The 72,089-nt window shown below is 41.0% G+C and overlaps 1 protein-coding gene and 1 pseudogene across 1 annotated transcript; both read left to right on the top strand.

Moving 5' to 3' along the window:
• Positions 1–6,738: 6,738 nt before the first annotated feature.
• On the top strand, positions 6,739–17,904 carry LOC128055606 (DLA class II histocompatibility antigen, DR-1 beta chain-like; annotated as a pseudogene).
• Positions 17,905–30,411: 12,507 nt separating this feature from the next.
• Positions 30,412–66,911, top strand: LOC128055605 (DLA class II histocompatibility antigen, DR-1 beta chain-like). The gene is made up of 6 exons (XM_052648199.1): positions 30,412–30,429; positions 31,206–31,275; positions 40,237–40,506; positions 43,117–43,398; positions 45,235–45,345; positions 66,874–66,911. Exons 2-6 carry the CDS (start codon positions 31,209–31,211, stop codon positions 66,909–66,911), a joined length of 768 nt encoding a protein of 255 aa, XP_052504159.1. The 5' UTR covers positions 30,412–30,429; positions 31,206–31,208.
• Positions 66,912–72,089: the final 5,178 nt, after the last annotated feature.

Raw genomic sequence — 72,089 nt, 5'->3', positions numbered from 1 at the left:
GTTTTACAGAGCCTTAAAACACATGCCTATAGAACTCTAGGGTGGGAAAAGCATCATGGTCAGACTGGAGATACTGCAGTTATTGCAGTTAATAACAGCAGTAGCACCGAAGGAGATGATGACAGCTAAAAGAAGTTAGTGTTTAACTCCTGTTCCGGAAGGACATAAACTAACTGCTATGTATTTTGTCCAGATGGCAGAATCAATTCCTATAGGACTGATTCTTTTTATCTTTCTGTTTTTCATAGTTTACAATTTTTAGAAGAAGTAAGTTTTCCTCACTTTTGGAGAAGTTTAATGCTTCTAATAGTTATTATGTTATCTTTTGCTGTAGTTATTAGAAAACATCCTCCCCCCACCCGGTTAACAATATAGCGAGGTCATTTTTTAAATTAACTGAGCCATTGATTCTTGTTTTGACAATTGACTAGACTCCTCTGAAAGACTTTTCTTTAAGGTCAGGTCCCAAATTTTGAACTATAAATTCTGGCAGGGTGTCTTTCTCACACTGCTCATCTTTAGATCTCTAGGTGGATGTTTAATAACATCGGTTTTTATATACTTATCTCCCTGGTGTAACTTATGGAATAAACAAATGACCAAATTATGTATCGTAGCAGTTATTAGTGAGGGTTATATACTCCTCCAACATTCTCAAAATTGCTCTACGATATTGAATGTAATATTCTCCTGGTTGCAACAACACAACTTCCAATTGTACTGAACTCTCACTGGGGTCTGGGGACATAAGTTTTCCTCAAATTCAGGGTCAATAATGACATTCACCTAACCTCTTCAAAAAGTTTTGAACTTTCCACATTACTAGAAATATATGTTTCCAAAGTAACTGATATAATATTTCTGTTCTATTCCAAAATGCTCATACTTGCATACATTATACTGAGAAGTCCTAACTAAGAGTTGAAAATAAAATTCAATATAGGAGTTTGGAGTGCTCTATATGCAGGTCAGGAAGCAACAGTTAGAACTGGACATGGAACAACAGATTGGTTCTAAATAGGGAAAGGAGTACGTCAAGGCTGTATATTGTCACCCTGCTTATTTAACTTATATGCAGAGTCCATCATGAGAAACGCTGGGCTGGAAGAAGCACAAGCTGGAATCAAGATTGCCAGGAGAAATATCAATAACCTCAGATATGCAGATGACACCACCCTTATGGCAGAAAGTGAAGAGGAACTAAAAAGTCTCTTGATGAGAGTGAAAGAGGAGAGTGAAAAAGTTGGCTTAAAGCTCAACATTCAGAAAACAAAGATCATGGCATCTGGCCCCATCACTTCATGGCAAATAGATGGGGAAGCAGTGGAAACAGAGTCAGACTTTATTTTTTTGGGCTCCAAAATCACTGCAGATGGTGACTGCAGCCATGAAATTAAAAGACACTTACTCCTTGGAAGGAAAGTTATGACCAACCTAGATAGCATGTTGAAAAGCAGAGATACTACTTTGCCAACAAAGGTCCGTCTAGTCGAGGCTATGGTTTTTCCAGTGGTCATGTATGGATGTGAGAGTTGGAGTGTGAAAAAAGCTGAGCGCCGAAGAATTGCTGCTTTTGAACTGTGGTGTTGGAGAAGATTCTTGAGAGTCCCTTGGACTGCAAGGAAATCAACCAGTCCATTCTAAAGGAGATCAGCCCTGGGAGTTCTTTGGAAGGAATGATGCTAAAGCTGAAACTCCAACACTTTGGCTACCTCATGCGAAGAGTTAACTCATTGGAAAAGACTCTGATGCTGGGAGGGATTAGGGGCAGGAGGAAAAGGGGATAACAGAGGATGAGATGGTTGGATGACATCACCGACTCGATGGATGTGAGTTTGAGTGAACTCTGGAAGATGATGATGGAAGGGAGGCCTGGTGTGCTGCGATTCATGGGGTCGCAAAGAGTTGGACACAACTGAGCGACTGAACTGAACTGAACATATCTTCAATTAGAAGGAGATTAGTAGGGAGCTATGAATATCATCACATAAGAGAAATGCAACTTTTTTTCATTTCCAGAGGAGACTAACAGTTCTGGTCATGGGAATATTCTGAATAAATTGTCCTTGTACCACATCAGTTCTCTCAATTCATATAATGTTGCCATTTGTTAAAAAACTTAGTCTGATTGATACATATATCCATGAATTAAAGTGAGGAGAACGGTTTTGATCTAGGGGCACTATTTTCTTCAGAAATTCAGTGTGAGGTTGAATGAGGTAATGACTGAGCTTATTGGGGTTTGGAGTAACCTATTTCTTTGCAACCCCATAGACTATAGTCCTAGGAATTCTCCAGGCCAGAATACTGGAGTGGGTAGCCTTTCCCTTCTCCAGGGGATCTTCCCAACTCAGGGATCAAACCCAGGTCTCCTGCATTGCAGGTAGATTCTTTACCTGCTGAGCCACAAGGGAAGCCCACAACTTACTATAACTTGACTCAATGAGGAGTGCACAATTCATTAGCTTTGTATCCTTGCAAAGGTTGTTTAACCTCTGACAACCATTTTATTCTTACCTATGTATTTTGAGAAGATTACTTAAATCACTGAGATGATGTGAGAATTAAAACACCAATATAGTATACTAACACATATATATGGAATTTAGAAAGATGGTAATGATAACTCTGTATGCGAGACAGCAAAAGAGACACAGATATAAAGAACAGACTTTTGGACTCTGGGAGAGGGAGAGGGTGGGATGATTTGGGAGAATGGCATTGAAACATGTATACTATCATGTAAGAAATGAATCGCTAGTCTAGGTTAGATACAGGATACAGGATGCTTGGGGCTGGTGCACTGGGATGACCCAGAGAGATGATATGGGGAGGGTGGTGGGAGGGGGGTTCAGGGTTGGGAACTCATGTATACTTGTGGCGGATTCATGTCAATGTATGGCAAAACCAATACAGTATTGTAAAGTTAAAAAAAAAAAAAACAAACAGAAAAAAAACGTGTAAAATGCCATTGTGAATTCTGTATACAAAAATCTCAAATATTGCTCAATACATTTTAGGAATTTTAATTGTAGCATGGAGAGTACTCTGTTACTAGACATTAAGGCATGTAAAAGAGGTTTGCTTATTAGAACTGGGGTGGAATGTAAATTAACACAACTTTAAACAGGGAGTTGTACTTTAAAGTTCAACGGCACCCCACTCCAGCATTCTTGCCTGGAAAATCCCATGGATGGAGGAGCCTGGTGGGCCGTCCTTGTGGTCGCTAAGAGTCGGGCACGACTGAGCGACTTCACTTTCACTTTTCACTTTCATGGATTGGAGAGGGAAATGGCAACCCACTCCAGTGTTCTTGCCTGGAGAATCCCAGGGACGGGGGAGCCTCGTGGGCTGCCATCTATAGGGTTGCACAGAGTCATACATGACTGAAGTGACTTAGCAGCAGCTGCATCTGAGAGACTGTATTTATATTCAAATAAAGTGTAATAAACCTAAAAGTAGAATTATAGTGTTTAAAATTATATAACTATAGTAAAGGCTGTAACATAGTTTTTCAATAGCATTCTATTTTAAATTGTAGTATAGTTGATATACAATATTATAAGATACAGGTATGCAACATACTAATTCACAATTTTAAAAGGTTAAACTCCATTTATAGACATTATAAAATATTAGCTCCATTCCTTCTGTTGTACAATATATCCTTGTAGCTCATTTTTTATTTTATACATAATAGTTTGTACCTCTTAACCCCCTTCCCTTTTTTGCCCCGCCTCATTTCCCTCTTCCCACTGGTAACTACTAGCTTGTTCTCTATATCTTTGAATCTGATTCTTTTCGCTATAAATCCTAGTTTGTTTTGGGCTTCCCAGGTGGCACTAGTGGTAAAGAACCCACCTGTCAACGCAGGTAGACATAAGAGACACAGGTTTGATCCCCGGGTTGGGAAGATTCCATGGAGGAGGGCATGGCAACCTACTCCAGTATTCTTGCCTGGAGAATTCCGTGGATAGAGGAGCCTGGCAGGTTGTAGTCCATAGGATCGCACAGAGTTGGACACGACTGAAGTGACTTAGCATACAAGCACATGCTAGTTTGTTTTAGTTTTTAGATTCCACATATAAGAGCTATCATACAATATCTGTCTTGCTCTCCCTGACATAACACCGCTCCAATTCCCTCCATGTTACTGCAAATGGCAAAATTTCATTATTTTTTGTTGGCTATATACACCACATCTGCTTTATCCATTCATCTGTTGATTGACACTAGTCTCCATACCTTGGCAATTATGATTAATGCTGCATGAATCATTTTGAATTAGTGTTTTCTTTTCTTTTTCTTTTTAGATATATACCCAGGAATGGAATTGCTGGGTTCTATTTTTAGTTTTTTGAAAAACCTCCATGAAATCTTCCACAGTGGCTGCACCAATTCACATTCCCACCAACAGTGTACGAGTGTTCCCTTTTCTCTACATCCTCTCCCACATGTGTTACTTGTGTTCTTTTTGATGATAACCATTCCTACAGGTGTGAGATTATGTCTCACTGTGGTCTTAATTTGCCTTTCTTTGATGATCAATGATGTTGAGTATTTTACACGCGCCTAGTGGCCATCTGTATGTCTTCCTTAGAAAAATACGTATTCAGGTATTTTGCTCGTTTTTAAATTGGGTTGTTTGGTTTTTAAATTTTAATTTTGAGTTGTATGAGCTGTTTATATATTTTGAATATTAATTCCTTATCATTCATGCTATTAGCAAATATTATCTACCATTCAGTCTTTTCATTTTGTGAATGGTTTCCTTCACTGCTCAAAAACTTTAAGGTTTAATTAGGTCCCATTTGTTTATTTTTGCTTTTATTACCTTTGCTTTAGGAGTCAGATCCATAAAATTCTGCTATGATCTCTGTCAAAGAATGTTCTGCCTGTGTTTTCGTCTAGAACTTATGTGGTTTCTGGTCTTACATTTAAGCCTTAATCCATTTTGAGTTTATTTTTGTATATGGTGTTAGAGAACGTTCTGATTTCATGTTTTTACATGGAGCAGCCCTGTTTTCCCAGCACTAATTATTGAAGAGACTGTCTTTTCTCCGTTGTATATTTTTGTCTCCTTTTCATAGTGTTCTATTTCTTGAACACATCATAATAAATTTAATAGCAAGGTCTTCTCATATCTTTCCTTAGGATAAAGCACAAGAGGAGATGTATTTAAGGGACATATTTCCAATAAAATGAGGAAATCATAATGAGTACTGGGAGTAAAAGGTCGAACACATTTTCATACAAACACTAATTATGCTAAAACTGAGTTATTGTGCCAAAGATTGACTTTGAGTCCTTTATCAATTCTTCAGTTCCCTGCATATTTTGATTTGGACAGTTGGCCTTTTCACACTGTTAGATTGTGCACTCTACAAAGGTATCTTTAATACCTTCTAGTCCACAGAGATTGTCTCTTTTAAGTTTCTTTATGTGTTTTCTGGAGGTGTCACTAAAGTCGGTGACAGTATCAGGAGACATATTTGAAAAACCTTTTTACTCGGGTTAAATTATTGTCTAGCTTTAAATTTTCTTTAGCTTATTGAGACATCTCAAGCTGTTAGGAGGGACAGGCTGCTGTCTAATCAACAGCGATAATTCTATCATATCATCAGTTACCAGGAGATGCTGTTCCTTGAGGAGTCCACAGAATCACAGCACTTTTCAGTACTGAAGCAACTGAAAGGTCACAGTGCCTTCATTTCAACTGTAGAGGGTAAGTAATTTCCCCAAATCTGTAAGACTAAGTTGCAGTGAAACAAGGGACTGATTAAAGGTCTCCTAGACATTTCTTTGCCAACAAAGGTCCATCTAGTCAAGGCTATGGTTTTTCCAGTGGTCATGTATGGATGTGAGTGTTGGACTGTGAAGAAAGCTGAGCACCGAAGAATTGATGCTTTTGAACTGTGGTGTTGGAGAAGACTCTTGAGAGTCCCTTGGACTGCAAGGAGATCCAACCAGTCCATTCTAAAGGAGATCAGCCCTGGGATTTCTTTGGAGGGAATGATGCTGAAGCTAAAACTCCAGTACTTTGTACATCTCATGCAAAGAGTTGACTCATTGGAAAAGACTCTGATGCTGGGAGGGATTGGGGGCAGGAGGAGAAGGGGACGACCAAGGATGAGATGGCTGGATGGCATCACTGACTCGATGGATGCAAGTCTGAGGTTGAACTCTGGGAGTTGGTGATGAACAGGGAGACCTGGTGTGCTGCGATTCATGGGGTTGCAAAGAGTCGGACACGACTGAGTGACTGAACTGAACTGAACTTGCAATCATTTTCTGTCCACCACCTCAACTTCTAAACACATCCACACATACATTTGTCAAAATAGCTTTCTCCAAATGCAGAGGAAAGAAACAATCCTAAGAGTCAAACTTGTGTATATTAATATTTCACTGGCCAGCATACAGATGGCTCACAACAAGGGCTCAATTAAAATGTTTCATATGTGACTGGACAAACCTTTGAAGCAATAAATGAAAACCTTTTAAGGGAGGAAGTTCTAAAGTTTCAGAAGACGCTCATACTAAATCTCTGCTCAGCAACTGATGATGCTTCTCATCTCTGGTGCTGATTGGTTCTCCAACACTGAGATCACCCAATTCAGGAACAAAGATATGAGCCCTTGGTTGGTATCACTTGGAACGTGGATGGAGGAGGACTCGTGTCTTCACTGAGTGAGACTTCCCTGCTCCCCCACACTTTGTCGTTTCCTGTTCTCCAGCATGGTGTGACGGTGTTTCCATAGAGGCTCCTGGATGGCAGCTCTGACAGTGATACTGATAGTGATGAACCCTCCCCTGGCTTGGGCCAAGGATACCCCCACATAAGTGTCTGCCTTGGGGCAGGGGATGAGCTATCATGGGATGGGGGAAGGAAGGGAGCTAGCTTTGTCACTGTGTTCAGGCCATGTCCCTTAAAATTGTGACATATTCTCCATACCTATATATAGTGGCTAAGCTGAGTCTGAATAATTGGTAACATTTCTGATGTTCATATGTAACATCAGTGTGCCTTATGGAATATTTCAATATATAGGGGAAATTTTAATTCATTTCACATTTATTATTTGAAAATTTCCATAAAGATTTACACCATGTACTAGAGATCATGGCTATGTGCTGAGGAACATGAATTCTCCTCTGGAGTTTATTATCAATTTTATTATGAAGTTGAGCTTTGGTTGCCAAATAAAATATAAGACAGTCAGTTAAATTTAAATTTGAATTTCAAATAAACAGCAAATAATTTATCCAGAATCTTTCATTGGGAACACTGTATTTTTATTTGCTAAATGGCACATGGCCAAGGGATGGCCAACTATATGTATGGCCATACATACAGTTCTGTTACTATATACACAGAATACGACTGTGGACTAGCATTGCTAACCACAACCACGTAGGTTGATACATACAAGCTACAGTGAACAGCAACTTCACACTTTATTTTTTAACTTTCTTGTCTCTCAAGTAGGACCTCAGAGGATTTGTGAATAGTAAGACATGGATGGTCTGATCCAGGTTCCTCTCCTCCCTAGAATCATACCTAAAGGGCCAGAGAGCTTTAGGAAGGTTTGTTCAGTTTTGGTAAACTATCTAATTGAGAATGTCATCTTTTCTTAGTTTCCCCCCTTCTGAGGGGACTTGATTACAGAAGTGAGAGTTCTATATCTGACCAAGGCTGGCAATTTGATATCTACTAGTATTATTGAGAGTAGGGAATCAAAAGTTAGAAGATAAGTTAGTTTGGGCCATTGTACTGGATGAAATTGCTGTGGCTGAAATTTACTACTAAATATAAGTAATGGCTCAGTGGAATGAAAATCAAGAAGGATGATGACGATGTGAGGAATAAATTAACATGGCTTAGAGACTGACTGGGGCTTCCAGGTGGCACTAGTGGTAAGGAGACTTAAGAGGTGTGGGATTGACCCCTGGATGGGGAAGTTCCCCTGGAGAAAGGCATGGCAACCCTGCTCAGTATTCTTGCCTGGAAAATCCTATGGACAGAAGAACTTGGCAGGCTACGGTCCATGGTGTAGCAGAGACGGACACAGCTGAGGTAACTTAGCACACATGCACTGACTTGTTGACAAGACAAACAAATCAGTAAACCTTCCTTTCAAACAAATTCAGTAACAAATGTGCTGGAAAAATAGGTTTGCACTGGGTCCAGATTTTTAAAAAACATATTTCCTGTAACATCAATGTTTTTAACAGATATAATATTCCATTTAAAATGCAATTCTCAGCACACCATCATTAGCAGTGTTTTTCTTTTTTAATCACTGATTTTTCAGATGGTTTACCTCATGATTCTTAGGCAGTACATCCCTTTCATCTCCTTCCTTTGCCAAAGCAACTTAAGGCAATATCTGGAGCTATTTTTTATTGTTACAACTGGGGGACTGTTCTGATATCTAGTGAGTAGAAGCCAGAGATGCAGGAAAACAGACTAAAATGTATAAAACAGCACATTCACAACAAAGAATTACCTGATCCAAAATGTCAACAGTGTTGAAGTTAAAAACATTGGATTGCACTGTGTTATATATAAAAAGTCTAGACCCACACTTTTACTCACCTTTCAATTCAGTTCCTTGTGGTTTACTTTACCATGTTTTTACCAAAAAAGCCAGCAGTTGTATATAGTCACCATTTTCTTGAACTTGTTCAATCAATGCAAGTTCAGTTCAGTTTAGTCACTCAGTCGTGTCTGACTCTTTGCGACCCCATGGACTGCAGCACACCAGGCTTCCCTGCCCATCACCAACTTCCAGAACTTGCTCAAAATCTTGTCCAAAAGTCAGTGATGCCATCCAACCATCTCATCCTCTGTCATCCCCTTCTCCTCTGGTCTTCAATCTTTCATAGCATCAGAGTCTTTTCCAATGAGTCAGTTCTTGGCATCAGGTGGTCAAAGTATTGGAGCTTCAGCTTCAGCATCAGTCCTTCCAGTGAATATTCAGGACTGATTTCCTTTAGGATGGAATGATTGAATCTCCTCACAGTCCAAGGGACTCTCAAGAATCTTCTGCAGCACCACAGTTCAAAAGCATCAATCTTCGGCGCTCAGCTTTCTTTATGGTCCAACTCTCACATCCATATATAGCTACTGGAAAAACCATAGCTTTGACTAGACAGACTTTGTTGGCAAAGTAATGCCTCTGCTTTTTAATAAGCTGTCTAGGTTGGTCATAGCTTTCTTCCAAGGAGCGTCTTTTAATTTCATGGCTGCATTCACCACCTGCAGTGATTTTGGAGCCCAAGAAAATAGAGTCTGTCACTGTTTTCCCATCTATTTGCCTTGAAGTAATGGGAACAGATGCCATGATCTTAGTTTTTTGAATGTTGAGTTTTAAGCCAGCTTTTTCACTCTCTGCTTTCACTTTCATCAAGAGGCTCTTTAGTTCCTCTTCGCTTTCTGCCATAAGGGTGGTGTCATCTGCATATCTGAGGTTATTGATATTTCTGCTGGCAATCTTTATTCCAGCTTGTGCTTTATTCAGGCCAGTGTTTCTCATGCTGTACTTTGCATGTAAATTAAATAAGCAGGGTGATAATATAGAGACTTTACATACTTTTTTCCCAATTTGGGAGTAGTCTATTCTGTGTCCAGTTCTAACTATCGCTTCTTGACCTGCATACAGATTTCTCAGGAGGCAGGTCAGGTAGTCTGGTATTCCCATCTCATGAAGAATTTTCCACAGCTTGTTGTGATCCACACAGTCAAAGATTTGGGCATAGTCTACAAAGTAGAAGTAGATGTTTTTCTGGGACTCTCTACATTTTTATTTTTTACTTTATGCAATGTTTTTCAATATTGCATGAGTTTTCATCACCTGTTAACTTTCAACAACTTGCTTTTGTAAGTCATAAGTAGTAGTGACTGCACACGTTTTTCAGTAAAATGCTTCAATCTTCTGTGGTAATTGTATATTCTATGTTATTGAAAGGGCTTCCCAGGTGGCTCAATGGTAAAGAATCTGTCTGCCATGCAGGAGACACGAGTTTGATCCCTGTGTCAGGAAGATCCCCTGAAGAATAAACTAGCAACCCTCTCCAGTATTCTCACCCGGGAAAACTCATGGACAGAGGACCCTTTGTGGGCTACAGTCCATGGGGTCACAAAAGAGTCAGACACAACTTAGTGGCTAATCCACATATTGAAATTGTTAAATGTTTTCATTTATTCATCTTAATTGCAGGGTTATTCTTTAACTCTGTGTGTTTTGATATTTTCACAGTTCAATTAAACAGAAAGATAAAACAAAATATATACATATATATGATTTAAAGGTATACTTATGCATGTGTGTGTGTTAGTCATTCAGTTGGGTCCAACTCTTTGTGACCCCATGGACTGCAGCCTGCCAGGCTCCTCTGCCCATGGAATTATCCAAGCAGGAATACAGGAGTGGGTAGCTTTTTGCTTCTCCAGGGGATCTTTTCAACCCAGGGGTTGAACCCGTGTCTCCTGTATTGCAGGCAGATTCTTTACTGTCTGAGCCATCAGGGAAATCCTGAATATATCCACACATATATGTATGATATTTAAAATATTGAAATATAGAAGCACATATGATGATAAGAACTGAGAGACATCTAACCTTCTCAGGTCAGATCTTCCAAATGGATTTTTGCACCAATTTTTGAAAAAAATCTGATATTCTGAGTTTTTTGGATTTAGAAAAGCTGTTGTGGGATTATGGACCTGTATTATGATGTTGCTTTTAATATCCTCAAAACTCTTCAGTAGTTTCCCTTTACATTTATTGTTACTGTAAAGCCAAGATCCTAACACACCCAGCTCCCTGCGATTTCTCATCTTTACTCTCCTTCCTCTCACTCAGTGCTCCAGTGAACTGTTTTCTTGTCATTTCTTGAACTGATGAAGAAATTCATCAATTCTTTCATATTTTGGTCCATTGTATTATTTTATCTAAAATGTGACTCATTTTCCCCCAAACTGAGATTCACAGCCGCTTTTCCTCTAGCTCATATCCACTTAACCTTTCATATCACATCATCGCCATCTTCCTTTAGAGATGACTTCTTTGGCACCCTAATGTAATTTAGATCATCCTTTAACTCTCTGTTATAGATTTGCACATTTCTCTTTTGACATTTCTCACTCTCATATAAATCCTTATATGGTTGAATTTTCTCCATCACTTTTACTAAATATTAAGCTTCTTTGGCCCTGGAGAAGGAAATGGCAACCCACTCCAGTATTCTTGCCTGGAGAATCCCATGGACAGAGGAGCCTGGCGGGCTACAGTCCACAGGGTCGCAAAGAGTCGGACACGACTGAGCGACTTCACTTCACAAGCTTCTTTGGATTCCTAGCGGGCAGCACAGTCCTGAAGCTCACCAGTAAAGAAGTGCTCTGGAGGAAGAGCTAAAGAACTTTTAAGGGTGAGAGAAGGGAGTCACGAGTGTCTTTCTGGTCGGGGCTTCAGGGAAGAGTGGTAATGGGGAAAATCCTGGGCCAGCTCAGGCTTGAAGGGCTCCAGTCAACCACTGAAGCCACTTGGAGACCAGAGGGGTCTCCTCTGCCCACCTTCGCCTCTCTCTACTGTAGGCAGCTGAAAGAAGGACCCGTGGTGGTTGAGGGGTGCCTGTGGAGCCAATGAGTGAGCCCTAGGGGCCCTCCTGCACTTGGGCAGCCCTCATTCGTGGCCGTCACATCAGTTCCTTCCTGGGAGCCCAGCAGGGCGACCGAATCCTGCTGTTCCCGCAGCACATTTCATGGTGCAGGGCAAGTCCGAGTGTCATTTTTCCATCCGGATTGAGAGGTGCAGTTCTTGGCCAGATACTTCTATAACCAGAAGGAGTCGGTGCATTGTGACAGCGACGACGTGGGTGAGTTCAGGGCAGTGACTGAGCTGGGTAGGCTCTTAGCTGAGAGTTGGAATCACCAGAAGGACTTCGTGGAGTGGACATGGGCTGTGGTGGACACGTTCTGCAGACACAACTACTGGGTTGGTGAGAGCGTCACGGTGCAGCAGCAAGGTGAGCACGGAGGTGGGCGGCCAGGGGACTGGGGACAGTGTGTGTGTGTGTGTGTGTGTGTGTGTGTGTGTGTGTGTGTGTGTGTTTGTGTGTGTGTGTGTGTGTGTGAAAGAGAGGGAGCGACAAAGAGACAGAGAGACTGAGTCCCAGTGAATGTGTTGTATTACGAGCAAGTATGCTTAAGGAGGGTTCCTGTGAGAGCGTGTTGCCTGGAGAAATGACACTCGGACTTGCCCTGCACCATGAAATGTGCTGTGGGAACAGCAGGATTCGGTCGCCCTGCTGGGCTCCCAGGAAGGAACTGATGTGACGGCCACGAATGAGGGCTGCCCAAGCGCAGGAGGGCCACTAGGGCTCGCTCATTGGCTCCACAAGCACCCCTCAACTGCCACGGGCTCTTCTTTCATCTGCCTGTGCGACTTTGTCAGTTATTGGGAAAGGAAAGAGACAGTGTGTGTGGCAGGGGGAGTACCCTGGAATCTGGGAAGACCAGGAGGGAGTGTGTGTGTGGGGAGGGGTACAGAAGGGAGACTCCAGGCACCCCTGATGGTCCTTGTGGGAGAAAAGAGGTGGGGGAGGAGAGTCAACACTGGTGGATGGGTGGTTAAAGATGTGGGAGGGGACTTCAAGGTGTCTGTGGTTGGGGGGAGGGTTTGGGGGAGGAGAGGTGAGGAATGTTCAAGGATTGGGAGCATGTGAGAAGAGTCACAACTTGCTGTAGGTACACACCCTCTTAATACTGACCCCCCAGAAATAAGTGTGCAGGTGTCTGCGTGCAGAAACATTTCATTGACAAAGAGCTAGCAGACTAATTCTTGAGAGATGAGGAACTTCTGAAGCACTTCTGATTATTCTAAGGCTTTGTTTCTGTCTAAATTTCTTGCTTTTTTGGTATTCTTTATATGTACTTTTACATAGTTGAAATGCTTGTGAAACCAGCTTTCTGAATTATATTGATAGCTTTGCCACTTAACACACTGTTACTATTTTTATAATGAATGTTAATAGTATTTGTGTGGTTACATACTATTTATTTTATTGTTGTAAAATATACATTTTCAGTTCAGTCACTCAGTCCTCTCCAACTCTTTGCAACCCTGTGAATCGCAGCACGCCAGGCCTCCCTGTCCATCACCAACTCCCGGAGTTCACTCAGACTCATGTCCATCGAGTCAGTGATGCCATCCAGCCATCTCATCCTCTGTTGTCCCCTTCTCCTCCTGCCCTCAATCCCTCCCAGCATCAGAGTCTTTTCCAATGAGTTAACTCTTCGCATGAGGTGGCCAAAGTATTGCAGTTTCAGCGTTAGCATCAGTCCTTCCAATGAACACCCAGGACTGATCTCCTTTAGAATAGACTGGTTGGATCTCCTTGCAGTCCAAGGGACTCTCAAGAGTCTTCTCCAACACCACAGTTCAAAAGCATCAGTTCTTTGATGCTCAGCTTTCTTCACAGTCCAACTCTACATCCATACATGACCACTGGAAAAACCATAGCCTTGACTAGACAGACCTTTGTTGGCAAAGTAATGTCTTTGCTTTTTAATATGCTCTCTAGGTTGGTCATAACTTTCCTTCCAAGGAGTAAGCATCTTTTAATTTCATGGCTGCAATCACCATCTGCACTGATGTTGGAGCCCCCCCAAAATAAAGTCTGACACTGTTTGCACTGTTTCCCCATCTATTTGCCATGAAGTGATGGGACCAGATGCCATGATCTTCGTTTTCTGAATGTTGAGCTTTAAGCCAACTTTTTCACTCTCCACTTTCACTTTCATCAAGAGGCTTTTTAGTTCCTCTTCACTTTCTGCCATAAAGGTGGTGTCATCTGCATATCTGAGGTTATTGATATTTCTCCTGGCAATCTTGATTCCAGCTTGTGCTTCCTCCAGCCCAACATTTCTCATGATGTACTCTGCATATAAGTTCAATAAGCAGGGTGACAATATATGCCTTGACGTACTCCTTTTCCTATTTGGAACCAGTCTGTTGTTCCATGTCCAGTTCTAACTATTGCTTCCTGACCTGCATAGAGGTTTCTCAAGAGGCAGGTCAGGTGGTCTGGTATTCCCATCTCTTTCAGAATTTTCCACAGTTTATTGTGGTCCACACAGTCAAAGGCTTTGGCATAGTCAATAAAGGAGAAATAGATTTTTCTGGAACTCTCTTACTTTTTCGATGATCCAGCAGATGTTGGCAATTTGATCTCTGGTTCCTCTGCCTTTTCTAAAACCAACTTGAACATCTAGAAGTTCATGGTTCATGTATTGCTGAAGCCTGGCTTGGAGAATTTTGAGTACTACTTTACTAGCGTGTGAGATGAGTGCAATTGTGTGGTAGTTTGAGCATTCTTTGGCATTGCCTTTCTCTGGGATTGGAATGAAAACTGACCTTTTCCAGTCCTGTGGCCACTGCTGAGTTCTCCAAATTTGCTGGCATAATGAGTGTAGCACTTTCACAGCATCATCTTTCAGGATTTCCCTTTTGTTAGATATTTCTTTCATTATTGCCAAATACTTAGTTTAAAATTTACTTTTTAAAATTTTTAATTAAAATTTTTTTGTTTCCAAAGTTCTTGAACATTTCTCACATATTTATTAGCTAATTGTTATTAGTGCCTCAAGAATTATCTATTCCCTCTTATCTCTATGGTCCTAGTATTTTCCTCTGTGATTTTATGGGTTCTCTATGTGTTAAGATTAACACATTGATTATTTTCACCAGTTTGTGGTTTATATTTTGATTCAGTTATTTTCCATTTTAGAAATTTAAATATTTTAATTTAATGTAATAGACTGAGAAAATGTTAGTAATGGTTTGCTGCTACTGCTGCTAAGTCTCTTCAGTCATGTCCGACTCTGTGCGACTCCATAGACGGCAGCCCACCAGGCTCCCCCGGCCCTGGGATTCTCCAGGCAAGAACACTGGAGTGGGTTGCCATTTCCTTCTCCAATGCATGAAAGTGAAAAGTGAAAGTGAAGTCGCTCAGTCGTGCCCAACTCTTAGCTACCCTGTGGACTGCAGCCTACCAGGCTCCTCTGTCCATGGGATTTTCCGGGCAAGAGTACTTGAGTGGGTGCCATTGCCTTCTCCGAGTAATGGTTTACCACTGATCTTAAATCTACTATTTTGTGCAATTGTAAAAATGTTTTTCCCCAGGTTTCTCTTTCTTCTGTTTTTTTTTTTTTTTGTTTGTTTGTTTGTTTGTTTGTTTTAAACTGTGTTTATTATGGCTGATGGAGTTAAGAATGAGGCATTAAGGGCATGTATCAATGAATTCCAAACCCTGCCCCAAACTGAGGTGTTCTAAAGTGTGAGTGCCTGGACACAGCTTTCCCAGGATTTCATATTCTATCTCTACACTTACCCCGCTACTCTTTCCTAACTTATCCACATTACTTTGAACCATATTTTCTCTCTAATGAAACAAAATAATATGTAACTAACACATATTGAAGGCTAAATTCCAGTTGTGGCTTAACATACTTTAGGTGCAATCATCCTCAGATAACCTTCAGAGATCACTTCATATTATTATCCTCCTTGCTAGATCATAAAGCTGAGGCACAGAGAATGTGAATATTACACTAGGATCCATCAGTAAGAGAGAGAGCTTGGAACTGAACCCAGGCAGCATGGTTACAGAAGTTGTGCTATTCATGAGTACACAATTGCTTTGCAAAAAATTGTAAACACTTCCATTGAATAATGAATAAATTGTTCATTGGATAAAGAAACCCACAAATTTCCTCCACATCTCTCAAATCTAACGTGTTCACTCTGTAAGGATTAAAGACAAGGCTCATGGCACTAACTGCTATTTAGCCGCATGGCCAGTTCTAGCGGGGCCTGTCCAAGCCTGCAGTCTGGAACAGCAGACTAAATGAAGAAAGGCAGCCAGTCAGGGAGACTTACTGTCTCCTTCACTTAGTCCCGCTGCTTTTTTCCTCCTAGTGGAGCCTACAATAACTGTGTATTCTGCAAAGACCCAGCCCTTGCAGCACCACAACCTCCTGGTCTGTTCTGTGAATGGTTTCTATCCAGGACACATTGAAGTCAGGTGGTTCCGGAATGGCCATGAAGAGGAGGCTGGGGTGATCTCCACAGGCCTGATCCAGAATGGAAACTGGCCCTTCCAGACCATGGTGATGCTTGAAACAGTTCCTCAGAGTGGAGAGGTCTACACCTGCTAAGTGGATCACCCCAGACAGACGAGCCCTATCACAGTGGAATGGAGTGAGAATCTTTCCGATCTCATAAGTTCCTCACCCACCGTGGAGGGGGCTTGCTTACCTCTGAGTGTCAGGTTTCTCCTTGCTCAACACCATATTTTTTATTTGCTTCATGCTCTTTCTTTCTAAGCACAAATTGTTGGGAGTAGCCATGATATCCTGTGATAGAAATCTTCTGATAGTTTACAGATATGCTTTGATAGTTTCTATCAATACCTATACCGGCTGGTGAGACAGTTCTTCCTGGCAGGCAGAGAAGAGGTGTCCCTGCTCTGAGTCTCCATGATATCACAGTTCATCAGTCCCCTTTGTTGGGCTGGACTTGTACATCTAATGCTGTCGCTCTGGGTTCACTGTTATTTGAGAAGGAGCACATCCTCTACAATGTAGGGACCTTCTTAATATGAGAGGAGTTCAGTCTCAGCGCTGCCTTTTATTAGCTCTGTCATACTAGACAAGCTACTTAACATCTTTGAGTCTCAGGCCCCACAACCATGAGATGGAGAAGTCATAGCTTTATGTCAGGGTTGTGATGTTTAAATAAGTTCGATGCCTTAATCTCGTAGCTACTCTGTATGATTTTTAATCCCTTTTTTGTAATGACCAGGTGTTCTAATTCTTCCAGGCAACCTTCTTCTCCCATCCTCAAAGCTTAGGGAAGTTGGATTGGGATAAAGATCACTGAAACTGACTTCTTTTCTAGGGGCATGATCTGACTCTGCTCAGAGCAAGATGATGAGTGGCGTCAGGGGCTTTGTTCTGGGTCTGCTCTTCCTTGGAATCAGGTTGTTCATCTTCTTTGGGAATCAGAAAGGTAAGGAACCTGTTGGCAGCTGATACTCACTTTTGAGTGAAGAAATATGGCTTTGCTCAGTTAGTTCTCTGTATATCAATCAACTCATCTAAAGCCTTTCCTTTCCTTGCGTGCATGCCTGCTAAATCACTTCAGTCATATTCAACCCTGTGATCCCATGGACTGTAGCCTGCCAGGCTCCTCTGTTCATAGGATTCTCCAGGCAAGAATACTGGAGTGGGTCGCCATGCCCTCCTCTAGGGGATTTTCCCCACCCAAGGATCGAACCCACTTCTCTTATGTCTCCTGCATTGGCAGGCAGGTTCTTTACCACTAGACCTACCTGGGAAGCCCCTATTGACCTCAATTTCCTGAAAGTCTAGGATTCAATAGGCCTTGGAAACTTAGAAACTTATGTTTGAAACATAAGAGATTATGGCATTTAGAGATAAGAAAAAGGTTAGCATGCATGGTGATTTAGGGTGGAGATTCTGGGACAAATAGACACCAAGGCTGATGAAATTACATTCCATTTGTGAGAGGAAAGCTTCATCCTCTTGATGTCTGCTCTCCTGTCTGGCCTTGCAGGCTGGCCTCATGTGATGTGGGCTGTGGTATTTGAGAAATCTTAGAAGACTAATCTGGGCCTGGGGATACTGTGTTTTAGAGACTGACTTTTTAAATTATAAGTATATTTCTTCCCTTCTCTTTCCCCAAACACTCTGGACATCAGCCAACAGGTAATGCTCTTTAATTCTCTTTTAAACTAATATTTACTCTCTCCATAACAGATGGTAGGGGTAACAAGACTGGAAAGAGAAATAATGGAAAAGATTTTGAATCAGATTGAATCAAATAATTGAATAATAATGAATTGAATAATTCAAAATAATTGAATAATTCAAATAATTGAATAATCAGGTTGAATCAAATAATTGAATCAAATAATGGAAAAGATTTTGATCAGGCAGTTGATATTAAAGCTTCTTCTCTCCACTAAACAGGAAGGACTGTGGTCTAGCGTAGCTTTGGCTCAGGAAGACATAAGAATTTGCTCTCCTTCTTAATATAATGCTTTAACATGATGCCCTGAAAGAGCATGCATGCACACACACACGCAGACAAAGCCTGCTTGCTGAGTTAGATCTGAAAACAACCCTCTCCACTGTCTTTTGCAGGACTCCTAAGCTGAAGTGAAGATGGTAATGCTCAAGCAAAAACTCTCTACCAGCTTCTTTGCACCATGGAAAGGTTTCTTGATTAGCTCTTACTCTTCTTCAGAGAGTGCTTTCTTAGGATCTGGTTTGCTCTTAGTCCAGTGACCCTGTTGAAAATGTTCTCCGTGATGGCTTCTTCAGTCCCCAATCTTAACCTGGAAGTTCTTAAATTGAAGGCAACACCGTATCTTCATTTTTCCTAGCTCCTTTTTGTTTTCAGCTTTTACCGCCTTCTGTGTATCTGAACTCTTCTTCTGCCAACATTGCTTTATAATGCCTTTATCAAATAAATGTGGAGTGAAAATCTTCTGCTTCACATAGTGTCAGGGAGTAAAATGTAAAAGGAAAAATGTAAAGAAAGAGTCCATTGCAGTCTAATGATGTTTTTATTTATCTTCCTGTAGTTTGGTCACATTTGAAAGGTTCTTTGCTTTGTGTCCTGTTTTAACTTGAGTTTTCTACATTCTGCCATTAGGTATGTTTTCCTGAGCTAAGAGAAAGTCCTTAATGAACCCATTTCATTGTGGTCTCCTACATCTTTGTGTTCTCAAAGACAAACACAGACATTCCTTTACACCGTGGAATGCAGAAAGTGTCCTGTCTGACTCTTTGCAACCCCATGGACTGTAGCCTGCCAGGCTTCTCTGTCCATGGAATTCTCCAGGAAAGAATACTGGAGTAGGTTGCCATTTCCTTCTCCAGGGGATCTTCCCAACCTAGGGATAGAACCCATGCCTCCTGGCTTGCAGGCTGATTCTTTACCACATAAATCATTGTGAAACTATAATTGTAAGTCAGTATATAGTTCTAAATTCCATATATTTTAATAATATTAAGTAGTTGGATAGATTTCAGAGAAAGATAACTTAATTGGTTAAAGTGAAAGTGTTAGTCACTCAGTTGTGTCCAACTCTTTGTGACCCCATGGTCAGTCCCTGGAAATCTCCAGGCGAGAATACTGGAGTGGGTTGCCTTTCCCTTTTCCAGTGGATCTTCCTGACCTAGGGATCACACCTGGGTCTCCTGTATTGTAGGCAGATTCTTTACTGTCTGAACTACCAGGGAATTGTTTGAGAAGATGATTCAGTTCAGTTCAGTTAAGTCGCTCAGTCATGTCCGACACTTTGGGACCCCATGGACTGCAGCACACCAGGCTTCCCTGTCCATCACCAACTTGCAGAGTTTACTCAAACTCTTGTTCGTTGAGTGGGTGATGCCATCCAGCCTTCTCATCCTCTGTTGTCCCCTTCTCCTCTGGCCTTCAATCTTTCCCAGCATTAGGATCTTTTCCAATGAGTCAGTTCATCCCATCAGGTGGCCAAAGGATTGGAGTTTCAGCTTCAACATCAATCCTTCCAATGAATATTCAGGACTGATTTCCATTAGCATAGACTGGTTGGATATCCTTGCAGTCCAAGGAACTCTCAAGAGTCTTCTCCAACACCACAGTTCAAAAGTATCAAACTTCAGTGCTCAGCTTTCTTTATAGTGCAACTCTCATATCCATACATGACTACTGGAAAAACCATAGCTTTGACTAGACAGACCTTTGTTGGCAAAGCAATGTCTCTGCTTTTTAATATGTTGTCTAGCTTGGTCATAGCTTTTCTTCCAAGGAGCAACCATCTTTTAATTTCATGGTTGCAGTCACCATCTGCAGTGATTTTGGAGCCCAAGAAAATAAAGTCTCTCACTGTTTCCCCATCTATATGCCATGAAGTGATGGGACTGGATGCCATGATGTTAGTTTTCTGAATGTTGAGTTTTAAGTTAACTTTTTCACTGTCCTCTGTCACTTTTATCAAGAGGCTCTTTGGTTCTTCTTTGCTTTCTGCTGTAAGAGTGGTGTCATCTGCATATCTGTGGTTATTGATATTTCTCCTGGCAATCTTGATTCCAGTGTGTGCTTCATCCAGCCCAGTGTTTCTCATGATGTACTCTGCATATAAGTTAAACAATCAGGGTGACAATATACAGCACTGACATACTCCTCTCCCGATTTGGAACCAGTCTGTTGTTCCATGTCCATTTCTAATTGTTGCTTCTTGACCTACATACAGATTTCAGAGAAGGCAGTTCAGGTGATCTGGTATTCCCATCTCTTGAAGAATTTTCCACAGTTTGTTGTGATTCACACAGTCAAAGGCTTTGGCATAGTCAATAAAGCAGAAGTAGATGTTTTTCTGGAACTCTATTGCTTTTTCAATGATCCAGTGGATGTTGGCAATTTGATCTCTGGTTCCTCTGCCTTTTCTAAAACCAGCTTGAACATCTGGAAGTTCACGGTTCACGTACTGTTGAAGCCTAGATTGGAGAATTTTGAACATTACTTTACAAGTGTGTGAGATGAGTGCAATTGTGCAGTAGTTTGAACATTTTTGGCATTGCCTTTCTCTGGGATTGGAATGAAAACTGACCTTTTTCCAGTCCTATGGCCACTGCTGAGCTTTCCATATTTGCTGGCATATTCAATGCAACACTTTCACAGCATCATCTTTTAGGATTTGAAATAGCTCAACTGGAATTCCATCACCTCCACTGGCTTTGTTCGTAGTGATGCTTCCTAAAGCCTACTTGACTTTGCTTTCAAGGATGTCTGGCTCTAGCTGAGTGATCACACCATCGTGATTATCTGGGTCATGAAGATATTTTTTGTATAGATCATCTGTGTATTCTTGCCACCTCTTCTTAATATTTTCTGCTTCTGTTAGGTCCAGACCATTTCTGTCCTTTATTGAGCCCATCTTTGCATGAAATGTTCCCTTGGTATCTCTAATTTTCTTGAAGAGATCTCTAGTCTTTCCCATTCTATTGTTTTCCTCTATTTCTTTGCACTGATTACTGAGGAAGGCTTTCTTATCTCTCCTTGCTGTTCTTTGGAACTCTGCATTCAAATGGGAATATCTTTCCTTTTCTCCTTTGCCTTTCACTTCTCTCCTATTCACAGCTATTTGTAAGGCCTCCTCAGACAACCATTTTGCCTTTCTGCATTTCTTTTTCTTGGGGATGGTCTTGATCACTGCCTCCTGTAGTGTCATGAACCTCTGTCCATAGTTCTTCAGGCACTCTGTGTATCACATCTAGTCCCTTGTATCTATTTCTCACTTCTGCTGTATAATCATATGGGGTTTGATTTAAGTCATACCTGAATGGTCTAATGGTTTTCCCTACTGTCTTCAATTTAAGTCTGAATTTTTCAATAAGGAGTTCATGATCTGAGCCACAGTCAGCTCCCAATCTTGTTTTTGCTGACTGTATGGAACTTCTCCATCTTTGGCTGCAAAGAATATAATCAATCTGATTTCAGTATTGACTGCCTAGTGATGTCCATGAGTAGAGTCTTCTTTTGTGCTGTCAGAAGAGGGTGTTTTGCTATGACCATAGTGTTCTCTCGGTAAAACTCTATTAGCCTTTGCCCTGCTTCATTCTGTGTTCCAAAGCCAAATTTGCCTGTTACTCCTGGTGTGTCTTGACTTCCTACTTTTGCATTCCAGTCCCCTATAATGAAAAGGACATCTTTTTAGGGTGTTAATTCTAGAAGGTTTTGTATGTATTCATAGGATCATTCAACTTCAGCTTCTTCAGCATTAGTTATCAGGGCATAAACTTGGATTACTCTGATGTTGAATGGTGGGAAATGAACAGAGAAGATGGTTAAGTTCTGCTATTGTATTCCATCTAAGGAGTCATTTCCAAATGTAAATCTAATCTATATACTAGATAATAGATTGAGTAGTTCATTTCAAAGTAATAGACTTTTAAAGCAATTTCTCCACAGTCAGGGATAACTGTTATTTTATTTTCAAGCAAATTCAAAGGTTATTTTATGCACATATTAATTATACAGTTTTTATGTGAAATAGTATATCATTCTGTAAGAGTTTGATAAGCTGATAATAACATCTCCAATATACATTCAGTTAAGATAAACTCTGTTTCATCTTGAGGTTACAACTTTATTCTCACATTGTTCTCTGAGAAGAAATGAGATGTTAATTTATTTAATACCTTTGCTATGAAATTATAAGGTAGAATTAAAGTATATGATATGAACATATCACTTAAGATGATTTTTGCCAGTAGCAAAAGAAAATCCAATCGACTTTATTTTTCTTTATTATCTCACATAACAGATTTGAGGTAAGGAATCTCCAGAGATGGTTAATTTATCACCAACAATCTTAAATAAAGCTGGAAAAGAGAATTGCAGCTTCTCCTGTGCTTTTAAAGGGAGCAACTGAGCTTTTCCTAGAGTGTTCCCAGTAGACCCACTTCCCCATGTACTGGGAGGACCCTGGATCACAATGGCAGCTCAGACAAACTGTGCTTTATCATTTATCATGTGACCCTATCTCCCCTGATACCTATGGGAAGAGCAGGAGCAAAGCCATTTGTGCTAGAAAGAAAAGAATGGTAGATGGGGTAGGGGAAAATGATTTTAGGGTAAGAAAACTATAGTATCTGGTCTTTTTAGAGTGTATTTTTAATTCTTTCCTCATGAAAGATGATAGATTCTTTTTTCTAATTTTCATTTTAATTTATTTAACATGATAGATTCTTGATAGACCACATCAATTCAGTTTTTTTTTAACACTCAGTATTAAATTCCAGCCATACTCAAACCCCCAACTCCAAAAGCAAAAGGGTTATTATTTGTTTGTTTTAGAACTTAATATACTGACCCTAACCCTAACCCTGCTTATTTAACTTATATGCAGACTACATCATGAGAAACACTGGGCTGGTTAAAGCACAAGCTGGAATCAAGATTGCCGGGAGAAACATCAATTATCTCAGATATGCAGATGACACCACCCTTATAGCAGAAAGTGAAGAGGAAATAAAGAGCCTCTTGATGAAAGTGAAAGAGGAGAGTGAAAAAGGTGGCTTAAAGCTCAACATTCAGAAAATGAAGATCATGACATCCGGTCCCATCACTTCATGGGAAATAGATGGGGAAACAGTGTCAGACTTTATTTTCTTGGGCTCCAAAATCACTGCAGATGGTGATTGCAGCCATGAAATTAAAAGACACTTACTCCTTGGAGGAAAGTTATGACCAACCTACATAGCATATTCAACAGAAGAGACATTAGTTTGCCAACAAAAGTTTGTCTAGTCAAGGCTATGGTTTTTCCAGTGGTCATGTATGAATGTGAGAGTTGGACTGTGAAGAAAGCTGAACGCCAAAGAATTGACGCTTTTGAACTGTGGTGTTGGAGAAGACTTTTGAGCATCCCTTGGACTGCAAGGAGATCCAACCAGTCCATCCTAAAGGAGATCAGTCCTGGGTGTTCTTTGGAAGGACTGATGTTGAAGCTGAAACTCCAATACTCTGGCTACCTGATGTGAAGAACTGACTCATTTGAAAAGGCGCTGATGCTGAGAAAGATTAAAGGCAGGAGGAGCAGGGGACAACAGAGGATGAGATGGTTGGATGGCATCATTGATTCAATGGACACAAGTTTGGATGAATTCTGTGAGTTGGTGATGAACAGGGAGGCCTGGCATGCTGCAGTCCATGGGGTCACAAAGTGTCGGACATGACTGAGCAACTGAACTGAACTGAACTGAATCTTTATGAGGAAAAATGTATTTCTCAGAGAAATTTTTGAAAAAAGACACATAATGAGAAGTGACTAGCTTTGTTGTTGTTGTTTAGTTGCTAAGTCGTGTCTGACTCTTTTGCAACCTCATGGATGGTAGCCTGCCAGGCTCCTCTGTCCATGAGATCTCCCAGGTAAGAATACTGGAGTGGGTTGCCATTTCCTCCTCCAGGGTTCTTCCCTACCCAGGGATCAAGTCCATGTCTCTTGCATTGGCAGGTGGACTCTTTACTACAGAGCCACCTGGGAAGTGTGATTAGCTTTACGAGATGCTAAAACTTACTATATATCTATAGTAAGATGTATTTTCTTTTGCACTGATTCATTATTCATTATAAACACCAGTAATAGAGAGTCCAGATTATACCGCTGACCAACTGAGGTTTAGTTTAGTACAGAGAGCTTCAAGTTGTTGGTAATATATATTCCAAGCTCATTTCTTTCAACAAAATGGTTCCCTGATAAATAAAAATTGAGAAAGCAAAGAAAAAAAAAAGAAAAATGAGAAAGAAAAAATTAATAAAATAATGGTTATTATTATTTCCATTACTTTCATTGTCATAATTCCATTTGAAGCAGCAGTCTTTATAATTTCTGATGAGTAGCTGCTGAGAATGTATAATATTGCAACTATTTTGAAAGACACTTTGACAGTTTCTTGAAAAGTTAAAAGTTATATTTACCATATGATTGAGCAGTTCTTCTCCTTGGAATATCCTCAAGAGATATGAAAATATATGTCCTCACAGATAGATGTATGCAAAAATTCGTAGCCATATTACTCATAATCATCAAAACTGAAAACAATCCAAATATCCATCAGTTAGTGAGTGGATAAACAAAATGTGCCACATTCATTCGATGGAATAAATCAGCCATGAAGGAGAATAAATTATGTGAAATGACAATATTTAGAACAAATGATGATACATGTTACAAAATGAATGAGCTTAAAGAATACTGTACTAAGTGAAATAAGCCAGACACAAAAATCTATATGTCACATAATTCCATTTACATGAAGCATCTAGAAAAAGGTAAATTTATAGACAGAGAAATCGGATGAGGGAGGTATAGGGCCTTAAATATTTACTCTTACAATCTCCAAATGTGTATTCTCATTATTTATATAAGACCCTTGATTTTTCCCAATAATGTGTTCCAGTTTTCAGTATAGAAGCCTTATTTATCTTTTTGGTGTGTTCAATACTAGATACCCGCTATTCTTGGTTATTATTGTGAATGGTACCATCATCTTGACTTTGATTTTGATTTGTTTCTGGTAAAGCAGAATATAATTGGTTTTATGTATCCAGATATATTGGTAGCTATTAATCTATAAAATTACTCATTATTTTTATAATCAAGATAATGGTAATTTTAATTCCTTTGCCACATCCTTGTATCTTTTTTTTTTCTTTGCATTTTTTATTGTCAAACGATTCCATGGTGGCTCACATGGTAAAGCATCTACCTGCAATGCAGGATACCTGGGTTCGATCCCTGGGTCGGGATGATCCCCTGGAGAAGGAAATGGCAACCCACTCTAGTACTCTTGCCTAGAAAATTCCATGGATGGAGGAGCCTGGTGGGCTACAGTTCATGCGGTAACAAAGAGTCGGACGTGACTGAGTGACTTCACTTTCTAACATCTCAAGTACTCTAGATATCATGGGGAAATTTTAAAATATTTCTCCATTGAGTCTGATATGTGCAGTGGGGTAGCTATCCTTTCTTAGACTGAAAAAAAATCACTCTTTGTTCTAGTTTTTAATAGTAGAGTAAAAAATTAAATGCAAGTGTTGAATTCTGTCAATTGATACTTTATGATTTAATCAAGATGATCATATGTCTTTTCTCCTTCTTTCAGTTAATATAGTGAATTACATTAATTTTCGATTGTTAAAGCAACCTTCATTCCTGGAATAGGCTCCATATGACATTGATACATTTTTTTTTTATAAAGCACCTGATTTAATTTGCTAATATCTTAAAGTTTGACATCTATGTTTATAAGAATGATGAGTCTGTAAATTTCTTTTTGTTTAGGGTCCTTGCCAGTTTTTGACATAAAGACTATACAGGTTTCATAAAAGTATTTGAAGTGTCTTTTCTTTAGACATTTGCATTAAATTAGCATGGTTTCTTTCTTAAATATTTTAAAAAATTTACTGAAGAACAGGCCATTTAAAAAATTATACACCAGCCCCAAGCATCTTGTATCCTGCATCAAACCTAGACCGGCGATTCATTTCTTATGTGATATTATACATGTTTCAATGCCATTCCCCCAAATCATCCCTCCCGCTCCCTCTCCCACAGAGTCTGAAAGACTGTTCTCTACATCTGTGTCTCTTTTGCTGTCTCGCATACAGGGTTATTGTTACCATCTTTCTAAATTCCATATATATGTGTTAGTATACTGTATTGGTGTTTTTCTTTCTGGCTTATTTCACTCTGTATAATTGGCTCCAGTTTCATCCACCTCATTAGAACTGGATGACCCAGAGGGATGGTATGGGGAGGGAGGTGGGTGGGGGCTCAGGATTGGGAACACGTGTGCACCCGTGGTGGATTCATGTTGATGTGTGGCAAAACCAATACAATATTGTAAAGTAATTAGCCTCCAATTAAGATAAATAAATTAAATTTAAAAAATTATACAAAGAGAGACACCCAAGAGCACTATAAATAAATCAATGTATTCTAAAAAACATTCTAGTAACTCATAGGAGGCAGAGAAAAGAAAAATTACATATAAAATATAGAAGGAACAAATAGAAAACAATGATAAAATGGCAGATTTAAACCTCAACTAACAACTGCAATAAATGTAAATGTTTACCACAGTAGAGATAGTCCCCTACCACGTAATGATGGTTCAGCTTATGATTTTTTGACTTTTACAATGGTGCAAAAGTTATATACATTCATAGAAATTGTGGATTGAATTTTGATCTTTTTCTGGGTCATCAATATGCAGTATGATACTCTCTCAAAATGCTGGGCAGTGGCAGTGAGCTCCAGCTCCCAGTTAGCCACACTATCTTGAGGATAAACAATCAATACATTTACAACCATTCTACACCCATAAAACCATTCTGTTTCCACATTCAGTACAGGGCTCAATATATTACAAGAGATATTAAACAATTGTTATAAAACTGGTTGTATGTTAGATGATTTTACACAACTGTGGGCTAATATAACTGTCACATTTAAGTTCAGTTCAGTCGTTCAGTCACGTCCAACTCTTTGCTACCCAATGGACTATAGCACGCCAGGCCTCCCTGTCCATCACCAACTCCCAAAGCTTGTTCAAACTCATGTCTGTTGAGCTGGTGATGCCATCCAACCATCTCATCCTCTGTCGTCCCCTTCTCCTGCCTTCAATCTTTCCCAGCATCAGGGTCTTTTCCAATGAGTCAGTTCTTCACATCAGGTGGCCAAACTATTAGAGTTTCAGCTTCAGCTTAACATTTAACATTTAAGTTAGTTTCGGGTAAGCTATGATGTTTAGTCGGTTAGGTGTATTAAACACATTTTTGACGTTTTCAACTTTTTAAAAATTGTTTTTGTTTTTGGCGTTTTGATATTTTCAACTAATCAGTAAATAATCCTATCATAAGTAGAGGAAGATCTGTAATCAAACTGCTAGATGGATAAGATAATGACCCACTAATTAATGTCTATGAGAAGTTCACTTCAATTACAGCAATATAAGTGGGTTGAATGCAAAAAAAAGAAAAATGAAAAGGGGACAATGTGCAAATATTATCAAAACAGAGCAGAAGAGTCTGTATTAACATAAGATAAAGTAGATTTTAGAACAAATAAAATTACCAGGAACAGAGGAGGAACATTACATAAAGATAAAAATATTCTCCACCAAGTAAACAAGGCAATTCTGAATGTGTTGCACCCAACAATGGAGCTGAAAAATAGGTGAAGAAAAAAATGATTGAACTAAAATGAGAAAAAAACATATTCACAATTATAGCTGGAGATTTCAGTATTCCTCTAAAAACAACTAAACAGAAACTCAAGAAGGATGGAAAAGAACTCGATGCTATGAACAAACAGGATCTAATCAGTATTTAGAGAACAATATTTACAGACCAATGTTTATAAATAATCCAAAAGTCTAAGTGGAGGTTTTATACTCCCAATAAAAATGTAAAGACAACATGTCAAAATTTGTGAGATACAGCTAAAACAGTGCTTAGCAAGACATTAACAGCACTAAATGTTGACTGTAGAGAAGCTGAGAAATCTCGTATTAATAAAGTAAGTTCCCACCTAAAGGAACTGAAAAAAGAAAAGCAAAAAATTCAAGGCAGGCAGAAGGAAGGATTGAGATTCAGACATGAGCAGAAATTAGCGATATTGAAAACAGAACAATATAAAATATCAATAAAATGAAAACTGACTTTTTAAAAAGATCAGTAAAAATGACAAGCTTTTAGCAAGACTGATAATGAAAATAGTATTTACAAGTATCAGGAAGAAAACAAGAGATACCCACAGACCCTACAGATACCAAAAAATAATAAAGTGATACTGCAAACAACTTTATACACACAAATTTGATAACTTCTGCAAAATGAGCCAACTCCTCAAGAAGTATAAATATAAAAATTCTCACAAGATGAACTGGATAATCTGAACACCTCTATAACTATTTTAAAATTTTAATTCTTTATATTTAAACTCAAGAAAAAGAAATCTCCAGAGCCAGGTGGTTTCATAAAATGGATAGTTCTATAAAATGTTTTAAGACTTAAAAATATTTCTAAAATAACAACTGAGTTTAGCAGGGTCTCAGGATACAAAATAAACCTACACACATCAATTCTATTTCTATATACTTGCAGTGAATACATGGAGTCAAATTTAATAGTAAAATATTATGACCAATCATTCAAAAATGAGATAAATGCATACAAACCTAACAAACATGTATAGAACTGTATGCTGAAAGTGTTTTAAACACTTGCTTAAATAATCAAAAGTTGTAAATATTTGAAGAGACATACTATGTTCTTGTATTGGTAAGTTCAACATAGTAAATACACTAATTCTCCCCCTTCCCCAATGATCTTTAGGTTTAATGCAATTCCTATGGGTTTGTTTGACAACATTAGAAAGAGATGTCAAGACAAGGGGAGTAGCTCCTTTTCCTACCTGGTGAGAATGACTAGTAAATTTGTGTTTTGAAGGTAGAAACTTGTTTGTCTACCTACGATAATGAACTAATGGCAAAAGAACTGCCAAAATAATCCATTATTTATTTTGAAATAGACAACATTTCAGATGCACACCTGGGATCACTGGACAGTTGCTAGTGGAAAACCAAGGTGGTTTTGAAAAATAATGTGGCAGTAATTATAATAGATAAAGAGGTGTATGTTTTGCTCTAGCACAATGAACACAAGATCTAGATCAAAGAGAAAAAAAAAACCTCTTTGTACATACGATATTAATGGGCAAGTCTATGAGAATTCTAGCTGATCTCTCTGTGACTACTTAACAGAAAATGTTTTGGTTCTATGGCTTCCCTGGTGGCTCAGACAGTAAAGAATCCACTTGCAATGTGGGAGACCTGGGTTTGATCCCTGGGTTGGGAAGATCCCCTGGAGAAGGGAATGGCTACCCACTCCAGCATTCTGGCCTGGAGAATTCTGTGGACAGAGGAGCCTAGCAGCTTATATATAGTTCATGGGGTCATAAAGAGTCAGACACAACTGAGCAACTTTCACTTCACTTCACTCACGATCCAATATTTGAGCTTGTGTTATTTGGAGTCACATATATCTTGGTTCAGTCTGAAATGTACCATTTTCTACTCCTGTATCCTTGCAAAGCTTATTTAACCTCCAAGCATAATTTTCCTCTTTTGCAAGATTAGAAGGAATACTAAAATCCCTGAAACGATTATAGTCATTTTATTGCCAAATGGTGAGTACTATCGCTAGAACTATTAATGCACATAAAGGATAAATACTTATTAGAACTGGGGTGGAGTGTAAATTAATGCTGAACTTTAGATAGTTGGCCTCTAAAGTCCATTCTAAATCTGAAATATTACATTTATTCTAAAATAATGTGCAATAATTATCTAATATAGATTTATATGTTTAAAATTATGTGATTATGTCAAAAGATATAATTCATAGTTTTCCCATAGTGTTCTCTTTTCTAAACACTCTGTAATGTATTCATTAGCAGTCTTCTTTTCTTAGGATAAAGTAAGAGAAGTTGACAAATCAGGGACATATCCCCAGTAAAATGAGGAAATCCTAATGGGAAACAGGAATAAGGAACTCAACACTTTTTTAAGGTAAGATATTACATTTTAAAGCTGAGTTATCATGCCAACAGCTGACTTGAAGTCCTTTATCCATCTCTCAGTCTCCTGCATACTATGATGTGGGCAGTTGGTTTTATTACCTTGTTAGATAACATGCTATAAAAAATACCTTTAAGACCCTCCATTCCACATAGGTCACATGATATAAGTCCCCGTTTATCTCTGTGTTTTCTGGAGGTGCCATTAAAGTCAATCATAATATCAGGGACAAACCTGAAGACATTTTCATTTGCATTGAATTATTGACTAATATTTAATTTCCTGCAGTTTATTGGAGACAATCTTATCTGTAAGAAGGTACAGTCTATACTCTCCATACAACAGTTATAATTCTGTTACCAGGGACACTGTTCTTTCAGTTGTCCAGAGAATCACAGCATTTTTCAGAATTGAAATACTTGAAAAATCAAAGTGCTTTATTTTCAACAAGTTCAGTAATTTCCCCAAATCTACAACACTAAATTATGATGCAAAAAGGATGAGATCATAGGACTCTTAAAATGCAACAATTTTCTCTCCACTTCCTCAGTTCCTCATACACTCACACCTACATTTGTCAAAGTATTGCAAGTAAGAGGAAAGATTTCCTAAAAGGCTCAAACGAGTGACACGTCAGTGGCCAGCACAGAACTGGCGCACAAGAGGGGCCCAATTAAGATATCTCAGATACAACAGATCAAACCTTTAAAGTACTAAGTTAAAATAATCTTTTTAATGGAGAAAATTCTAAGTTTCAGAAGAGGACCTTCCTCCTGAATCTCTGACCAGCAAATGATGATGCTTTCCATCTCTGATGCTGATTGGTTTTTCTAACACTGAGATCATCCAGCCCAGGAAGAAAGAGTTCATTGGTTAGCATTGTTTGGCCACGTGGGTTGAAGAGGGTCCTAGTCCTCCCTGGGTGACTCTCAGCTGCTCCCTGACACTCTGTTCTCCTGTATGATGGTCTGTGGTTCACTGGATGGCAGCTTTGGCAGTGCTACTGATGGTGCTAAGCCCTCCCTTCTCTTGGGCCAGGGAAACCCAATGTAAGTGCACACCTTTGAGGGGAGGGTGAGCTATTATGGGTGGGAGAAGAAAGGGAGTTACAATTGTCTCTGTGTCCAGACTACATCTCTTAAAAACTGTGACATTCTCTTCAGTCATCACCAGTCCTTAGCACATGGAGCCTTCATTCCTTTCACAAGAAAAGGGCCTTGGATGCCTGCCTTCTGAGTGCTGCTTAAGGTAACTCCATATACATGGGATAAGGCTTCTCAATTCTCCTCCAATAAAACCTCTCTAGTCTTACAACCCATTCCTCTAAGGATCTTAAGAGGATTTACAAGTAAGAAAGTCAGAATAACTGCCTTTATTATGTTGAGTTGCAAAGATCCCCTGGAGGAGGAAATGGCAATCCACTCCAGTATTCTTGCCTGGAGAATTCCATGGACAGAGGACCCTGGTGAGCTACAGTCCATGGTATCACAAAGAGTTGGACACGAAAGAGCACACACTCAACACACATATCAGAAAAAAGAAAAGTTTCTCTGAAAATTTACAGGGACTCTCGTGGAATTAGAATGGTCCCTGGTGGCTCAGATGGTAAAGCTCTGCCTGCAATGCGGGAGACCCGGGTTCGATCCCTGGGTTGGGAAGATCTCCTGGAGAAGGAAACGGCAACCCACTCCAGTACTCTTGCCTGGAGAATCCCACAGACAGAGGAGCCTGGTAGGCTACAGTCCATGGGGTCGCAAAGAGTTGGACAGGACTGAGCGACTTCACTTTCACTTTCTTTTTTCTAGGAAGATACTATGTATGTCCTTAACAGAGTCTATGATGTTGCTGTCTCTTCCTAATATGTGAGAATGTAGCAAAGGACATCCCTCACTATATCTTTTCCTATCTTCCTGAACCACAATGTTTAAAACGCCTATATCCCTGCCCTGGAGCTTCTCTGACAGAAGTTGGCATTAATTTTCTCTCTTTCTCCTGGGTAAAGCATCCTGGAGCTAAACCAGGGATCTTTAACTACTTGGAATGACTCTGTAGATAAGGAGCATCCATAGGATGTTCTTAAGTGCCTTAAAGAATTTATGGCATCTTTTGAAAACCTGATACAGGTTAGTGTTCTTTATAAATCTATTTTGAATCTTTCTACATGATTAGTTTCTCCTCTCTCTCCCCATTCTCTGGACTAAGAACATGCAAAGGGATTCAGCTAGTAGAGGATAAATTACAGGAAATTCTGTTTTTGTAAGTTACAAGTAGTCAAATATCAGCATTTTCATATGGCAAACCATAAACCCTGAGAAGGGTCCTGAGAATGTGAGGTTGTTTCCATCCTACTGGGTTGAAAGTCAAGAAGCATGTCAAGGGAACTCATTGGCTTATCAGATATTGGCCCCAAACCTCGTAGGTTCACTAATAATGCCATTTAATTTCCTTAATTAGTCATGTTTGGTGTCCTCTTCTTTCTGGTTCTTCCCTATTCTTTCCTCAAACTATGCTATGACCATTAGAAAAAAATCCCCATTAGAGAAAAAAGTTTGCACAAACCCTCAGCACTATAACAGATCAACTGGATGAGATGAAACTTAATGAACATTTCCCTGAATCTTAAAATCACCTTTTCCTCTCTTGTGAATGTTTCTTCCAATTAGTAGGAGGAGCAAAAGGAAATTTGCCTGAATTCCCCACAGGAAATGGAAAGGATATCATATGCCTACAGAAAAAAAAAAAGAGTTTTGGAGCTGAGCTCTTTCTTGCCTTCCAGGAGTCACACAAAGACCCATTTCCAGAACACTGGGTTTGTTCATTTTGAATTCAAATGTCTTTTTCTGAGCAACTATTATATACTGGGTTCTGTTCTTGGCTCAGAGAATTCTATTTCAGTAACTTAGGAAAGTCCCCTGCAGTCATGAGCTTACCTAATGGCGGGAGAGGAAGACAACAACTCAATAAACACTTAGCAGGGAAAATCATTTCAGAGAGCAATAAATGTGCTGAAAGAATACTTCAGGGTTGTAGAGCAGAGAGACCTGCATTCACCTGACTTCAGTTCAAGCGTCTAGGAAGCTCTCCCTGGGACAGTGACAGTCAACTGAGATGTAAACGATGAGAAGCCAGACTCGTGAAGGATCTTAGGGACAAGTGTCCCAGGGAGACAGAGCAGAGGAGAGACCGAAATGTGAGAAGATGTTTGCTGTGTTTAAGGGGCAGAATGAAGATTAGAGCGGCTGAAGCAGAGCAAGCTGGTTGGACAGTGAAATAAGATGAGATTGGAGAGGAAAGTAGGAGCCAAATCATATTAGGCTCCGGTGGCTGTGATGAGAACTTTTAAAATCTTTGGCTCTGCTGGGTCTTTGTTGCTGAGCACGCTTTTCTCTAGCTGTGGTGCACAGGCTGCTCATTGTGGTGGGTTTTCCTGTTGCCGAGTGCAGGCTCTAGGGTACACGGGTTTCAGTAGATGCAGCTCCTGGGCTGTGGAGCACAGGCTCAATAGTTGTGGCGCACGGGCTTCATTGCTCCACAACACGTGGGGTCCTCCCTGATTCAGGGATTGAACCCATGTCTCCTGATTTGGCAGGCAAATTCTTCACCACTGAGCCACTAGGAAAGCCCCCATGACCCAAACTTTGACTTTTATTTATAGAGATATGTGAAATTACTGAGAGATTATAAGGAGAGTCAGTGTGTTTATTTTAAAAAATAATCTAGCTACCACGTGGAGACTGGACTCCAGAGGTTCACAAGTGGAGTAGAGGACACCATTTAAGAACATGGCAGAATTCTACAGGGCAGGTATCCTGTGGCTTCACTTACAGTGGTGGTGACAGAGACAATAGTAAAGATAAAGTGAACAGATTTGGGGAGATTGTTGTGTGACTTGCTCTTTTCAAACTTTGTCATGTGACAAGAAGGTGTTAGAGAATTCCTAAATAGTAAGTGGACCTAGTCTGACCCAGAGAACAGTCCTCTCTGCTGTCATCTAAGTGAAGGCCTGTATTCAAAGTCTGAGGTCATGTTCTTTTTCTATAAGCTGTCTGTATGAGAATGTTATTTTTTCTAACCTTCTCATTTTCTAAGGGTTCAGTTCAGTTCAGTTGCTCAACTGTGTCCGACTCTTTGCAACCTCATGAACCGCAGCAGGCCAGGCCTCCCTGTCCATAACCAACTCCCAGAGTATACCCAAACCCATGTCCATCAGTCGGTGATACCATCCAACCATCTCATTCTCTGTCATACGTTTCTCCTCCTGCCCTCAATCTTTTCCAGCATCAGGGTCTTTTCAAATGAGTCAGCTCTTTGAAGTGGCCAAAGTACTGGAGTTTCAGCTTCAACATCAGTCCTTCCAATGAACACCCAGGACTGATCTCCTTTAGAAGGGACTGGTTGGATCTCCTTGTAGTCCAAGGGACTCTAAAGAGTCTTCTCCAACACCACAGTTCAAAAGCATCAATTCTTGAACTCTCAGCTTTCTTTATAGTCCAACTCTCACATTCATACATGACCACTGGAAAAATCATAGCCTTGACTAGACGGACCTTTGTTGACAAAGTAACGTCTCTGCTTTTTAATATGCTGTCTAGGTTGGTCATAACTTTCCTTCCAAGAAGTAAGTGTCTTTTAATTTCATGGCTGCAGTCACCATCTGCAGTGATTTTGGAGCCCAGAAAAATAAAGTCAGCCATTGTTTCCACTGTTTCCCTATCTATTTGCCATGAAGTGATGGGACCAGATGCCATGATCTTCGTTTTCTGAATGTTGAGCTTTAAGCCAACTTTTTCACTCTCCTCTTTCACTTTCATCAAGAGGCTTTTTAGCTCCTCTTCACTTTCTGCCATAAGGGTGGTGTCATCTGCATATCTGAGGTTATTGATATTTCTCCCAGCAATCTTGATTCCAGCTTGTGTTTCTTCCAGTCCAGCATTTCTCATGAGGTACTCTGCATATAAGTTAAATAAGCAGGGTGACAATATACAGCCTTGACGTACTCCTTTTCATATTTGGAACCAGTCTGTTGTTCCATGTCCAGTTCTAACTGTTGTTTCCTGACCTGCATACAGATTTCTCAAGAGGCAGGTTAAGTGGTCTGGTATTCCCATCTCTTTCAGAATTTTCTACAGTTGATTGTGATCCACAGAGTAAAAGGCTTTGGCATAGTCAATAAAGCAGAAATAGATGTTTTTCTGGAACTCCATTGCTTTTTCCATGATCCAGCGGATGTTGGCAATTTGATCTCTGGTTCCTCTGCCTTTTCTAAAACCAGCTTGAACATCAGGGAGTTCATGGTTCACGTATTGCTGAAGCCTGGCTTGGCGAATTTGAGCATTACTTTACTAGCATGTGAGATGAGTACAACTGTGCAGTAGTTTGAGCATTCTTTGGCATTGCCTTTCTTTTGGATTGGAATGAAAACTGACCTTTTCCAGTCCTGTGGCCACTGCTGAGTTTTCTAAATTTGCTGGCATATTAAGTGCAACACTTTCACAGAATCATCTTTCAGGATTTGAAACAGCTCAACTGGAATTCCATCACCTCCATTAGCTTTGTTTGTAGTGATGCTTTCTAAGGCCCACTTGACTTCACATTCCAAGATGAGTGGCTCTAGATTAGTGATCACATCATCATGATTATCTGGGTCATGAAGATCTTTTTGGTACAGTTCTTTCGTGTATTCTTGCCACCTCTTCTTAATATCTTCTGCTTCTGTTAGGTCCATACCATTTGTGTCCTTTATCGAGCCCATCTTTGCATGAAATGTTCCCTTGGTATCTCTACTTTTTTGACGAGATCTCTAGTCTTTCCCATTCTGTTGTTTTCTTCTATTTCTTTGCATTGATCGCTGAAGAAGGCTTTCTTATCTCTTCTTGCTATTCTTTGGAACTCTGCATTCAGATGCTTATATCTTTCCTTTTCTCCTTTGCTTTTCACCTCTCTTCTTTTCACAGCTATTTGTAAGGCCTCCCCAGACAGCCATTTTGCTTTTTTGCATTTCTTTTCCATGGGGATGGTCTTGATCCCTGTCTCCTGTACAAGGTCACGAACCTCATTCCATAGTTCATCAGGCACTCTATCTATCAGATTTAGACCCTTAAATCTATTTCTTACTTCCACTGTATAATCATAAGGGATTTGATTTAGGTCATACCTGAATGGTCTAGCGGTTTTCCCTACTGTCTTCATTTTCAGTCTGAATTTGGTAATAAGGAGTTCATGATCTGAGCCACAGTCAGCTCCTGGTCTTGTTTTTGTTGACTGTATAGAGCTTCTCCATCTTTGACTGAAAAGAATATAATCAATCTGATTTTGGTGTTGACCATTTGGTGATGTCCACATGTAGTCTTCTCTTGCGTTGTTGGAAGAGGGTGTTTGCTATGAGCAGTGCATTTTCTTGGCAAAACTCTATTAGTCTTTGCCCTGCTTCATTCCACATTCCAAGGCCAAATTTGCCTGTTACTCCAGGTGTTTCTTGACTTCCTACTTTTGTATTCCAGTCCCCTATAATGAAAAGGACATCTTTTTTGGGTGTAGTTCTAAAATATCTTGTAGGTCTTCATAGAATCATTCAACTTCAGTTCCTTCAGCATTACTGGTTGGGGCATAGACTTGGATGACTGTGATATTGAATGGTTTGCCTTGAGACAAACAGAGGTCATTCTGTCATTTTTGAGGTTGCATCCAAGTACTGCATTTTGGACCATGATGGCTACTCCATTTCTTCTGAGGGATTCCTGCCTGCAGTAGTAGATATAATGGTCATCTGAGTTAAATTCACCCATTCCAGTCCATTTCAGTTTGCTGATTCCTAGAATGTCGACATTCACCCTTGCCATCTCTTGTTTGACCACTTCCAATTTGCCTTTATTCATGGACCTGACATTCCAGGTTCCTATGCAATATTGCTCTTTACAGCATCAGATCTTGCTTCTATCACCAGTCACATCCACAACTGGATATTGTTTTTGGTTTGGCTCCATCCCTTCATTCTTTCTGGAGTTATTTCTCCACTGATCTCCAGTAGCATATTGGTCACCTAATGACCTGGGGAGTTCCTCTTTTGGTATCCTATCATTTTGCCTTTTCATACTGTTCATGGGGTTCTCAAGGCAAGAATACTGAAGTGGCTTGCCATTCCCTTCTCCAGTGGACCACATTCTGTCAGACCTCTCCACCATGACCCGCCCATTTTGGGTTGCCCCGCAGGCATGGCTTGGTTTCATTGAGTTGGACAAGGCTGTGGTCCTAGTGTGATTAGACTGACTAGTTTTCTGTGGGTATGGTTTCAGTGTGTCTGCCCTCTGATGCCCTCTTGCAACACCTACCATCTTACTTAGGTTGTCTTACCTTGGGCGTGGGGTATCTCCTTACCACCACCGTTCCTGACCTTCAATGTGGGATAGCTCCTCTAGGCCCTCCTGTGCCTGCGCAGCCACCACTCCTTGGGTGGCTCCTTCCAGCTGCCGCCCCTGGCCTTGGGCTTGGAGTGGCTCCTCAAGGTCACCACCCCTGGCCTCGGGCACGAGGTGGCTTCTCCTGGCCGCCCCTGATCTCGGACGTGGGGTAGCTCCTCTCAGCTGCTGCCCCTGACCTCGGATGCAGGGTAGCTCCTCCCAGCCACCACTGACCTCGGACGGATGCAGGGTAGCTCCTCTCAGCTGCTGCCCCGACCTTGGACATAGGGTAGCTCCTCTCAGCCCTTTCTGCGCTGTCGCAGCCTGGCACTGTAGGCCGCTGCCCCTGACCTTGGACGTGGGGTAGCTCCTCTCGGCCACGCTTAGTGAGCTGGCTTTCTGCGGCCTGCTCTTGGTTTACATAGAAAACCAATAAAACTTCGAGACAAGAAGTTTGCCGTGTTCACGGAGGCTCCAGGTGCCCGCACCCCCCGCCCAGTCTCCTGAGGGAGTGAAGACGCAAAACGTCTTCCCATTCAGGTCTTAGAAACCTGGGCAGATAAGTGAACGCAGGAAGCCTCTATGCTCCAAGAGATCAGCCTAAAAAGAGAGGGAGAGGGAGAGGGAGAGAGAGAGAAAAAGAAAGATAGAGAGAAGAAAAAACGCAGGGTGAGCAAGCTTCTTCCGTGAGCAAGGCCCAAAAGCTTTATTTTCAAAAGGTACTTTTATACCTTGCCTTATACATAGAGGGAAATTAAAGATGCAAGGTCATACAGAGTCAGCCCAAACATTCCAGCAGTTTTGCCCTTATCAAAACCAGGATTTTTTCTGCATACCTTTCCCACAAATGATGTTGTGTACAGTATCTTCTGGCCTTGGAGGCCTGTGAACATTTTATGACCCTCTTTTGATAAAGGCTGCTCAACCAGAAAACTTATTTTCCCCCAAAGTGTTTTTTTTTTTTTTTTAATATTTCTAATCTATGTCAGCCTCAGAAAATGCCAAACAGAGTTACATTTTTCACAGAGCAAAGGTGCAGTGAGTTACAAGAAAGAACCAATTAGCTCAAAAGTCTGATGTGGTTAAATTTAAGGTTACACTTGTTTTTCTTACATTCTCACTATGTTAACTAATGCATTCCCAGGTGCACAGTGGATAAGAGATATGGGAACTTAGCAACAAGCATTGGTCCAATAATGAAATCCTACACCAGCACTACTCTAATAACTTTTAACTCTTTGAAAGGCTCTATGTTTTAGGCTTTCTGTGCCTCTCACAGTTGGGAGGCTGTAAATAATCATATGCATAGCTGTAAGAGTCTGGATATACCTGCTGAGCAAGCTAGAATGCTAACAGAGGGGGTTTGATTTGAAATATTCCTCTCATGTCCACGAGACTCATTAGCTATAGCCCTAAGTTGATTTTCTCCAGAGAAAGGTGGTAGGGTTAGCCCCCTGTTAATGTCAGAGGGGTTGGTGAAAGTCATGAAATAGTAAAACAGACAGATTCTGGTTTTGGGGTAGATGCTCAAGAAAGCGTAGGGAGCCCCTTGATTTCTGAAGCCTTGCTTAACAGTTCTGTTCCACATGACCTTGTCATGGGTGGGATCTCCCTTGGTTGCTCCTGGAAATGAACTTTTTTGATGGTTCAGCTGGTGAAGAATCTATCTGCCTGTAATGTGGGAGACCTGGGTTCGATCTCTAGGTTGGGAAGATCCCCTGGAGTAGGGAACGACTACCCATTCTAGTATTCTTGCCTAGAGAATTCCAGGGACAGAGGATCCTGGCAGGCTACAGTCCATAGACTTGCAAAAAATAGGATAGGACTAAAATGACTGAGCTCACACACATTGTATCAAATGTTTGTTTTAATATTCCAAATGAGGCTAGGCTATAGTCCTCAGGGTTGCAAAGAGTTGGACACGACTGAGTGACTTTCACTTTCATAGTTGATGTACAAATTTGTGTCATGTCACGTCTTAAATATCATTTGAGACAACTTCTCTGCCACCCTAATGTAATTATTCTCTCTTCTAGAACTCCTCACTTTTCTTCTGACATTTCTGACTAGTGTAATTAACTCTTGTGTGGTTGGGTTTCATCCATCACTCTCACTAAACGTTATGCTCCTAGATAAGGTAGGGGAGAGGTCTTTGGATTCTTTGGATTTTTTGGATTCCCAGGGGCAGCAGCACAGGCCTGGCACAAGGTCAGCACCAGGTAAGGAAGTGTTTCAGGAACTGCTGAAGGTCTGTGGGATGAGAGGAAGGAGCAGTGAGTGTTTTTCTGGTGAAAGCATTCAGGAGGCGGAAGTGATGGGGTATATCCTGGCCCAGCTCAGCCTTGGAGGTCTCCAGCCAAGTGCAGAGCTGACTGCATCCCACATGGCTTAGGATCAGAGGGGCCTTCCCCGACCACCATGGTCTGGCTTGACCCTGCAGATGAAAGATGAACCATGAGTGCTGGTAGTTAGGGGTGCCCGTGGAGCCAGTGAAGGAGTTCCTAGTGCTCCCTCCTCTCCTAGCGACCCGCTTCTCCCCTGCCCATTGGTGGGCGTTGCAGTCAGTCGTTTCCAGGAGCCCACCCAGTGATGAGATCTTTCACGTCTTCACAGCGCTTTTCATGCATCAGTTTAAGGGTGAGTGTCGTTTCTTCAATGGGTTGGAGCGGATGCGGTTCTTTGCCAGATACATCTACAACACGGAGGAGGATGTGCACTTCGACAGCGCTGTGGGGGAGTTCACGGCCCTGACGGAGCTGGGGAGGCCGGACGCCGAGTACTGGAACCAGCAAAAGGACTTCATGGAGCAGATGCGGGCCAAGGTGGACACGGTGTGCAGATCCAACTACCAGGGCATTGGTAGCTTCCTGAGGCAGCGCCGAGGTGAGCAAGGCCGGTGGGTGACCTCAGGGAGGTTGTGTGTGTGTGCGTGTGTGTGTGCAGGAGTGTGTGTGTGAGAGAGAGACGGAGAGAAGGACAGAGACAGAGGCTGAGTCCAGGTGAGTGCTGGATTGTGAGCAAGTTCAAGTTAGGAAAGTTGCTGTCAGAGGATGAGACTGGGAGTCTCACACGCTGTCGGGGGGACAGTGTGTGATTTTGTCAGTGTGTGATTGTGAGAGGGGCGAGAGCATGTGGCGGGGAAAGGGGCCGGGGGTCTAAGAGAACCAGAAAGGGTAAGAGGGGTGGGGGACAGATGCAGGAAGGAAAGATGGTAGCAGACTGTGGGAGAGGTGAGGTGGCAGAAAGGGGAAGGGGATATGGAGGAATACTGACTGGGAGAGGGGGTTAGGCTTTACTGGTGGCTCAGACATTAAGAATCTGCCTGCAATGCAGGAGACCTGAGTTTGATCCCTGGCTGGGGAAGATCCCCTGGAGAAGAGAATGGCTACCCACTCAAGTATTCTTGCCTGTAGAATTCCATGGACAGAGAAGCCTGGCGGGCTACAGAGGGTCGCAAAAGGTTGGACGCGACTGAGTGACTAACCCTCTAGGTGCTTAGAGAGGAGGAGAGGGCATTGAGGTGTCTGTGACTGTGCTACCCAACAAAGGGCTCTGGGACTTGGACGTTCATGGTCAGCTGCGGTACAGGAGCTTCAGCACCTCATCTTCCTGGATGATGGACCCTTTGCTTCACATCGGAGTCTTTTGCTTCTGTGGTCAGGGAGAAACTTTGCTTCTGGGTCCAGATTTTCTCCTTTGCTCATGCTTCAGCTGCACAACTCATGGTTTTGTTCTTTCATCTCTGAAAAGCAACCCAGTGTCTTGCTTGAAACAGAATAGGGTGGGTTTGGAGCTGGTTCTGGGCTTATACAATTATAAGAAATTTTAAGTTTTGTACTCTTTTGAGATTAATTAATTTTTGATTGTGCTGGGTTTTCCTTACTGCGTGCAGGCTTTCTCTAGTTGCAGTGAACAAAGACTACTTTCTAGTTGCAGAGCATGGGCTTCTCATTGCAGTGGGCTCTCTTGTTGCAGAGCATGGGCTCTAGGATGTGGGAGCCTCAGTAGTTGCAGCACGTGGGCTCAGTAGTTGTGGGACGGGTTTAGTTTCCTTGAAGCATGTGAGATCTTCCCAGATCAGGAATTGAACTTGTGTCCCCTGCACAATGGGTGGATTGGCGGGTGGATTCTTAACCGCTGGACCACCAGGAAAGTCAAAGAATTTCTTTTTTTTAATTAGTGACTTTCCTTCCTGCTTTACCTTTCCTTCAGGACTCAAGTTTTTCTTGGGATTCAACTCATAGACTTAAAGAATCACCTGTGTCTTTCCTTCTTCCCAGGGTGGAACCATTCTGAGGTCTTCTAAGGTGTGAGTGCCGGGAGACAGCTTTCCCAGGACTTCATGTTCTATATCCACACCTACCCCACTGCTGTTCTCTAATTTATCGACACTTTGATTCACATTTTCTCTTCAATTAAACAAGGATAACAATAGCTAACATATATTGAAGACTCAGTTCAGTTCAGTCACTCAGTCGTGTCTGACTCTCTGCGACCCCATGAATCGCAGCATGCCAGGTCTCCCTGTGCTTCACCATCTCCCAGAGTTCACTCAAATTCACGTCCATCGAGTTGGTGATGCCATCCAGCCATCTCATCCTCTGTCGTCCTCTTCTCCTCCTGCCTCCAATCCCTCCCAGCATTAGAGTCTTTTCCAATGAGTCAACTCTTTGCATGAGGTGGCCAAAGTACTGAAGTTTCAGCTTTAGCATCATTCCTTCCAAAGTACACCCAGGACTGATCTCCTTTAGAATGGACTGGTTGGATCTCCTTGCAGTCCAAGGGACTCTCAAGAGTCTTCTCCAACACCATAGTTCAAAAGCATCAATTCTTTGGCACTCAGCTTTCTTCACAGTCCAACTTTCACATCCATACATGACCACTGGAAAAACCATAGCCTTGACTAAACGGACCTTTGTTGGCAAAGTAATGTCTCTGCTTTTGAATATGCTATCTAGGTTGGTCATAACTTTTCTTCCAAGGAGTAAGCATCTTTTAATTTCATGGCCAAGTTCCAGTTATTGTTTTACATACCTTACATGCAATAATCCTCACATTATGCTGAGAGGTAAATTAGGATAATAATCCGCTTTTATAGATAGAAAGCTGAGGCACATGGAAATGTAAAAATTCTCCCAGTCACTAAGAGTAAGAGCCTGGATGTTAATCCAGGCTGTCTGGCTTCAGAAATCATGCTTTTAATCAATGCACTGTATGCCTTGAAAGATTTGTCAATGCTTCAGTTCAACAATGAATTATTTTTCACACTATGAAACACACACACATATTTTTTCAACATCTTTCAAATCTAGTAGGCCAGTGCTGTAAGAATTAAAGTCAAGGCTCACAGTACTAGCTCCTAAAGTTGGGCTGAATGGCCTGTCTAGCCTACTTGAGACTGCAGTTTGCTCTGATGATTGGTTTAGAAAGGCAACCAATCAAGGAGACTCACTTCATCTTGCTTGCTGATTCCCCCCACCTTTTCCCTCCTAGTGGAGCCTACAGTGACTGTGTATCCTGCAAAGACCCAGCCCCTGCAGCACCACAGCCTCCTGGTCTGCTCTGTGAACGGTTTCTACCCAGGCCACATTGAAGTCAGGTGGTTCCGGAACGGCCACGAAGAGGAGGCTGGGGTGATCTCCACAGGCCTGATCCAGAATGGAGACTGGACCTTCCAGACCGTGGTGATGCTTGAAACAGTTCCTCAGGGTGGAGAGGTCTACACCTGCCAAGTGGAGCACCCCAGCTGGACGAGCCCTCTCACAGTGGAATGGAGTGAGAAGCCCTCTATCTCCTAAGTTCCTCACCCACCGTGGAGGGGGCTTGTTTTCCCCTGAGTGTCAGGTGCCTCCTCTCCCTACACCATGTGTTCATTTGCTCATGTTCTCCTGTCCTTCAGCTGAGGTTATTGGGGAAGACCTTTATTCCGTGATAGAAATCCTCTGATACTTTACGGATATCTTGGCATAGTTTCTCCAAATACCTACACCCCTCTGGGGAGGCATTTCTTCCTGACAAGGAGAAAAGAGGTGTCCCTGGTCTGAGCCTCCATGAAATTTCAAGTCCTGGTCACCCTGTGACCTGGGCACTAGTCCCCTGCCTCAGGCTGGGCTTGTACTTCCGACACTGTTGCTCTGAGTTGTTCACTGTGATCTGAGAAAAGGTGAATCCTTTACAGTATAGAAACCTTCCTGACACGAGTGGAGTTCAACCTCAGCTGTGCCCTTTATTAGTTCTGTCACCACAATTTAACCTCATTCAGTCCTAGGTTCCTCATCTATCCAATATTGAAGTCCTGTGGCCTTATATCAGGACTGCAATGTTTAAATGAGTTCAGTGCCTGAATCTTGAAGCTACTCAGTGTGATTTTTAAGACAAAATTTTTGTAGGAATTGCCAGTTATTCTAGTTCTTGCAGGGCAGCCTTCTTTCCCCCTTCTTGAAACTCTCAGTCTTATAATAGGTCTGCTCAATGTTATGTAGTAGCCTGGATGGGAGGGGAGTTTAGGAGAGAATTGTTATTGTTTAGTCACTAACTCATGTCCAACTCTTTGTGACCCCATGGACTGTAGCCCACCAGGCTCCTCTATCCATGGGATTTCCCAGATAAGAATACCGGAATGGGGTGTTATTTCCTTCTCCCTTGGGGGAGAATGGATACACGCATATGTCTGGCTTAGTTCCTTTGCTGTCTGCCTGAAACTGTCACAATATTGTTAATTGGCCATACTCCAATACAAAATAAAAAGTTTAATAAAAATTTTTCAATCTTATGCAGCCACTTTGGAAGGTGGTATGGAGATTCCTTAAAAAACTAGGAATAAAATCACCATATGACCCAGCAATCCCACTACTAGGCATATACCCTGAAGAAACCAAAATTAAAAAGACACATGTACCTCCATGTTCATTGCAGCACTATTTACAATAGCTAGAACATGGAAGCAACCTAGATGTCCACCGACAGATGAATGGATAAAAAACCTGTGGTACATATATACAGTGTACATATATACAGTTTACATATATACAAATTGACATTTGGCAGAAACTCAACCATATAAAGGAACACATTTGAGTCAGTTCTAAAGAGGTGGATGAACCTAGACCCTAGTATACAGAGTGAAGTAGGTCAGAAAGAGAAAGAGAAATATCACACACTAACATATATATATGGAATCTAGGCAGATGGTACTGATGAAAGTTTCTGCAGGGAAGCAGTAGAGACATATACATAGAGAACAGACTTATATGGACACGGGACGGGGAAAGGAAGGAAAGAGTGAGATGTATGGAGAGCGTAACATGGAAACTTACATCACCATATGTAAAATAGATAGCTGTATGACTCAGGGCACTCAAACAGGGGCTCTGTAACCTAGAGGGGTGGGATGGGGAGGGAGATGGGCCGGAGGTTCAAGGGGGAGGGGACATATATATACTTATGGCTGATTCATGTTAACATTTGGCAGAAACCATCACAATTCTGTAAAGCAATTATCCTTCAATTAAAACAAGAAAATAAATACATTAAAAAATTCTCAGTCTTAGAGATTGAAATAGAGAAGTTGTATTTGGGATAAAAATGACTAAAATTAGCTTCTTTTCTCAGGAGCACAGTCTGACTCTGCTCAGAAGAAGCTGATGAGTGGAGTCGGGGGCTTTGTTCTGGGTCTGCTCTTCCTTGGCGTGGGGCTCTTCATCCACTTCAGGAGTAAGAAAGGTGACGAACAAGTTGGCAGATGATACTCCTCGCAGGCTTTTGGGAGAAGAAATATGACTTTGCTTGGGTAGTTCAGTGACCCTGTACAAAGTCTCTCATTACCAAGTTGATCTCAAATTTCCTGAAAATCCAGAAATTGACAGTCCATGATTAGCCATGGTTGAAACATAAAAGGTGATGGCCTATAAAGATCAGAAAATGGTTAACACACATGAGATTTGGGGTGGAGATCCTGGGGCAAATGCAGGAAGAGACACTAAGGCTGATGAAATTACACTGGGTTTGTGTGAGAGAAGCTTCATGTTCTTCGTGTCGGTTCTCCTCTCTATCCTGGCATCCTGTGATGTGGGCTGTGGCTTAGGAGAGTGCTCTGGGTCTGGGAACGTTGTGTTTGGGGATGGATTTACCTCCATATTGTAAGTATATGTCTTTCTTCCTCTTTTCCAGGACACCCTGCACTTCAACCTATAGGTAATGCTCTTTAACTCTCTTTTAGAATCATATTTAGTCTCCTAGAGCCGATGGTAGAGGTGACAAGACAGGAGACAGACAGAAAGACTGTGGATCTGACTTCTGATCATGCAGTTTACACTGAAGCTTCTTCTGACCACTAAACAGAAGGTTTGAACTGTAAAGTGGCTTTGGCCCAAGGAGACTTCAGAAAATTTCCCCTTCTTACTGCAATGCTTTAACAGAAGGCTCTGAGAGGCAGAGACAAGGGGAAATGCTGCTTGTAAAGTAAGACTGGAAATGATACTGTCCTCTGCTTCCTGAAGGACCCCTGAGCTGAAGTGAAGATGGTAACACTCAAAGAAGAACCTTCTGTCCCAGCTTCTTCATGGTCTGAAAGGGTCTCCTGCTTGGCTCCTATTCCTCCACAACAAGAGTGCTTCTCAGGATCTCGTTTGCTCCTGGTTGAGTGACCCTGCAGAAAGTGTCCTTCTTGCTGGTTTCCTTGGCCCCCACATTTGACCTGGACGTTCTTAGTATTGATCACCATACCTTATCTTCATTCTTTCCTGGTCCCCTTTGTTTTCAACCTTTAGTGCCTTCTGTGCCTCGGATCTCATCTTCTGTCCATATTATTATATAACTTTTTATCGCAAATAAGTATGGACTGGCAATCATCTGCTTTATACAGTTTCAAGGAAAGAAGTAGAAAGAAAACAGAAGTGGCGGGTAGCATCACAAAACAATGATGGTTATTATTTCTCATATATTCCTAAATTTGGTCATTTGTGGATCTGGAGGTTTCCTTGCTCCCTTCTCTGTTTTTCCCTTGAGTTTTCTGCATTCTGTCCTCAGGTATGTTTTCCTGAGCTAGAAGAAAGGCCTTAATTCCCTCTATCATGGTGGTTTCCTACATCTTTGCAACCTCAAAGATAAACACACTTTATAGTAATCTGCTATTATTTAAAAGTTACAAAATATATATTGCTGTTTTTTTTCCTCCTTTGCCATGATTTTTAAACAAAGTATCTAATCCTGGGTTAGTTCACTCCTGAACTCCTCTTTAATTAGACTAATAGTGGGCTTCAATATTTAAATCTTTTTCTCTCTCAGATAAACATCAGTGACATGTGCATGCTTTGGCTGGGGTGTATTCCTCCCCATAAGTAGGTTTCAGAAGGCCACTAAGACAAAGCCACAACTCTAGTGGAAAAGATGCATTTCTGAGTCCCCCCAGAGTGTGTGATAAACTACTGTCTGTTACAGGAAAATTCAGTATGGATCTTATCTTAGAAATCAGAGACAATTCTGAAAAACAAAGGAAAATTTATGAATACAGGGATGTTCATCCAAACAAAAAAATATCCTACAACTGGAAGAAAAATGAGGCTCTCTACGTTAGAATAATCCCAAAAATGTACTTTCAGTAGGTTTAGGAGATTTGTACAGTATATAACATTTTAAAAACTAAGATAGAGGAAGAGAATATCTATCTATCATCTACTTATATTTGTAAATAGAAACAATGGCAGAACTTAAAAAAAATTGTTATCTTTTGGGCAAATGAGAGAATAGATTAAAGGGGACAAATATGAAAGTCAGACTTTATTGAATTTATTTCATTTAATAGTTTTAACTAGAGGAACGTTCAAATATTCTATGTAATAAAAATAACTTTAAAAGATTAACAAAGTGATGCTTAAAAACTAAAAGCAAACTGGAATGATTCAAACAAATTTGACCAAAAGTATATGATAGAAAACAAGCTGGAAAAGTAAATCAAATTTTTTTTGACCCTTGCATTAAAGATTGTTGAACTATAATTGTAAGTAAGAATATAGTTTTAAGTTCCAAAGACTTTAATAATAGAAAAGAGTTGGCTAGGCTCAGAAACCATGGTGGTTCTCCTAGCTCAAGAAACCACCATGATAGAAGGAATTAAGGCCTTTCTCCTAGCTCAGGCTTAGGCAATTAAATTGCTTAGGAAGACGGTGGGTTCTGCTGTTGTATTCCATCTGAAGTCAATGTGCATGCTCACTCATATCCAACTCTTTGTGACCCCATGGACTGTAGCCTGCCAGGCTCCTCTGTCCATGTTTTCCAGGCAAGAATACTGGAGTGGGTTGCCATTTCCTCCTCCAGCGGATCTTCCCGATCCAGGGATTAAACCCAGTCTCCTGCGTCTCCTGCCTTGCAGGTGGGTTCTTTACCCATTGAGCCATCAGGGAAGCCTACTCCATCTGAAGAGTCAATTTCAAACGCAAATTAAATCAAAACAGTAGGCAATAGATTCAGAAGTTTATTACAAAGTAATTGTTGAATTCTTCACAGTCCTGCACATCTATTATTTTCAAGCAAATTCAAAGTTTGTTTTTGCGTATCATTCAGAAAACAATGATCATGGCATCCGGTCCCATCACTTCATGGGAAATAGATGGGGAAACAGTGGAAACAGTGTCAGACTTTATTTTTTGGGCTCCAAAATCACTGCAGATGGTGACTGCAGCCATGAAATTAAAAGACGCTTACTCCTTGGAAGAAAAGTTATGACCAACCTAGGTAGTATATTCAAAAGCAGAGACATTACTTTGCCGACTAAGGTCCGTCTAGTCAAGGCAATGGTTTTTTCAGTAGTCATGTATGGATGTGAGAGTTGGACTGTGAAGAAAGCTGAGCGCTGAAGAATTGATGCTTTTGAACTGCGGTGTTGGAGAAGACTCTTGAGAGTCCCTTGGACTGCAAGGAGATCCAACCAGTCCATTCTGAAGGAGATCATCCCTGGGATTTCTTTGGAAGGAATGATGCTAAAGCTGAAACTCCAGTACTTTGGCCACCTCATGCAAAGAGTTGACTCATTGGAAAAGACTCTGATGCTGGGAGGGATTGGGGGCAGGAGGAGAAGAGGACGACAGAGGATGAGATGGCTGGATGGCATCACAGACTCAATGGACATGAGTCTGAGTGAACTCCGGGAGATGGTGATGGACAGGGAGGCCTGGCGTGCTGCGATTCACGGGGTCGCAAAGAGTCAGACACGACTGAGCGACTGAACTGAACTGAACTGAACTGAACGGAATTATACTATGTGTTATTTGTGTGAAACAGGTTATCATCCTGTAGAGATTTGATAAGTCATGTCTGCCATGTGCATACAGTTGGGATAAGTTTTATTTGATCCCAAGGTTGCAACTGTACTGTCATAATGTTCTCTGATTGGAATAAATGTTTCATTTTGTTTGAGGCCTGTAGTGTGAAATTACATGGTAGCACTAAAGTCTATAGTATGAATATATCTATGAAGACACTTTCTGCTGCCAGTAGCAGAAGAATCCAATCTAATCAGCTTTACTTTCCTTTAACTTATTATTTCACATAACGGATAGACCAAGGTAGGGAATTTCCAGAGTTGGTCGATTTACCAGGCCAATGGCATCACCAATGATGTGAAAGGCAGGAAAAGAGAACTGTTGCTTCCCATGTGGTTTTATAAGAAACAACCAAACTTTTCCCTTAGTGTTCCCAGCAGACCCACTTCCTCACACATAAGGAGGATCATGGATGACGACGGAGGCTCACATAAATGACGTTTCACCCTTTGTGACATGGGCCTGCCTCCTCTGATGCACAAAGGGAAGGAGAGATTTAAAATCATCTTTCTCTTTTAAGAGAAAGAAATGGTCCATGAGGTAAGGAGGATGATTTTACAGTATGGAAATGCAGTGTCTGGTACTATTCGATTGTATTTTTTGTAACTGCCTCATGAAGGATGATAGGTATTTAAATAACAGTGTTATTTCAGGGATTTTTTTTTTAGCACTGAGACTTAAGTACCAGCCATAAGCCACTTCCTTCCACCCCAAAAGCAAATAAGCAGGAGGATTGTTTTTTTGATTTTAGAATATATGCTGGCTCTTGATTTTATGAGGAAAACTATATTTTTCAAGGAATTTTTTTAAAGGACACGTAATGAGGAATTATTCACTTTTAAAAATGCTAAAGTCTATTACACATCTATTTTATTAAGCACTGTTTTGCACTGACTTATTATTTGTTATGTGTGTGTGCTCAGTTGCTCAGTCATGTCTGACTCCTTGTGACCCCAGGGACTCTAGCCCACCAGGCTCCTCTGTCCACGGAATTTTCCGAGAGAGTACTGGAGTGGGTTGCCATTTCCTACTCTAGGGGATCTTCTTGAGGAAGATTCAGAGATCAAACACCCATCTCTTGCATCTCCTGCATTGGCAGGCAGATTCTTTACCACTGTGCCACCTTGGAAGCCCTATTATTTTCTATATGAGTCCAGAATTAGTTCTCTGGACAGTTGAGGTTTAGATTAATACAGAGAGTTTCAAGTTGTTTGTCAAGAATAACCCAAACTCATTCCTTTAAACAAAATGGATACTTCACACACACACACACACACACACACACACACACACACACACGAAAATGTTCTTAGCAATATTAGTCGTTATAACACAAAACTGGAAACAATCTTAATATCCATCAGTTAGCGAATGGAATAGCAAATTGCATTGTATCTATGCAATGGAAAACTATTTAGCAATAAAAAAAGAACAAGTGAAAAACATCTAAAAAATTTGTTATACATGCTGCAAAATGGATGACCTTCAAAAATATCCTAAGGGAAATAAGTGAACGTTGCTCAGTTGTGTCCAACTCTTTGTGACCCCATGGACTGTTTAGTCCATGGAATTCTCCAGGCCAGGATACTATAGTGGGTAGCCTTTCCCTTCTCCAGGGGATCTTCCTGACCCAGGAATCAAACCAGGGTCTGCTGCACTGCAGGAGAATTCTTTGCCAACTGAGCTATTATCAGGGAAATAAGTCAAACATGAAAGACTACTTGTCAGAGGATTCCACGTACATGAACCATCTATATAAGGCAAATTCACAGACTGAAAGCAAGATCTCTAAAGCTTGGAATGGAGTGAAAACTGACTATAAACAGGAAACCTTTGGGGGTGTTAGAAATGTTCTGAAACTGGATTGTGGTGGCATTTGCACATATTTATAAAATTACTAGAAATTTTCCAGTTGAGTATGAGGTAAACTGTGGAGGTGCCGTATATACAGCCTCTATCATGCTTATCTCCATTCCTTCTCGATCCATCACCAATCAGTGTTGAGTCTTGTCAAGTGCTTTTCATGCAGTTCTTTAAATGACCATGTAAGTTTTATCCTTCAGTTTTTAATGTGGTGTATCGCGTTGATTGATCTGCAGATGTTGAAACATTCTTGCATCCCTGCAATAAATCCCACATCACAGTGTATGATCCTTTTAATGTATTGTTGTATTTGGTTTAATATTTTGTGGAGGATTTTTGCTCGTATGCTCATCACAGAAACTGGCATAAATTTTGTTTGTGTGTGTGTGTTTTGTGTGTATCATATCTGGTTTTTCTCTCAGAGTAGTGTTGGGTCATATAATGAGTTGGAGGCATTCCTTCCTCGTCAATGTTTCGGAATAATTTGAGAAGAATAGGTATTAAATCATTGAATGTTTGGTAGAGTTCACCTGCGTAGCCATCTGCTCTTAGATATTTGTTTTCTGAGAGGTCTTTAATTACTTTCAATCTCTATGCTAGTAGTTGGTCTGTCAGGCTTTCTACTTCTCTGTGATTCAATCTTGGAATGTCGTATGAGTCTAGGAATTTGTTTATTTTCGAGGTTGTCCAATTTGTTGGCATACAGTGTTCCTAGTATTCTGTTATAATCCTTTGTATTTCTGTGGTATCTGATGTTATTTCTCTTCCTTCATTTTGGATTTTATTTATAAAATCCTTTTCTCTTTTTTCTTAGTAAGTCTAGGTAAAGATTTGTCAATTACCAAAAAAAAAAAAATTTGTCAGTTTTAATTTATCTTTTCAGTGAACCAGATCTCAGTTTCATTAATCCTTTCTATTGCCTTTTTAGTCTCTATTTCATTTATTTCCACTCAGATCTTTAGTATTTGCTTCCTACTGTCTTTGGGATTCATTTACTCTTTTTTCTAGTTCCTTTTTTTAAAAAAATAAAAGAATATATTTATTTGACTGCACAGGGTCTTAGTTGTGGCATGTGGGATCTAGTTCCATGACCGAGAACTGAACCTTGGCCTCCTGGATTGGGAGCACAGAGTCTTAGCCACTGGACCACCAGGGAAGTCCTTTTTCTAGTTCCTTTAAGTGTAATGTTAGATGGTTTAGTTGAGATTTTTCTTGTTTCTTGAGTTAGGCCTGTATTATTATAAGTGTCCCTCAGTATTTCTTTAACTGCATCCAAAGATTTTGGTGTTTCATTTTAAAATTTTCATTTATTTTTAGGTACTTTTAAAATTTTTTCTTTGGTTTCTTCATTGACCTATCTGCTATTCTTAGCATGTTGTTCAGTCTCTGTATATTGGTGACTTCTCTAGATTTCTTCTGGTAATTGATTTCTATTTTCATACCATTGTTATGTCACTTCAGTCATGTCTGACTCTGTGCCCCACTATGGACTGTATAGCTCTCCAAGCTCCTCTGTCCATGGGGTTCTCCAGGCAAGAATCCTGGAGTGGGTTGCCATGCTTTCCTCCCGGGAATCTTCCTGACCCAGGGATAGAACCAGTGTCTCTTACCTCTTCTGAATTGGCAGGGGGGTTCTTTACCACTAGTGTCACCTGGAAAGCCCCATATTTGCTATAATTTGAATCTTCTTAAATTTATTGAGACCTTTTTTTGGTCTCAACATATGGTCTATTCTTGAAAATTTTCCATGTGCACTTGAGAAGAATGTGTATTCTACTGCATTTGGATGGAATGTCTTTACATCTAGCCTAATATTTTATTTAAAGCCACTCTTTCTTTGTTGACTTTCTGTCTAGATGATCTATCCATTGATATAAGTGGGGTGTTAAAGTCCCCTACCGTTATTGTATTGCTGCCCATCCCTTCCTTTAGATAGGTTAATATTTGGTTTGTGCATTTCGGTACTTCTGTGTTATTGTGTGGCCTTCTGTGGTGGCTCAGTGGTAAAGAATCCAGTTGCCAATGCAGAAGACGTGGGTTCAGTCCCTGGGTCAGGAAGATTCCCCGGAGCAGGAAATGGAGCCAACTTCAGTACTCTTGCCTGGGAAAGCCCGTGGACAGAGGAGCCTGGTGGGCTACAAACCATGGGGTCACAAAAGAGTCAGATGCGACTTAGTGACTAACAGCAACAATGTTATGTGCATATGTATCATTAACTGTTGTGTCTTCTTAGTGAATTGTTCCCCTTACCATTCTGAAATGTCCATCTTTGTCTCTTGCCATCTTTCTGACATGAAGTCTATTTTATCTGATATGAATGAGGCTACACCACTGTCTTCTGGCTGACATTGAGCATCACCTTCCATCCCTGCACTTTGAGCCCACGTTTGTTTTCAGAGCTGAGGTGCACCTCCTAGAGGATCTTGTACCCATCATTGGGTCTTGTTTGTTACTCCATCCAACCATCATGTGTGTTTGGCGAATTCCTACCATTGACATTTAGTGTGATTATCGAGAAATGGAAAATGGTAATGTGCTCCAGTATTCTTGCCTGGAGAATCCCTCGGACAGAGGAGCCTGGTGGGCTCCAGTCTGTGGAGCTGCACAGCGTTGGATACAACTGGGCGGCTGAGCACAGGACCAGCATTCTCTTTTCTGGCTGCACTATCCTTCCTTTCCCTTATGCTTCTGTCTGCCATGTTAGCTTGTTGGTTTTGCATAACGCTTTTCTCAGTTTCCTCTTTTTTGTTTCATATCTCTGCCCTAGACTTACATCATATGGTTACCATAAGGTTTATATAAAATATCTTGCAGATAAAAGAGTCCTTTTTCTGCTGCCATCATCGTGTCTCCATTTGTCCATGCAGGTTCCATCCTTCTCCTCATCCTCTCTTGGGTTTCCGTTATCTCACAATCCCCCTTTCCATGTTGTGAACTTGTTACCAAATTGAGGCAGCGATAGCTATTTTTACTGCTCTTTTTCTCCATTTCCCCTTCATACTATAACTAAGTGTTTAAACATCTGCTGTGATAAAGAGTTGCAGTTGTCTGATTCTGTCTGTCAATATATCACTTCCTTAAGGTTTTGTGTACTTTTGCTTTTTTGTCTCAGGTGGAAGGGCACTTTTAACATTTCTTATAAGTATTATGTTGATGGCCCCCTTCAGCTTTTGTTTGTCTGGGAAGGCCTTTATTTCTCCTTCTTACTCGGATGATAATGTTGCTGGTTAGACTATTCTTGACTGACAGTTTTTACCTTTCAGAATTTTGAGTTTGTCATTTCACCTTTCTGTGGAGTGTCTGCTGAGAAATCTGCTGAGAGTCTAATGAGGGTTCCTTTGGAGAAGGAAATGGCAACCCACTCCAGTACTCTTGCCTGGAGAATCCCATGGAGGGAGGAGCCTGGTTAGGCTACACTCCATGGGGTCGCAAAGAGTCGGACACGACGGAGCGACTTCACTTTCACTTTGGCATATACCATCCTTTTTCCTTGGCCTCCTTTAAAATTCTCTCTTTGTCATTAATTTTTGGGAGGCTTAATATAATGGGTCTTGGAGAGGTGATTTTGCATGGAGATAATTAGGTTTGTTCTTAGCTTTGTGGACCTGCATATCCGGTTCCTTTTCCAAGTTTAGGAATTTCTCAGCTACTATTTCTTTGAGCAAACTCTCTACTTTCTTCTCCCTCTTTTCTTTTTCTGTAATACCCATTATCCTAATTTTTCCTTCGCAAAAGAGTCAGTTCTTATAGAATTTCCTCGTTTGTTTTTAGATCTTGATTCTCTTTCCTCTTCTACTTGTATCATTTCTAGATTTCTCTCTTTAAACTCACTAACTCTCTCTTCCATGTGCTCCACTCTACTTCCAATGCTTCTAATGCATTCTTCACCTAATTTATTGATTTCTTCAGCTCTAGAATTTCGATTTATCTCTTTTTTTTAGAGTTTCTACCTCTTTTGTAAATATTCCTTCTGCTCATTAATTTTATTCCTGAACTCACTGAACTGCCTTTCTGGGTTTCCTTGTAGCTTGCTGTTTTGAATACTCTTATCAGATCACAATAGTGCACGATTTTACGTTTGGTTCCTAGAGAACTGTCATTTTCTCTTTGTGATTCCATGTAACAGTGGTGCTTCATAGTGGTTGATGGGTTGTTCCTTTACTGGTGCATCTGAAATAACACCTTTCTTCCTTAGGTAAAACTTCGACAAAAATTTAAAACCTTAATTCTAATGAGTCTCCCTTTAGAAATTAGAGTTCTTCCTATGTATTCCAGTAGGTGGCGCTATATCGCAGCTGTTTGGTTTCTTTTACCTGCCCTACCTCCAGCTGTATCTGAGATTTGGCAATTTCACTGCCTCTTTCAGAAGTGTTGGCCTTCTGAACCTCCTGGGTCACTGGTGTCTCGCTGCTGCCAGTGTCGCTAGTAATGTCACCTGGGCACTTCTGAATGGAGCGTGGGGATCTCCTGAGTCACAGGACCTGTTGCTATGGGAGAGGGGAGGAAGAGGGTGGGGGATGGAAGGCCAGAGTCGAGGGGTTTTCCGCTCTAAAAGCTGAGGGAGAAGCAGTCCTGTTCAACTTCTGCTGTGTAAAGCTAAAGTGTTAATTTCTCGGTTTTGTCTGACTCTATGCAACCTCATGGATTATTATATGACTACATCAAAGGATATATAACTGATATTTTTTTCATAGGATTCTATTTACTAATTAGCAACGTATTCTTGTATATTTTCTTGATATAAAGCAAGAGAAGGTGAATAATAAAAGGACGTGTTCCCAATAAAATAAGAAAAATCCTAATGGGAGCCAGGAATAACTAATTGAACACATTTTTGTTTTTTGTTTTTATATAAAACATTAACAGGCTTCCCTGGTGGCTCAGATGGTAAAGAATCTGCCTGTAATGCAGGAGACATGGGTTTGATCCCTGGGTCAGGAAGATGCCCTGGAGAAGGGAATGGCTACCCACTCCAGTGATCTTACCTGGGGAATTCCATGAACAGAGGAGCCTGGTGGGCTACAGTCCATGTGGTGGGACTATAGAGTAGGACATGGTTGAGCGACTAACCTGGTGTTTCTATTCTCTATTAATTCTTCTAAAGCAAAAGTGCACCAACAGCTGACTTTGACTTTTCTTGATCTTTCAGCCTCTTGCAAACTTTGATCAGGACAGTTGGCCTTAGCATATTCTTAGATTAAATGCTACAAGATACCGTCAAGATCCTCCATTCCACACAGATCACCTATACTAAACCTCTTTTTCTATGAATATTTTGGGGGTGCCACTAAACTTGGACGGTATCAGGAGACAAACCTGGGAAGTTTTTTCACTCAAGTTAAGTTACTGACTAAATTTCCATTTCCTTTAGTTTATGAAAGACATCGCTTCCTGTCAGGAAATACAGATTATACTCTAATCAGTGGCTGTAATTCTGTAACATCACCAGTTACCGGGGGATGGTGTTCCTTAAAGCGTCCACAGAATCATAGCGTTTTTCAGTATTGAGAAAGGTACCTTCATGTCAATTGTAATTTCCCCAAATCTACGAGTGTAAAAAGGATCAGATTAAAGTTCTCCTAAATTGCAACCATCTGCTCTCTAGCACTTCCGCTCCCAAACACACTCACACGTACTTTTGGCGAAATGTCTGTATCTTCAAGCAAGAGAGATGAATGTTTTTTAGGCTCAAACAAGGAGCACGGCTGGCTCTCCATACAGGCCCAGATAAAATGTGTCAGGTACAACCAGATCAAACGTTTAAAACACTAAATTAAGAACAACCTTTAAAAAAGATATGTATTTATTGAGCTGCCCTGGGTCTTAGTTGTGGCATGCAGGGTCTTTGATCCTTGCTGTGAGTTCTTTCATTTGTAGGTGGGAACTCTCAGTTGCAGCACATGGGATCTAGTTCCCTGACCAGGGATCAAACCTGGGCCCCTTGTATTGGGAGTGTGGAGTCTTAGCCACTGGACCACAAGGGAATTCCCCCCTTTTTTTACTGGAGTATAATTGCTTTACAATGTTTTGTTAGTTTCTGCTGTACAATGAAGTGAATCAGCTATATCTATACATATATTCCCTCTCTCATGGCCCACCCTCCCACCACCATGCCCCTCATCCCATCCATCTAGGTCATCACAGAGGACTGATGATGTCTGTTCTTTATATCTGCGTCTCTATTCCTGCCCTGCAGACACCAAAACAGGGCAGGTTGAGAAAAGTCTAAGTGTCAGAGAAGGACTTCCATACTGAATTTATGACCAGCAACTGATGATGTCAGAGATCACTGATGCTGATTCGGTCCAACACTGAGATCACCCAATCCAGGAACAAAGAAATGAGTTTCTTGATTGGTGTTACTTGGGATACAGGTAGGGGGAGGGTTCTTGTCCTCACTGAATGACACTCACACGCTCTCCTCACCCTTTTCTTCCCTGTTCTCCAGCATCGTATGTCTGTATTCCTCCAGAGGCTCCTGGATGGCCATGCTGCTAGTGATGATGGGGCTGAGCCCTCTCTTAGCTTGGGCCAGGGAGACCCAGTGTAAGTGCACACCTTGGGTGGTGAGCTATTGTGGTGTGGGAAAAGAAAGAGTACTTTAGTCTCTATGTCCAGACCATGTCCCTTAGAGATTGTGACTCGAACCTACAACAAACAGTTCCTGAATACTTGCCCTCTCTAGGACAGTGACATACGCAGCCATCATATCTATATTCTGTTTCTTCTCAACTCCCTTCCGATGAAGGAGTCTTGCATCTCCAGCCTTGCATCCCATCCCTTCAGGTATTTGAGAAAATTTAGAAACTATAGTGTTAAAATAATTTTTCATTCAGTTGTTCTCTTTATTATATGAATTGTGCAAGAAAAAAGGGAACGTTTCCCTGAAGATTTTATGGCAAATCTAAAGAATTAGGGAGTATTGTGCTGTACTTAGTTGCTCAGTCGTGTCTGACTCTTTGTGACCCCATGGACTGTAGCCCAGCAGGCTCTTCCATCCATCGGGATCCTCCAGGCAAGAATACTGGAGTGGGTTACTGTGCCCTCCTCCAGGGGGTCTTCCCAACCCAGGCATTGAACCTAGGTCTCCCACATTTCAAGTGTATTATTTACCATCTGAGCCACCAGGAAGCCCAAGAATACTGGAGTGGATAGCCTATCCCTTCTCCAGGGCGTCTTCCTGATCCAGGAATCAAACCAGGGTCTCCTGTATTGCAGGCAGATTTCTTTACCAGCTGAGCTACCAGGAAGACTTGTTCTAAAAGATCGTGTTATGTCCTCAACAGGATCTGTGATGATGCCATCTCTCCCAGTGGGAGGATGTATCAAGGGACCTCCCCCATTATCCTCTTTCTTTTCCCCCCAAACCCAAATGTTTATAAAAATTTGAATCCTTGTATTAGATGTTCTTTGACAGAGTTAATTTTCTCTTTATTTATCTTGGGTAAAGTACCCTGGAGCTGAAGCAGGGTTTCTTAGTACTTGGAATGGCCACGTAGATAAGGAATATCTATGGGATGTCTTAAAGAACTGAAGGCATCTTCTGAAAACCCAACACAGGTTAGTAACCATCATGAATCTATTTTGAGCCTTTCTATGCTATCAGTTTCTCCTACAACTCCCCTTTCTCTGACCTGAGCATACAAGCATCCAATAATTCAATGAGTATAGAATAAATTATGTGAAATTCTGATTGTGTAGGTCATAGATAATCAAATATCAGCCATTTCACATGGCAAGCCATGTGCCCTGAATGGGTATAGAGAGTGTGACGGTTGTTTCCATCCCATTTGGCTGAAAGCCAGTAGGCAAGTTGCAGGAACTCATTAGCCTCTTGGAGTCTCAGGCCCACAATTTGTAAGATTGGACGTCATGTCTTCTGTTTCCCTTAATCAGTTATGTTTGCTTATATCAACTTTTAACTCCTTCCAATTCTTTTCCCAACCATGCCATTACCAGATTTGAAAATCCCCAAAGCTGGCACAGACCCTCAGCACTATAATAGATTCACTGAACTACTTAAAACATAGTGAACTCTCCCTCTTTATAAATGACGATTTCCTCCCTGTGAATGTTTATTCCAACTAGTAGGTGGAGAAAGAAGAAATTCGTCTGAATTTCTCGCAGGGAGTAGAAGGGATGTAATGTGCCATTAGAATAAGAGAGTGCTGGCCCTGAGCCTTTTTCTGCTTTCCAGGGTTCTCGCAAAGATCAATTCCTATAATCCCGGATTTACTCATTTTGACCAAAAATATTTTTCTAAGCAGCTGCTCTATTCTGGACTCTGTTCTTGGCTCAGACAATTCTATTTGAATAAGATATGAAAATCCTCTATCATTAATAGAACTTATCTAATGACAGGAAAGAAAGACAATAATCGAGTAAGTATTCAACACAAAGCGAATATAAGACCATTTCAGTGAGCAATGGGGCTCTGACAAACAAAATCTGTGCTATGGGGCAGAGAAAATGGGATTCATCCAAATTTAGTTCAGGTGTCTAGGGCGCTCTGTCTGATAAAGAGACGTTCTGTTGAGATGTGAATGAGAAGAAGCCAGTCCCGTGAAGCAGCTAAGGGACAAGTGGGAACATGAGAAAGGCCAAATGTGGGAAGATGCTTGTTGTGTTTAAGGGACAGAAAGAAAGTCAGAGTGGCTGAAGCAGAGCAAGCAGGTTGAGGGGTGAAATAAGTTGAGGTCAGAGAGGAAGTCAAATGATGATGACGATATTATTCACTTCAGGAAGTTAAAAAATAAGAATATCTTCTGAGCCTGCATTCTTAAGGGTTATAAAATTAAAATGTCAGTATATTTATTGAATATTTACTTGATCAGCACTAGGAAGAGTCACTGTTTATTAATAATTTCACACTTAACAATATCCTATGAGGAACATACTATTGTTAAATCCATTAAGCTTCTGGATATTTTAACTTAGGTTCAAACCCAAGTGGACGAGCTTGTGTTCCAAATTACACTTCCTAATTCTATAGCTTGGGCTTCTCGACTCAATGGACATGAGTTTGAATAAACTCCGGGAGTTGGTGATGGACAGGGAGGCCTGGCGTGCTGTGGTTCATGGGGTTGCAAAGAGTTGGACACGACTGAGCAACTGAGCTGAACTGAACTGAACTATGATTAGTAAATAGTGGCTTAATTACGTCTGAATTACTGATAAAATTTCTGAGGTTCACATGTACTAGTGTGTGAGGAGTATGCAAGGAATGCTAGTTCCGATATATACAATCATTTTGCATTTATTTGAAAAATTCCATCAGGGTTCACACTACGTGCAGACTGTCCGGGTTTGTGTTGAAGAATACAGAAAAGCATTCAATATGCTCCTTCTGAGATTTTATTGGTAAGTTGGGCTAGGGTTGACAAATAAAATATAGGATGCCCAGTTAAATCTGAATTCCAGCTAAATAATAATAGTTTATCTGAAATACAAATTTCACTGGACATTCTGTATTTTTATTTGCTAGATCTGGCAACCTTAAGTTGGACACCTGAGCTGGACTAACAGTGCTACAGTGAACAGCAACTTCACCCATTAAAAAGAAAACCTAACTTTCTTATCTGTAAAGAAGGTACTTAGGGAATTTCTGCGTGGTAAAATATACCTGTTCTGATCCAATGTGTCCTTTTCTCTGCCATTGTTTCTAAGTGAGGGTCTTTTTTAAAAAATTATTTATTTTAATTGGAGGCTAATTACTTTACAATATTGTATTGGTTTTGCCGTACATCAACATGAATCCGCCACAGGTGTACATGTGTTCCCCATCCTGAACCCCCCTCCTACCTCCGTCCCCGTACCATCCCTCTGGGTCATCCCAGTGCACCAGCCCCAAGCATCCTGTATCCTGCATTGAACCTGGACTGCCAATTCGTTTCATATACAATATTGTACATGTTTCAATGTCATTCTCCCAAATCATCCCACCTTCTCCCTCTCCCACAGAGTCCAAAAGACTGTTCTATACATCTGTAAGTGAGGGTCTTAAAATCTGAGGACTTGACTTTTTTTTTTTTTTTTTGTAAACTGTCTAAATGAGACTGTCCTCTTCTTCTTAGTTTCCCACTTTCTGAGAGGACTTGACTACAAAGAGTTCTACATCTGTCCAAGACTGGCAATCTGATGCACTTGCATTATTGGGAGCAGGAGACCAAATTAGAAAATGAATTAGTTGGAACATGGAACAGGAATAAAATGCCTGTGGCTATAATAATTTGCCACTATGGATAAGTAGTGGACAGTAGCAGAGAAATTAAGAGAGAATATGGTGTGAAGGATAAATTATATAACTTGGTAATTGCTTGGCAAGGCAAAGAAAATGGTAAACCTTTGTTCTTAACAAATTTATTTTGTGGAAAAAATAGTTTTCCAGCAGGATAGTACTCTTAAAAAAATAGGAATTTCACATAGGGTCAAGATTTTCAACAGATAAGATATTGTCAGATTTTTAAATGTAGTTCTCCGCTGAACCATAATCAACGGTGGATTTTTTTTTGACCACGGATTTTTTTCCTGGTGGGTTCATTTACACCAGTTGTGGTCAGAAGCCTCTCCTCCCTCCCTTTCCCCACCTGTTTCCCTCCCCTTCCTACCAGAACCACTGGCAATACCTGGGTCCCCTTTTGGCTGTCATACTAGAGCTTTATTCTAATATCTAGTTGGTAGAGCCAGGGATGACGGTAGACATCCTACAATGTACAGAGCAGCCCTCACCTCCACAGTCACAAACAATTATCGGGCCAAATGTCAGTAGTGTAGAGATTTAAAACACACCTTACTTATGCTGTGCTGCTTCTAAAAATTCTAAACTCATACTCATCTTTTAATACAGTTATTTATGGTTTGGTTTGGTTTCATTACCCAAACAAAACAAGACAGTTGCATAAATTCACTGCTTTCTTGTTGAATCCACTCAATGAGCTCAAGTTCAAGATCTTCATTTTCATCTCTTGCCTTATGCAATATTTTTCAAAATTTCATGAGTCTTTGATCATCACAATTTCTTAACTTGCAGCAACTTGACTTTACAAGTCACAAATGGTGGTGACTGCCACAAACGTTTCTCAGGAAAATGCCTCAAATTTCTGCAGTAATTCTACTTTTCATTCCTTTGATGCTATCAAAGGGCTTCATTTAGTTATCGTACTTTTAGCAAGAGTTGTTTAACTCTTCCTGACATTTTCACAATTCAGTTAAAGACAAAACATAAAATATGTGTATGTATTTATACATATATGTATATTTAACAAATGTGTATTAAAACTACAGAAGCACATGTAACTTCTAAGAGCTCTGAGACATATTTGTCTTTTCCCAGGTGGTGCAAGTGGTAAAGAACCCACCTGCCAATGCAGGAGACACAAGAGACGAAGGTTCCATCCCTGAGGTGGGAAGATCTTCTGGAGGAGGGCATGGCAACCCACTCCAGTACTCTTGCCTGGAGAATCCCATGGACAGAGGAGCCTGGTGGGTTATGGTCCATAGGGCCACAAAGAATTGGACATGACTGAAGTGACATAGTATGCACCCCAGCAGCTCAGATTTGCTAAACAAGTTATGGCACAAAGTACTTTTGTTTTGTTGTTTTAAGAAAAATATGGTTTTCTCGATTTGGAAATGCAGAAAAGGTAGAAGTGCATTGGGATCATGGTTTTAATCTCCTTGAAACTCTTCAAAAGTTTCCCATTACATTTAGCATGAATTCAAATTTCTGACATCACCTACAATCTTTTAAGCACTTGGTTCCTATGATTTTTTCTAGTGGAATCTTTTAGTCTCCACCCTCAATCTCTGTGCTTCAGTGAACTGCTTTTATTTTTATTTTTCTGGTTTCATAGAGAAGTACATCTCTTTTAAGCTTCTACACATGCTATTACCTTTCCCTAAAATATGCCTCCCTTTGCCCCCAGACATGCACACACCTCCTTTTCCTCTAGCTCATATCAACATAACCTTTTAGCTCACATCTTAAATGTCATTCTTCAGGAACTTCTGACACTATAACATAATTATTCTTTGTTTTAGAACTCCACACTTTTCTTCTGACATTTCTGACTCCTGTGTAAATTTAATCCTCTTGTGGTTGGGTTTTGTCCATCACTTTCATTAAATTTTATGATCTTAAAAGGTAGGAGCTTCCTTGGTTGCTCAGGGATAAAGGATTGCCTGCCAATCTTTCTGAGATGTCTTTTAGGTCTAACTTTCTTCCTTTTTTGGTTTTCTTAGGATGTATTATTTTTATATGGTTGAAATGATTTTGAAATCACCTTCCTAAATTATTATTATTTTTTACTTATGGCAGAAAGTGAAGAAGTAAAGAGCCTGTTGATAAAAGTAAAAGAGGAGAGTGAAAAAGTTGGCTTAAAACTCAACATTCAGAAAACTAAGATCATGGCATCCAGTCCCATCACTTCATGGTGAATAGTTGGGGAAACAATGGAAACAGTGAGAGATGTTATTTGGGGGGGGCTCCAAAATCACTGCAGATGGTGATTGCAACCATGAAATTAAAAGATTCTTGCTCCTTGGAAGAAAAGCCCTGACCAACCTAGACAGTATATTGAAAATCAGAGACATTACTTTGCAGAAAAAGGGCTGTCTAGTCAAAGCTATGATTTTTCCAGTAATCATGTATGGATGTGAGAGTTGGACTGTAAAGAAAATTGAGCTCCAAAGAATTGATGCTTTTAAATTGTGGTGTTGGAGAAGACTCTTGAGCATCCCTTGGACAGCAAGGAGATCCAACCAGTCTATCCTAAAGGAAATCAGTCCTGAATATTCATTGGAAGAACTGATGCTGAAGCTGAAACTCCAATCTTTTGGCCACCTGATGCAAAGAGCTGACTCATTTGAAAAGACCCTGATGTTGGGAAAGATTGAGAGCAGGAGGATAAGGGAACAACAGAGAATGAGATGGTTGGATGGCATCACCAACTCGATGGACATGAGCTTGAGCAAGCTCTGGGAATGCTTCCCTGGTGGCTCAGAGGGTAAAGTGTCTGTCTACAATGCAGAAGACCTGGGTATTCCTGGGTTGGGAAGTTCCCCTGGAGAAGGGAATGGCTAACCTCTCCAGTATTCTTGTCTGGAGAATTCCATGGACAGAGCTGCTGTCCAGTGGGTAGCAAAGTTGGACACAATTGAGTGACTAACACTTTCACTTTTACTTCATTTTCCAAAGGAGAGAAATTGATCAACTGAGTGTAATTGCACGTGCTCTTTTTTTTTTTTTTTTAAATAAATGACTATTTGCTCCTTTCCTTCTCCTTCAGAGCTCAGGCTTTTCTTGGGACTCAACTCATAAAGCTTCAGAATTACCTTTGTCTCTTCCTGTTTCCCAGAGTTAGATCACTTTCTTGGGTGTTCTAAGGTATGAGCGTAGCATTCTCAGGAATTTTTTTCTCCATCTCCCCATCTACCTCAAGCTGTTCCCCAATTATCCAAACTGCTTTGAATCACGTTTTCTCTCCAAGTAAAAGAAAATAGCAAATATCTAAAGGATTTTGAAAACGAAGTTCCAGCCATTGTTTTAGGTGCATTAATCCTCACACAACCCTAATACACATATTAGTATTATCCCATTTATATTTGGGCAAAGCAGTGCAAGTATTTGAACTCAGGCACTCTGGCTCCAGAAATCATGCATTAAGTAATATGTTATTGTCAAATGAAATATTTCCTGCCATATGAGTGGGCAAGAAATGTCACAGCTATCTGCAATTCCAGCCCTTCAAATGTGAATTTCTGAGCCACGCTAACAAGCAGTGCCACTCTCTACACAAGGAACTTAAGGATGTCACAGTCATCAGCGATTTCAGCCGTCTAGTGTGAGTGGGAAGGCTCAAAGGGAATTTAAGAAACAAAACTATCTCTGTAAATATGCAGGATGCTGGCCCCAGACAGCGGAGATGCATCTGAAAGGAATGACTTCAATCATCCCAGATTCCTGCATCTTCCCATACATAGAAGAACACTAAATTTTTGCTGTTTAGACTGCCGGTCCTCTTCGTTGCAAAGTTGTATATAGCCTGACTCCCTCTCCCACCACCTTGGAACAGTTTTCTCAGGGCCACTGAGATTCTGTCTCCCAGGCTCAGATACCTTAACATTCCCACCAAATAAAATAGCTCTCTACTTACAGGTTGTGACTAATTTTTTAGTCAACCCTAAATACCTTGCAAAGATTGGTAAACACATCAGTTCAATAATGAATAATTCTTTGGGGCTATGAAAAAACAAAACAAAATTAATTTCCTTCACATCTCTGAAATCTAACAGTCCCGTGTTGTAAGAATTGAAGTCTAGGCTCATGGTTCTAATTCCTGTGGGGTCACATGGCCAGTTTTCAGAGAGGTCTGCCAAGACTGGAGCGTGGGACTGGAGACTGGGGGCAGAAAGGCAGCCAGGGAGATTTACTCTGCCTTCCTTACTGATTCCCTCTGCCTTTTCTCTCCTAGGGGCACCAACAGTGACTGTGTGTCCTGCAAAGACCCAGCCCCTGCAGCACCACGACCTTCTGGTCTGCTCTGTGGATGGTTTCTATCTGGGCCATGCTGAAGTCAGGTGGTTCTGGAAAGGCCAGGAAGAGGAGGCTGGGGTGATCTCCACAGGCCTAATCCAGAATGGAGACTGGACCTTCCAGACCATGGTGATGCTTGAAACTGTTCCTCAGGGTGGGGAGGTCTACACCTGCCAAGTGGAGCACCCCAGCTGGACAAGCCCTATCGCAGTGGAACGGAGTGAGAAGCATTCTGATCTCATAAGTTCCTCACCCACCGTGGAGGGGACTTGTTTTCCCCTGAGTGTCAGGTGCCTCGTCTCCCTACACCATGTGTATATTTGCTCATGTTCTCCTGTCCTTCAGCTGAGGTTACTGGGGGAGCCGTGTGATATCCTGTGATAGAAATCCTCTAATAGTTTATCCTGCGATAGTTTCTCCAAATACCTGTGCCCTGAGGGGAGGCAGTTCTGCCTGACAAGGAGAAAAGAGGTGTCCCCAATCTGAAGCTCCATGAAATCTCAAGTCATGGTCACTGCGTGGCCCGGGGCACCTGCCCCTGCCTTAGATTGGGCTTGCACTTCTGATACTGTTGCCCTGAGTTCATTGTTGTTTGAAGGGCGCATCCTCTCTAATGTAGGCACTTTTCCTGACTTGAGAGGAGTCCAGCCTTACTCTGCCATCTGAGAGAAGACACTTAACTTCATTCAGTCCCTGACTTCTCATCCATCATGGCATTGAAGTCATGTGGCCTTATGTCAGGGCTGTGCTATTGAAGTGAGTCAGTACCTGAACCTTGTAGCTACTCAGCGTGATTTTTACATTCTTTCTCTAGCAGCGATCAGTTATTTTAGTTCTTCCAGCTGCCCTCCCTCATTCCTGAAGCTCTCAGTCTCAGAGTCTCAACTAGCGAAGTTGATTTCAGGTAAAAATCACTGAAACTAGCCTCTTTTCTCGGGGGCATAGTCTACTCTGCTCAGAGTAAGATGATGAGTGGAACAGGGGGCTTTGTTCTGGGTTTGCTCTTTCTTGTGGTGGGGCTGTTCACCCACTTCAGGAATCAGAAAGGTAAGGAGTCTGTTTGCAGCTGAGATCCCACCCACAGGGTTTTTTTGGAAAAGAAGAAAGATGGCTTTGCTCAGTTCTCTGTCTCAATGACACTGTATAAAGCCTTTATTTCCTCTATTGATTTCTGGATTTCCTGGAAATCCTGGAAATCCAGAAATCAATAGTCCTTGATTACTTATAGTTGAAACATAAGAGGTTATGACCTGTAGAGATAAGGGAAAGGTTAACATGCTTGGTGATTCGGGGTGAAGATCCTGGGACAAATGCAGGAAGAGACCCAGGGTGATGAAATTATACTGGATTTGTGTGGCAGAAGCTTCATGGGTCACAAGTTCTCAGGGTTGCTCTCCTTTCTGCCCTGGCATCATGTGGTGTGGGTTGCAGTGTCGAGAAATTTCAGATGGGGCTCTGGGTCTGAGGAGATTGAATCTGGTAGCAGAATTGCCTCCATATCTTGTAAATCTGTATATCTTCCCTTCTGTTTCCCAGGACACTCTGGACTTCAGCCAACAGGTAATGCCCTTTAATCCTCTTTTAGAGATAGATTTGGTCTCTGGCTCAGTGGTAAAGAATCTACCTGCCAATGCAAGAGACACAAGAGACACGGGTTTCATCCCTGAGTCGGGAATATCCCTTGGAATAGGAAATAGCAACACACTCCAGTATTCTTGCCTGGAAAATTTCATGGACAGAGGAGCCTGGGGACTACAGTCCCTAGGGTTGGAAAGAGTCAGACATGACTGAGTGAGTGCATGGGCACAAGCGCACCTGTGTACACACACACACACACACACACACACACACACACACACACACGGTCTCCTAGAATTGATCGTAGAGATGACAAGACAGGAGACAGACATAATGAGAAAGGTTTTGAATTCTAAACTTTTTCTTGACACTTAGTAAAAGGCCAGCTCCCTCAAGCAGCTTTAGCTCAGGGGTTCTTAGGAATTTTTTCTCACTTCTTACAGTACTGCTTTAACAGGAGACCCTTTGGAAGAGGGGAAAAGAAGCTGCTTGTAGAATTAGTAAAACAATGCTCACCTTTGTCTCCTGCAGGACTCCTAAACTGAAGTGAATACAATGACACTCAGACGAAGAAAAACCATCTGTTTCAGCTGTTCTCCAGCATGGAAGTGTTACCTGCACTTTTAATCCACAAAGAGATTCTGTAGGTTTGCTCCTGCAGAAAATAGCCTTTCTTGATAGCTTCCTCAGCCCCTGACCCTTGGCCTGGAAATCCCCAGGACTGAAGGCAGTCAGTCCTGGGTGTTAATTGGAAGGACTGATGCTAAAGCTGAAACTCCAATACTTTGGCCACCTCATGCGAAGAGATGATTCATTGGAAAAGACCCTGATGCTGGGAGGGACTGGCGGCAGGAGGAGAAGGGGATGACAGAGGATGAGATGGGGGGATGGCATCACCAACTCAATGGACATGAGTTTGAGTAAACTCCGGGAGTTGGTGATGGACAGGGAGGCCTGGTGTGCTGCGATTCATGGGGTCGCAAAGAGTCAGACACAGCAACTGAACTGAACTGAACTGGAGGCAGTACTTTATCTTCATTCTTTCCTGGTCCCTTTTGTATTCAACCCTAAGAGCTTCCCTTGCATCTGAATACCTTTTACTGACATTTCTTTACAAAGCTTTTCTCAAATAAACATGGAATGAAAAGCATCTGCTTTCAAGGAAAAAAAAGTATAAAAAAATGGGGGTGGGAATTTCCCTCTCTATCTGTCTTTAGCTCTTTTTGGCAGAGCTAATAATAAAATTGACCCAAGACAGGTTAACAAAAGAAAAAGAAATTAATTTTAACTCATGTGCATGGAAGTCTCATAGAAACAGAATCTAAGAAGTGGCCAGAGCAGGTGGCTTTTATGCTTTTTAGACAAAGAAACACATTTGTGAGTAACTGATAGGACCAAGAAACTTCGGTTTAGAGCACTGCAATAGTGAAGAATCTGAACAGAGTTTGGGCTTGAGGTAGTAAATTACAGAAGCAACAAAATTTGTTTACACAGACTTCTTGGTTGAATTCCTGTCTCTGGTGCTGAGTATGTCTTACTTCCAGAAGCAGGGTGTCCATCTAAATCAATTGTTGTCATTTCAGAGGGCTCCAAAGAGCTCTGGTACCATAGTCCTTGATGCCTCTGCAGAGAAGAATTCAGTGAGAGAGAGAAGCGGTAGATATGAAATGATTTACTAGAATAGGGACCTGTGAGGTTTACAGGCGGGCGAGCCAGACATGCCCAGACCGACCCAAGAACTTCCTGAGCTACAATTTCATAATCAAAGGAAAAGTGGGGAGGGGGAGAAGCCCTTCTTTCTTGAGTAGATATGTTGTTTTCATCATTAGCTCCTCCTCCAGGTTGAGTGGGGCGGGGGTGGGGGTGGGGTTTCTTGTCCCTAAGTAGTCAAACTGGTTAACAATTGAATGTTTTATATGTGTGCAGAGAGCGTGTCCTAGGGATCATTAACTTCCTGAGCTCACTGGGCAGGATGTGGGTCTTATGACACCACCATCTTACTGTTTGGGGGCATGTCTTAGGCTACTGCTGCGTGGTTTTGCTGCTCAGCAAGCCTGCTTGGTTTTGTGGTTAAGTGAACCTGCTTTCTCAAGTCATCATTAACTTACAGGGGTCTCTCATAGTTTTTACTTACAGCCCCCTACTGGGATTAACTATTTAATCATCTATTTTGTCCCCATCACATCTTTTGCATGAGAGATTATTTCCTGCTTTTAGGGAGACAGAAAGGAGGGTCAGAGTGTCTCTTGCGTTAGCCACTTCATAAGTAACATTAACTCAAAATAATCAACATACCATTGTGCCATATTTGGGGACAGACTTCCCTGAGCCCCAACAAGAGAATTTCATCAAGATTCAATCACAGTTTTAATTTTTATTCCTGAATTTCAGTCATGTGTGGGTCCGGTAGATTTCTTTACTTCATTTCTCTGTTTTATCTTGAGTTTTTTGTACTCTGTAATTAGGAATATTTAGTTGAGATAATAGCCAAGTTTTTGGAAGTAAAGTAATACACTTCTAAATAATCCATAGCTTATCAAAGAATAAATTCGATGAGAAATTAGAAAACTATTGGAATGTTAAAATAGACTTTCAAAATTTATGATATACAACCAAAGCAATCTCCAGAGGGAAATCTCCAGAGGGAAGTTTATAGATTTAAAATATAAATGTATATTTATATTTATATGAAAATAAAAACATATAAAATTCAGAGATCTAAGCTTTTAAATGAAGAATCTAGGAAAAGTAAATTTAACCGAAAAAATAGAAGAAATGAAATAATAAAGAGAAAATTAAGGCAATTGAAACTAAATGCATGATAAACAGAACTAGGTCTCCTTTCTTTCTTTCATTTTTTAAATAAATCACCTATAAGGCAGCTAAAAATAGGGAAAACAATCTAAATTACAAGTTATTAATATCCAGGATGCAAAAATATTCCTAAAGAGCCTTCAGACATTAAAAAGATACTCAGTTCAGTTCAGTTCAGTTGCTCAGTTGTGTCCGACTCTGTGCAACCCCAGGAACTGCAGCACGCCAGGCCTCCCTGTCCATCACCAACTCCCGGAGTCCACTCAAACCCATGTCCATTGAGTTGGTGATGCCATCCAACCATCTCATCCTCTGTCGTCCCCTTCTCCTGCCCTCAATCTTTCCCAGCATCAGGGTCTTTTCAAGTGAGTCAGCTCTTTGCATCAGGTGGCCAAAGGATTGGAGTTTCAGCTTCAACATCAGTCCTACCAATGAACACCCAGGACTGACCTCTTTTAGGATGGACTGGTTGGATATCCTTGCAGTCCAAGGGACTCTCAAGAGTCTTCTCCAACACCACAGTTCAAAAGCATCAATTCTTCGGCACTCAGCTTTCTTTATAGTCCAACTCTCACATCCATATGTGACCACTGGAAAAACCATAGCCTTGACTAGACGGACCTTTGTTGACAAAGTAATGTCTCTGCTTTTTAATATGCTGTCTAGGTTGGTCATAACTTTCCTTCCAAGGAGTAAGTGTCTTAATTTCATGGCTGCAATCACCATCTGCAGTACTTTTGGAGCCAAATAAATAAATAAATAAATAAAGTCAGCCACTGTTTCCACTGTTTCCCCATCTATTTGCCATGAAGTGATGGGACCAGATGCCATGATCTTAGTTTTCTGAATGTTGAGCTTTAAGCCAACTCTTCCACTCTCTTTCACTTTTATCAAGAAGCTCTTTAGTTCTTCACTTTCTGCCATAAGGGTGGTATCATCTGCATATCTGAGGTTATTGATAGTTCTCCCAGCAATCTTGATTCCAGTTTGTGCTTCATCCAGCCCAGCGTTTCTCAAGATGTACTCTGCATATAAATTAAATAAGCATGGTGACAATATATAGCCTTGACGTACTCCTTTTCCTATTTGGAACTAGTCTGTTGTTCCATGTATGGGACAATATAAAGAACTTTGTGCCAGTGGATTTGATATTTTAGGTGAAATTCACTGAAAAACATTACATTTTATGATCTATTTCTGTGTAACAAATCATCCCAAACTTAGTGACTTAAAACTACAGCTGTTTGAGGATTGTTCTTTGTTCAGGGAGCTGACTGGGCTTAGTGTGTGGTTTTCATGGAAGGTCTCTCGCGTGGCTACAATCAGACAGTGACTGGGGCCGGGGTCCTCTGGAGGCTCTTCTGGGACACTGGACACACTCTCCCTCTGCATGAAGTCCCATGCGGCCCCATCAGCAATGAAGACAAACGTCTTACCTGATGGCTCAGGACTCCCAAGAGAGGGAAGTCAAACTTAGCCTCAAAATGTGTGTGGAGTCATTTCCATCACATTCTAATGATCTAAGGGAGTACAGGTCAGTCCAGATTTATGGGGAAGGGATATATAATCTATGTCTTCATGAGATAAATGCCAAAGAATTTGTAGTCTTCTTTAATCTACCACATGAAAGTGTGTTAGTCACTTAGTTGTGTCTGACTCTTTGTGACCCCATGGACTATAACCTACCAGGCTCCTTGGTCCATGGGATTCTCCAGGCAAGAACAGTAGAGTGGGTTGCCATTTCCTTCTGCAGGGGATCTTCCCAATCCTGGAATCAAACCCAGGTCTCCCGCATTGCAGGCAGATTCTTTATCTTCTGAGCCACCAGGAAAGCCCATATTATTTACCTTATATGATTTACCAAAACTGACTCAAAACGGACAATCTGTGTAGCCGTACATCTGATAAAGTAATTTAGATTATCCAGCAATGGAAATCCAAGGCCTGGTTTGCTTCAATGTTAAATTTTACTAAATTTGTTCAGTCCATCTGATATTGTTTTTCATTGACATTTGAGTATGTGTCACAGTAACTTTTCTTAAATAGACATTCAAATGACCTAGTGGCATTGATTGAAAAGACACTCTTTGCCCCATTGCTCTGCAGTCTCACTATAGACCAGAGCATTGTGTTTGTGAGCGGCTCTGTTTCTAGAATTTCTTTTTTGTTCTGTTGTGCAGTTTGCCTGTACTTGAGCCAACACCACCCTAGATTAATATATAACAACATTAACTCATATAGCTTTCATTATCTTGTATTTATTTCTTCCAGCTTTTTTCCTAATTTTTCAAAATTTTATTGGCTAATCTAAGACTATAGTATTTACATGTGAACTTTTAATATCAGGTTGGCAGTCCTCC

The sequence above is a fragment of the Budorcas taxicolor genome, chromosome 11, assembly GCF_023091745.1.
Source record: "Budorcas taxicolor isolate Tak-1 chromosome 11, Takin1.1, whole genome shotgun sequence".
Lineage (NCBI taxonomy): Eukaryota > Metazoa > Chordata > Mammalia > Artiodactyla > Bovidae > Budorcas > Budorcas taxicolor.
Note: the sequence above shows the minus strand (reverse complement) of the source record. Positions and strands in the feature narration are given on the sequence as shown.

Coding starts and splice junctions, on each gene's coding strand:
- LOC128055605 (XM_052648199.1), top strand. CDS start 31,209: ATGGCAGCTTTGGCAGTGCTACTGATGGTGCTAAGCCCTCCCTTCTCT. Junction 40,507..43,116: donor CTTCCTGAGGCAGCGCCGAG/GTGAGCAAGGCC, acceptor TTTCCCTCCTAG/TGGAGCCTACAGTGACTGTG. Junction 43,399..45,234: donor CCCTCTCACAGTGGAATGGA/GTGAGAAGCCCT, acceptor TTCTTTTCTCAG/GAGCACAGTCTGACTCTGCT.